General features: G+C 32.7%; 1 protein-coding gene across 2 annotated transcripts; it reads left to right on the top strand.

The window, feature by feature from the left end:
* Window positions 1-17,235: 17,235 nt before the first annotated feature.
* On the top strand, window positions 17,236-53,193 carry LOC127739319 (uncharacterized). Of its 2 annotated transcripts, XM_052250990.1 has the most exons (4): window positions 17,236-17,331; window positions 29,080-29,419; window positions 39,211-39,418; window positions 49,350-53,193. In XM_052250990.1, the coding sequence occupies exons 2-4, from the start codon at window positions 29,168-29,170 to the stop codon at window positions 50,486-50,488; spliced, it is 1,599 nt and encodes a 532-aa protein (XP_052106950.1). In that variant the 5' UTR covers window positions 17,236-17,331; window positions 29,080-29,167; the 3' UTR covers window positions 50,489-53,193. The 2 variants fall into 2 exon arrangements, with proteins under 2 accessions (XP_052106950.1, XP_052106949.1); XM_052250989.1 differs by lacking the exons at window positions 17,236-17,331; window positions 29,080-29,419 and adding an exon at window positions 36,872-37,662.
* Window positions 53,194-60,948: the final 7,755 nt, after the last annotated feature.

A 60,948-nucleotide genomic window follows, 5' to 3' on the forward strand; every position in this document is an offset into this window, starting at 1 on the left:
TTACAAACTAAAACTGAGGGAAACGCATCAAATATAAGAGGAGAACAACGACACAACAAAAACACAACATTAAAATGTAACACACACAGAAACGAACTATAATATAACAATGGCCATTTTCCTGACTTGGTATAGGACATTTTAAGAAAAAAATGGTGGGTTGAACCTGGTTTTGTGGCATGCCAAACCTCCCGCTTTTATGGCAACGTCAAACACAACACCAAAACGACAACATCACATGACAGGACCACAATACAAATAAATGGGAGAACATATAGGACAAAGAAACACACGAATAATAGCTAGCAGAAGGTACTAGGCTTAAAATTTAATACGCCAGACGTGCGTCTCGTCCACACAAGACCAACCAGTGACGCTCAGATAAAAAAAGTTTGAAAGCCAAAACAAGTACAAAGCTGAAGAGCACCGAGGACCAAAACTTCCAAAAAGTTGCGCCTAAACACATTAAAACACGGGAAATAAGTTAAAGGATACTGGCCCTACATCTTCTAAATGGAAATTGACGAAAACACATTTATACACGGGAAATAAGTTACAGGATACTAGCCTACATCGTCTAAATGGACGATAACGTAAACACATAGATACATTCTATTGTCATTTCCGACGATAATGTCCTGATACATGTAACTGAAGCTGTTGATATGAACAACGACTTTGCACAATTTTTTTCTTCGTGTTAATAGTGGAGATTATGGATTCAGCTGATCGTTAAGGTAATATACGTTTATGTTTATTAGAATTACCTTTACCTAAATATCTTTTTCTTAGGGAAGTCAATACATCAATTAGTTTAATGAGGCCAATAAAATATAAGCATATGTGTGTCATACCTCTATTTTACACAGACTATGTTTTGACTTTAACGATGCTTCACCGAAAAATGTTTTGACTTTAATGGTGCTGATTGGCATGAACATTAACAGGGAAGCAGGAGATTTTTTTCAAAGAGGGGGGGGGGATTTATATATTTACATATATATAGCGGCCACGTTCACTCTGTGTTTTTGTTAGGTGTATTTCTATTTGTATCCATCTGATGAGTTAAGCCTTTTTCAACTGATTTTTATAGTTCGTTCTTATGTTGTACTGTTACACCACTGTCTCAGGTTATGGGGAGGGTTGGGATCCCGCTAACATGTTTAACCCCGCTACATTCTGTATGTATGTGCCTGTCCCAAGTCAGGAGCCTGTAATTCAGTGGTTGTCGTTTGTTGATGTGTTACATATTTGTTTTTCGTTCATTTTTCTTTTGTACATACATTAGGCCGTTAGTTTTCTCGTTTGAATTGTTTTACATTTGTCATTTCGGGGCCCATTATAGCTGACTATGCATAATGGGCTTTGTTCATTGTTGAAGGCCGTACGGTGACCTATAGTTGTTAATTTCTGTCTCATTTGGTTTCTTGTGGAGAATTGTCTCATTGGCAATCATACCATATCTTCTTTTTTATATCGATAATGTGTTAATTTCTACAAATATATATCAGATGACATCCAACAATTTATTTTTTATTTCAGTTTTTGCATTTCGGTAAGGATGACCAAATTCTATCTATTTAGCCATTGCACTTAAAATTAACCAGTGTCGGGGAAATAAGGGAAAAAGGCTATTTCAAATCAAATAATAGCATTCTCAAAGATAAATCATACACGATAAAAATTACAGACTATTCAGAAAAAAAGTTATGTAGATGGAACAAGCCGTATCAATTTTTCAAACAGCCATATTCAGATTAAGAGCAAATGTAGTTTTGTATTTCTTGTGAGACTTAGCTGTCGCCTGTAAACTACTATTAATATATCAATAAAAAGTAAAGTACTAGTAGCAAAAATACCGCACTCCAAGAAAAATTCAAAACAAGAAAGTCCTTTATCAAATGTCAAAATCAAAAGCTCAAACACATCCAACGAATGGAAAACAACTGTCATATTCCTGACTTGGTACAGACATTTCCTCATGTAGAAAATGGTGAGTAAAACCTGGTTTTATAGCTATCTAAACCTCTCACTTGTATGACAGTCACAGATAATTCCATTATAATGACAAAAATGTGTGAGGAAAACAAAGACATGATAGGTTAAATTGTCAAAAATTAGGGTACAACAGTCAAAATTGTGTTATAATCTTAATCACTATAAAACAAATAACTCCTTTAGCATTATGTTTTTACTTTTGTTGCATTTTATCTATATGAAAATAAACTGATCCCACCCTTTAGCAAGATAATCCTGTAATGCTGATATCTAAACATTTCTCGTTAATCACTGAGCTCTAGTTTCCACTTGACACACAACTGTTTTCTGTTTATCCTCATTGAACGTTTTACAGTTCGGAAAGTTTACTAAATGGTACTAATGCAGAGAACATAGCAGAAATTTTATTCACACTCTCCTCTTTTCATGTCTTATTTATTTTTACATTGAACAAGCAAGCTCTGATTGATTAATGTCAGTCAAAATATTCTGTACATTATCCTTTTCCAACAATTTCAAGATTGCCTTAACTTGATGTATGTCCAGAATTAGATTATATTACTTGTCACTGGCCATAAGAAATTAATTGATACAAATGGCATGAAATTCAGGTAAACCGAGGGAAATTTTGAAGCTTTTTATGTTCTTGTAGAGAAAATGATTAATGGTGGTATACAAACAACTGTGAGTTCAAATAACTTCCTAACGAAATCCCCTATTCTTTAATATCTTATGTTATCTATATTTTTTTTATTTTATTAGCCTCAAATAATTAAAATTCTACAGACTTTGCTATCAAATCACTGTATTGTAAACCGTTCATTGTTATGTATGAAGTCAGCAAACCTACTCCTATTGAGGCAACTATATAGATGTAACTGTGACAGGATGTTGTGCTTCTATATGGTTGTTTTCCCAAATGTAAACTAGGGAAGTGTTTTAATTATTTCTTCTTTTTTTATGAATGTGTGGTATGCGTAAATAAAGGCAACCGTAGTATACCGCTGTTCAAAAGTCATAAATCGATTGAGAGAAAACAAATACGGGTTACAAACTAAAACCGAGGGAAACACATCAACTATAAGAGGAAAACAACGAAATATAAGAAAATAGAAGTGCAACAAAAATCAAACAACAATGCAACATACATAGAAACGAACTATTAGATAACAACTGCCATATTCCTGACTTGGTACAGGACATGGTCATCCCCTCAATTCAGATGTGTAAATTAATGCAATATTTACACCCAGGTAGGTTAAATAAAAAAATTTAACAATCGCGTTTTAAACTATAATGGCAATATTTGTATTCTGCATTTTATTTATCTTTTGAAATTAATCTCGCATTTTAATCCATTGTTCACTAAAGCACAATACATAAAGGATGCAAAAGTTTCCTTGTTTGAGTAACATGTAGTAGAAAAGGGGCAACCACAATTATATTTTGATGACGTTTGATTTGTAAGTGAAAAGAAAAAAATAAAATTAAGACAAAGAAATGGACTGGTTTGATGTGATTTACTTGTTTTTCTGTACTGACTTTTCGATCGAATTAAGCCATTTCAATTGATATTTTATTTTAATATACTTCACGTTAATATGCCAGATTTTGATTGGCTAATACTAGGGAGACAATTTACTCTTTTCCATGGCTGAGCGGGAGACAATTTTAATGAATGTCATCCTCTCGTGCAAATTAATCAAAAATCGATAATTTAAAGGACAATAAATTGAATTTACATCACATAATCAAAGACAATGTTCAAGTTCTACGTCTTTTTCTTAGACTGTGAACATTTTAAAAAATAAAACCTCTTGCTTCACTTCTTTTTTTTTTAATATCTGTAACGTTGTATTGTACGTGACGTCATAGTAAAATACTTTAAATCTAAATTCAACAGTAACAGCAATAATGATAGGACATTCAGTATAATAAATTAAATAACACATAGCTGAGAGGGTGATAGAGCAGATTGTTATCCCTGGAAAAAACATTGTCAACCTTGGCTTCGCCTCAGTTGACAATGTTTTCTCGGTGTAACAATCTGCTCTATCACCCTCTCAGCTATGTGTTATTTAATTTCAGTTATGTGTTATTAAGATATCGTGTCTTTTTATGTTTTAATGTTATACCACTGTTTCAGGTTAGGGTGAAGGTTGACACCTGCTAAATCTTTTAAACCCGCTGCATTTTTATGCACCTGTCCTAAGTCAGGAGCCTGTTGTTCAGTAATTTTAGTTTGTTGGTGTGGTTCATAAGTGTTTCTCGTTTTTTATATAGATTAGAAGGTTGGTTTTCCTGTTTGAATTGTTTTACACTAGTCTTTTGGTGCCCTTTATAGGTTGTTGTTCGATGTGAGCCAAGGGTCCGTGTTAATTGCCGTACTTTGATCTATAATTGTTTACTTTTTACACATTGTGACTTGGATGGATAGTTGTCTCATTGGCACTAAGAGACTTTCCGATTTTATTTTTCCTTCGGGTTCGATATTTTTGTTATTTTACCTTTAAGCTATTTATCGGTATTAATTTGTTGTATAAATAATAATAATAATTTATTATTTAACCCCAGTTTGTTTTTTCTATATAATAGAATTACATATTTGTTCTAGTTTCAAAAACTTATAACCTTGTGCATTGCTTTGCAACAATATTTCCCAAACTTTTTCATACTTCTTTTTCCTTGGATAAAACTGATGTCCTTGACTATTTGCGTTGCTTGGATTTTTTTTTGTGTGGTAAGGTTAAACACTAAAATAATTTATAACGTAATCATTTTCTTGATATCTTTGCAAATTAATAAATTATTTAGCAGGAGTTATGTTAATGAAATTGACATTTTTATAGATCAACAAGAATATGCTTCATAGAGTATCATAGCCTATATCTCTTTGGTGGGGTTTGTGTTGCTTAGTCTTTAGTTTTCTATGTTGTGTCATCTGTACTATTATTTGTATGTTTGTCTTTTTATTTTTGGCCATAGGGTTGTCAGTTTGTTTTCGATCTATGAGTTTGACTGTCCCTCTGTAATCTTTCGTCCCTCTTCTATAATATGTCTGGGAAAATATGGTTAATTTCTTAGTTGAAATTGGTATTTAAAATAGCTTTCATTCTTAGATTGGTACTACATTGTGTATTTTGTCATTTTGTTATTCGTCTTGTGCTTAGAAATATTCTGATGAGTTAAGCCCTTTTCCACTTATTTGTACAGTTTGTTCGTATGTTGTATTGTTACACCATTATACAGAGATCGGAGGGGGTTGTGAGTTTAGATTTTTATTAGAATATTTAAATATCAGGCTTATGTTAAAATAGATTGTTTATGCTTGTTTGTTAGCAAGAAATGTTGAAATGTTTTTTACTAATTCATTTGAAGTGTGAAATAGATATTATTGAGTTGTAAGTAGAAAAAAAAGTTCGCCCTTTCTACGTGTTCTTGAATTTAGCTCCAAATATTGTAATTGGTCGGTTTGAATTATATTGCAATGGCCGTTTGGTGACCCATGATTGTTTACATTCCAGTTATTTTTTCTATAGTGGAAAGCTGTTTTATTGGAAATCATATTACTGTTTGTGTTTGTCTGTGTGTTCATCGTTGGATCGCTGTCACGTTGATTTTTTTCCCTTCATCTTTTTCACCGTAACATTCTGCATTTCGATGTTCATATATTCGCTTGTTGGTATATAAAAAGTGATGAAATCTTCAGTAATTTATCTTGATTATTCATTCCCATATGATATTGTAAAATACACTATCGTATTGCTCTGAAGTGTATTTAGTTATTCATTTTCTTTTGCGTACCAAGTAATCAAGTTATGAAATTGTAAGAACAGAGAACCCTGTACAATATCGAATAATTAACATGTCAGTGTCCTTTGTCGATGTGTCCTCGGAGAGTTGAAGGAGTGATGGTACTTAACGGTAGATAAAATTAGGACAATTAAAAACCATAATCTCGATCTCATAAAGTCACAATTTTATCTCGCCTTTTTTTAAGCAGAAAGCAGTCTTAACGCTCATCCATAAACCCACCAACACAGGCTCGTTAATTACGGCCGGTAAGAATTTCTATTTAAGACCAATAATATATTAATATAAAATTTTGCAAAACATTAGCGTTTGACCTGGTGATACAGTGAAGACTGAGAGTGTCATGGGTTTCTAGAAAGTAGAAATTTGATTTGTTAAAACATGAGAAAATTTTATATTGGATAGTAATATTTTAATTTGTGAAGCGAATTTCTCCCGTAATTACTTATGTTAACTTTATGTTATATATTCTAAATATTGGGACGAGTTTATAATATATAGTTAAAGTAGGAGCCTGTAAAACGGGTTATATTCCCAAATCAACTAATACAGCTTAATTTGTAGCATTTGAATTGACTTCTAGGTTTTGCGTTGCAATTTTAATTTGAACTTTTACCAATTCTATTACTAGACATTGTGATTCAAGTTTTTTGTTGTTCTAAACAATGCTTAGTGAACATGCATATTTGACTAAAGAAGTGGACAAATCGGTCATACCGTATAACATTAGTAATTTAAGTAACTAATTATTGCAGTAATTTCTAAAAACAAGACAGGATCCATCATAATCGTGATACATTGATAAATGGTTAAAATCATTACGCAGCCAGATGTGTTATGGTTTCAGTTAGTTACTGGTAAAACTGAAAAAATATGTCGACAGTTTGTTCTTCAGTGTGTTATTGTGAATCATATCACATCTTAATATCTTTATAAAGATAATATCACCAACTTTAAATAGGAGACAACGCTGGTCATATTTTTACATGTAACAAAGAATAGCGTTTTCGCTGTGTTTTGAAATAGCTGTCTGTTTTTGTTAAAAGTAACACACAAAAATACTAAACTCCGAGGAAAATTCAAAACGGAAAGTCCCTAATCAAATGTCAAAATCAAAAGCTCAAATACATCAAACGAATGGACAACAACAGTCACATTTCTGACTTGGTAAAAGGCAATAATGATAGGACATTCAGTATAATAAATTAAATAACACATAGCTGAGAGGGTGATAGAGCAGATTGTTATCCCTGGAAAAAACATTGTCAACCTTGGCTTCGCCTCAGTTGACAATGTTTTCTCGGTGTAACAATCTGCTCTATCACCCTCTCAGCTATGTGTTATTTAATTTCAGTTATGTGTTATTAAGATATTGTGTCTTTTTATGTTTTAATGTTATACCACTGTTTCAGGTTAGGGTGAAGGTTGACACCTGCTAAATCTTTTAAACCCGCTGCATTTTTATGCACCTGTCCTAAGTCAGGAGCCTGTTGTTCAGTAATTTTAGTTTGTTGGTGTGGTTCATAAGTGTTTCTCGTTTTTTATATAGATTAGAAGGTTGGTTTTCCTGTTTGAATTGTTTTACACTAGTTTTTTGGTGCCCTTTATAGGTTGTTGTTCGATGTGAGCCAAGGGTCCGTGTTAATTGCCGTACTTTGACCTATAATTGTTTACTTTTTACACATTGTGACTTGGATGGATAGTTGTCTCATTGGCACTAAGAGACTTTCCGATTTTATTTTTCCTTCGGGTTCGATATTTTTGTTATTTTACCTTTAAGCTATTTATCGGTATTAATTTGTTGTATAAATAATAATAATAATTTATTATTTAACCCCAGTTTGTTTTTTCTATATAAAAGAATTAAATATTTGTTCTAGTTTCAAAAACTTATAACCTTGTGCTTTGCTTTGCAACAATATTTCCCAAACTTTTTCATACTTCTTTTTCCTTGGATAAAACTGATGTCCTTGACTATTTGCGTTGCTTGGACTTTTTTTTGTGTGGTAAGGTTAAACACTAAAATAATTTATAACGTAATCATTTTCTTGATATCTTTGCAAATTAATAAATTATTTAGCAGGAGTTATGTTAATGAAATTGACATTTTTATAGATCAACAAGAATATGCTTCATAGAGTATCATAGCCTATATCTCTTTGGTGGGGTTTGTGTTGCTTAGTCTTTAGTTTTCTATGTTGTGTCATCTGTACTATTATTTGTATGTTTGTCTTTTTATTTTTGGCCATAGGGTTGTCAGTTTGTTTTCGATCTATGAGTTTGACTGTCCCTCTGTAATCTTTCGTCCCTCTTCTATAATATGTCTGGGAAAATATGGTTAATTTCTTAGTTGAAATTGGTATTTAAAATAGCTTTCATTCTTAGATTGGTACTACATTGTGTATTTTGTCATTTTGTTATTCGTCTTGTGCTTAGAAATATTCTGATGAGTTAAGCCCTTTTCCACTTATTTGTACAGTTTGTTCGTATGTTGTATTGTTACACCATTATACAGAGATCGGAGGGGGTTGTGAGTTTAGATTTTTATTAGAATATTTAAATATCAGGCTTATGTTAAAATAGATTGTTTATGCTTGTTTGTTAGCAAGAAATGTTGAAATGTTTTTTACTAATTCATTTGAAGTGTGAAATAGATATTATTGAGTTGTAAGTAGAAAAAAAAGTTCGCCCTTTCTACGTGTTCTTGAATTTAGCTCCAAATATTGTAAGTGGTCGGTTTGAATTATATTGCAATGGCCGTTTGGTGACCCATGATTGTTTACATTCCAGTTATTTTTTTCTATAGTGGAAAGCTGTTTTATTGGAAATCATATTACTGTTTGTGTTTGTCTGTGTGTTCATCGTTGGATCGCTGTCACGTTGATTTTTTTTCCCTTCATCTTTTTCACCGTAACATTCTGCATTTCGATGTTCATATATTCGCTTGTTGGTATATAAAAAGTGATGAAATCTTCAGTAATTTATCTTGATTATTCATTCCCATATGATATTGTAAAATACACTATCGTATTGCTCTGAAGTGTATTTAGTTATTCATTTTCTTTTGCGTACCAAGTAATCAAGTTATGAAATTGTAAGAACAGAGAACCCTGTACACTATCGAATAATTAACATGTCAGTGTCCTTTGTCGATGTGTCCTCGGAGAGTTGAAGGTACTTAACGGTAGATAAAATTAGTTCAATTAAAAACCATAATCTCGATCTCATAAAGTCACAATTTTATCTCGCCTTTTTTTAAGCAGAAAGCAGTCTTAACGCTCATCCATAAACCCACCAACACAGGCTCGTTAATTACGGCCGGTAAGAATTTCTATTTAAGACCAATAATATATTGATATAAAATTTTGCAAAACATTAGCGTTTGACCTGGTGATACAGTGAAGACTGAGAGTGTAATGGGTTTCTAGAAAGTAGAAATTTGATTTGTTAAAACATGAGAAAATTTTATATTGGATAGAAATATTTTAATTTGTGAAGCGAATTTCTCCCGTAATTACTTATGTTAACTTTATGTTATATATTCTAAATATTGGGACGAGTTTATAATATATAGTTAAAGTAGGAGCCTGTAAAACGGGTTATATTCCCAAATCAACTAATACAGCTTAATTTGTAGCATTTGAATTGACTTCTAGGTTTTGCGTTGCAATTTTAATTTGAACTTTTACCAATTCTATTACTAGACATTGTGATTCAAGTTTTTTGTTGTTATCAACAATGCTTAGTGAACATGCATATTTGACTAAAGAAGTGGACAAATCGGTCATACCGTATAACATTAGTAATTTAAGTAACTAATTATTGCAGTAATTTCTAAAAACAAGACAGGATCCATCATAATCGTGATATATGATAAATGGTTAAAATCATTACGCAGCCAGATGTGTTATTGTTTCAGTTAGTTACTGGTAAAACTGAAAAAATATGTCGACAATTTGTTCTTCAGTGTGTTATTGTGAATCATATCACATCTTAATATCTTTATAAAGATAATATCACCAACTTTAAATAGGAGACAACTCTGGTCATATTTTTACATGTAACAAAGAATAGCGTTTTCGATGTGTTTTGAAATAGCTGTCTGTTTTTGTTAAAAGTAACACACAAAAATACTAAACTCCGAGGAAAATTCAAAACGGAAAGTCCCTAATCAAATGTCAAAATCAAAAGCTCAAATACATCAAACGAATGGACAACAACAGTCACATTTCTGACTTGGTACAGGCATTTTTTATGTAGAAAATAGCGGATTAAGCGTGGTTTTATAGCTAGCTAAACCTCTCACTCTTTCTATTCCTGTCATACATAGATAATTTGAAAAACTTTATATCAAGAATTAGAAAAAATGTTAAACTGGATTATTTCAAAATTGTTTGTTACCAGTAAGCGTCTTATGATTATTTATTTTTTTTTAGCAAATTCAGAGTATGTTCAGTTACTATAGTTAATACTAAAATATAGTTCAACCTTGCTACATGTTCATGCACCTGTCTTTAACCCGGAATCTGAAAAGTGGTATTCTAAAATTGTATTGCAATGGCCGTACGGTGACCCGTATTTTTTTCTAGTTCTTTATGCAATGGTGGTCAGTCGTCTAACTAGCAATCAAACCAAACGTCTGTTTATTCTATTGTCATTTATATGCAATATTTGATATTATCTCTTGAAGTTCATGCTTATAGAGCTTCACGTTTTCCTATTTACCTAAACATATACGGCATGCAAAACATATACTTCGTGTGATTTTTTGTCTCATTACATGTTCCTTATAGTTCATTTTGATGTACTAATACTAACAGTTTTAATATTGCTGACAGCTTTATAGTTCATGTATTAATTGTGTGTATGTAGTTATTATTTGTCCTGTCCTGTTTGAATGTTTGATTTAAGAAATGTCTACATGAATATGTTGCTTATGTGTACAGTATGCATATTATATTTCATCGAATTTGTAAAGCTCTCTTGTGTTTGAATTTATAACTATTCGTTTAAAAAAAATTAAATAAAAAAAAAGGTTGAACTTGAATTTAAATTTTCTTATCTGCTTGATCTGATATTGTATATTTTTGTGTGTCTTTGTATTTGTCGTTGGATTGCTGTCTTGTGGAAGTATTTGCTTTATATTATTTTCTTCGTCAGATTCTGCATTTCGACTTCATATGTTTGCCTTTTTACTTGATATACAATAACTGATAACAATCTGCAGTAGTTTTGTCTCTTGTGCTGATGCGGCGTAAAGCAATCACCAATCATTCAATCAATCTTGATTAATCTTCCCTATGTAATATTATAAAATAAAATTAGGTCTGTGTTCTTAACATACACACGTTTAAGATATTCAAAGACAATATCTTATTTATTTAATAATTGTCTTTATCATCTTTGTCCTGGAGCATCACCGAAGAAACATTAATTGACGAAATGACTTTGGAAACATTTTGCTTTGTCTATATGCCTGTTGGTGTGGCTCTGTACTTATACATCCCGTTATTGTGCTATTGTAAAACATGTATGTATGCTTGTCATCCCTTGTCATGTCATTTCTACATCCCTTTTTATGTTTTTTTGATACATACATGAAGTGCCTCTGTATTTATACATGCCGTCATTGTGTTATTGTCCTATGGTAAATTTGTGTATTTTTGTCTTTAATCTTTGCTAATATGCTTGGTCTATATGCCATTTTTAGCTTCTTTCTTACATATTTGTTTGTTTTTTTTAGTGATTAAGGTTATAACTATATGTCTTTTTTGTTTTGTTCACGCATCGTTGTCAATATAATGGAATTTGATTTATTTTTGTCATACAAGTGAGAGGTTTAGCTAGCTATAAAACCAGGTTCAATTCGCCATTATCTACATAAGAAAATGCCTGTACCAAGTCAGGAATATGCCAGTTGTTATCCATTCGTTTGATGTGTTTTATCTTTTGATTTTGCCATTTGATTAGGGACTTTCCGTTTTGAATTTTCATCGGAGTTCCGTATTTTTGTGATTTTACTTTTTATTTTGTAGTTTCTTTTCACTTGAATCTCTCTCCGCCCACTTGTTTCTAATCATCCACCATTTTCAATAACTGAGACGTATAGGCTGTATTTATAATGCACGATAGAACATGGAACAAGTTGTATAACCTTCAATTTATCATTGAGAACAATTATATCAATTAAAAACGGGATACCATTACCAAAATCAGACAATAACGTAATGAAATTTTGATATTATGGTGTCTGAATGATATACTAAAACAATTTTACAACCATTGTTTCGAACCATAAGATTAAACTGTAAATGTTTTTGTAAAAGTTTGCACCGCATGACACCTGGCCTTTAACCTAAATAAATTAAATTGTGTATGAAAGACAACACACAGCTTCATTTCAAATCCAGCTGATATTGGTTTAAGAATATTTGTAGTGTTAATTTTTGTTTAACTTGTGCTATTTTATCGCGAAAGTGAGGGATAGAGAATTCTGTCGTCAACGTCGGCAGCGTCAACATTTAGGTTCAATCTATGGTCGAAGTGTTTTTATGCAAACATCTTGGACTTTTATGGAACTTTGACAGAGGCTTTTTTAAGATAGATAAAGGCAACAGTAGTATTCTTCTGTTCAAAAGTCATAATTCGATTTAGCTATAAAAAGTAAAATCACAAAAATACTGAACTCCGAGGAAAATTCAAAAACGGGAAGTCCTTTATCAATGGCAAAATCAAAAGCTCAAACACATCAAACGAAAGGATAACAACTGAATTTGTTAGTATGGCAGTCGCATCAAATTCTATTATACTGACAACGATGTGTGAACAAAACAAACAGACATAATAGGTAAAAATGTCAAAAATAGCGGTACAGCAGTCAAGATTTTGTTATAATCTTAATCACTATAAAACAAACAAATATGTAACAAAGAAGCACAAAAAGGCATATAGACAAAGCACATTAGCAAAAACGAAAGACAAGAATACAAAAATATTACAACAGCACAATAACACAATGACGGGATGTATAAGTACAAAACCACGCCATTTGTATCAAAGAAACACTAAAAGGCATATAGACAAAGCACATAGGTAAAAATGAAAGACAAGAATTAATACAAAAGACAGAATCGAGAGTAAAATTTTGAAATTTTAATTTTTTTAAATGTTTCTTTATTTCACTGTTCATTCTGATAGGTGTAATACCACTATTATTTCCCCCTTACATGTATTAGTCTTTGTTAAATTAACACTTTTCATAATTTTTTGCAGAATTTATCTTTGTCTCAAATAAAGAAATATTTGGTTTGAGTTAAGTTTTATCCTGTCCAGTTCTACAGACAAAATTTCACATTACATTTCATTGCATATAAGATAATACCTATCCCTGGAAGTTAGCCAATCAAATTTCACCCTTGTTTTCCTGTGTATAAGCTTTAGTAACCATATAGCCTCAAGTTTCCAAAATATTCGTCATGATAGAATATAATGTGGACCAAAAAATGATCAAACTTTTATCTCATCTGCAAATAAACAGTTGAATATACTACAAAAGATGACTTTAGGATGATAAATACTACTAATGGACATCTTTGTCTTCATTATAAAATCCCTTTGGGTCCATTTTCACCTCTCATTTCCTACAAATTTCAACTCTTTAGGCCAATAAATCAAAAGTTTGGGTAACTTCACACATTCATTAAAAACAAACGTGATAAAAATGAGTATTTCAAGTATTCAAGCTCAATGAATTATCCATATAAAAGTTTACTGACTCCTTTGAGGTTTCAATAAGCATTTACAAAGCGCTCCAGAGAGGGACATAAAAAGCTTCCCTTTTTGTGAATAATTTGTTTTTACTGCTTCAAAAATAATTTCATTTACTTATAACTGTATATTTATTAAAGTACTACTTAAAAAAAAGTATTCTATTGTAGCAAAATATAAGAAATAAGGAGAAAAAATCAGAAAAATCTCCACAAAACACTGAGTATGGCCTGCGCTGTCTTCTTATAGTCATGGTCCCATTTCAAGGCAATTTTCTCATCAACTATGTTTTTGAGACTCTATCCACTTAGAATATTTCATTTAAATAGCATGAAATTTTTACAAATGAGAGTACATACAAGGTCAAAGGTGCATGTGCAGCTTCTCACAATAGGTGTTATACCACCATTGCTTTTCGCTATTAGTATTTGTTAAATTTGCACAATTCAAAAACATGTGCAGAATTTATCTTTGTCTCAAATAAACAAATACTTGGTTTGAGTAAAGTTTTATCCTGTCCAGTTCTACAGACAAAATTTCACATAATATTTCATTGCATATAAGATAATGACTATCACTTGAAGTTAACAAATCAAATTTTACCCCTTTATTCGTGTGTACAAGCTTTCGTAACCATGTAACTTCAAGTTTCCAAAATATTCGACAGAAACACCAAATAAAAAAAGAACATTGCTTTGAAACACCCAAGATATATGTTTATGATTTATGATATATATGTTTTACTGCAATGAAATGTAGGTTTGATTTCCTACGATTGTCAAATTCAAGGAAATATTTTTTTCGATCATTTTTCGTATGCAACCTGATGTGACGTAATATGATTTGATGGTATTACACCAAATGATATGACTTTTTTGCAGATGACATTCCGTTACAGTCTCGGGTTCAATTTAAGTATTTAGACATCAAACATCTTTTTCAAACCTTAATAGAAGTTTATAAAATCTTTAGCCCGTGTTTTTTTGTATGATTAAGAGATAATGTCTGAATCAAAATTGTATTATAGATTTCTATTTTTTGTGTATTTAACTGATAATTTGACTTATGGTCTGTTTTGCAGTTAACAAGTACATACACTTTGCATTACATAGTTTAAATATCACTTACTTGTTAAACCTCCTTAAACATAAAAGTAAGCTTTTCAAGACCGAGAAATAGCATCAAAAGATAACAGTTTGTTTTTTAAATTTGTTTTCCGTTTTTTACCGACGGTATGTCTGCAGAACTCTTCACCAATTGTTTTGATAAATAATAGAAATTTACCGAAATCTTTCAATATTGCACGACATTGTGTTGTTGATATAAACTCAAAGTACACATATAATAAATGAAACAGTAAAATATTTGCTATGATTGGAGACATTTTGAAAAAAAACTCTTAGTTCATGTTAAATGATTTATGAGTAATTTGTCAATAACCATGATACTTCTTCCGAATGGATGATGACATAAAAATACACTACCTTAATATTTCAGATTAAGATAGGGCTCTTTTGATCTGAATAAATATCTTAACAAAATAGGAAAAAGTCCAAGTGAAAATTGTAAAAACGGTAAAGTCACAGACGATATTGTACACATTCTTCTAGTCTGCTAGAAATATGATGCGCAAAGAAAAAACAGATGTTTAAAACTCTTTTAAATCAAAGAGTCATAGATCTCTCATTGAACGCTTTCTTTCCGGGTACATACATACTTTTATTCCCTTATTGCATTACTATTTACGGGAAACTAATATACTTATACTAGTAAGAAAATAAGGAAGACTCTTAAATAAGTATCATCAATACATGCATATGAATATATCATTTAGGTAAAATAAATATTCATCTATAACCTATGTACATAATGTTTTTCTAAGATAGTGTCTCAAGGTCAATTAGTTCACCATTACAAAACATGCACAATAAAAGAAAAAAACATCACCCGGATCTGAATGTTTTATTTAATATCAATAGAATAATGATAAGCCACAAGTGCATTGCACATTTCACCTTTGTGTCGATCCACTGAGCGTAATCAAATAGACTTTTTCTACCTGTGTTGTAAATCAATCATCTTTTAAACACCCGTACGTAACTGACCACGCAATGCACGGAATTGATTTTTACAAGTCTCAAAATTCAAGTTAAACATACTGGTCTACTGCAGATTTGTAGTAACCTCCGATACTAAATCATTTAACATTATAAGTTAGAAAAAAAAAGGAAAAAGAGAAAAAATACAATATCACTCTAAGTGTCCCACAAACCGACTATTACGGTCATTTTATTAGAAATTGACATAAACAAACAAGCAAAACAACACAATAAGCTGATATATTTAAAAATAGAAGCACCTGATACAGTCTTTTCTATGACATGTTACTAAATTTTGTCTTAATAATTTAACAGTACATGTTAAAAACAAAAGAAAATTTAAGAACAAAAGAAAATACAATATCACTATCAGATTTTAGCAAACTGACATATTATTAAAAAATTATAAAAACAAACAAACAAAGACAATAAGCTGATATATTTCAGAATAGAAGCATGTGCTCAATCCTTTTCTATGACAATAAATCGCTGTCACTGAAATTTGTAATAGAGGATGTCAGTTAGACAAACACCACACACAGAGTATTGTAAATATATGCACAACAATGTACTATTGTTTCGCCGACAATCTCAGTACTTAGAACAAAATCAAACAATTGCATTGTTTTAATAACATACTGGTATTAATATTTTTTCATATTTTTCTATGTTTTCCTCTTATATATATATTACATTACTAAATACCAGTATTTCTTTGGTATGCTATTCGGAATAATATATACGCGACCGTTCTGGAAAAGGAACGGCTACAAAATCTCAATCCTTAACGAAGAATTCTTTATCTGCTACATCAATCGTGGGAGACGTCCTCGCATTGTTAGCATTTAACTAGCACATGCCTAATTCTATGTTTTTAGCTAGAATAGCCTACCGAGAGGATAATTTAGGGACTATAAACAAGTTCTTATTAGCTAATTATCTTCAATACTTTATCCTTACGCCCATAATTTTTCTAAAATCCTGGAAACACAATGGGAATTTTTATTGTTCCTTCCAGCTGCACTACTTGGAAACTACTGCAAAATATTTACCAGGATATTGTATAGATATTTAAAATTAAAACGTAGGATTTTTGCGAAAAATCATTTAATCAATATATGCTTTATTTTTTACAAGTATATCACAGACGACAAAACGGTGAGCAACTTGATTAAACTTCTAAACAGTATTATGATACCTATCAGTTAATAAATTACATTCATTAGGAACTATCATATATTGATTTGCTTTCTTTCATTTCTCCTTTGAATTTGTTTTTTTGTGTGTTTTGTTTTTTTACTTAAATTTTTTTTATATGTATACTTTATTGTAACACAGTCAACCCTTTTCGTCACAGTGTCCTGTAAATACTCACCAAAATGTAATACTAAAATTGTATAACGAATGAGTGAATATACATAATATTTATGTTATATGAATTTAAGGCGCAATTACTATATAAGTAAGCCGCCTAACAAAACCAATAAGCACAACAATAAACATACACCACATTTTAAAACACTGATCAGTGTCACTTCCGATGATTATTTCCTTCTTCATGTAAACTGCTGTTGTTGACATACCCACACATAGCAGTCTGTGTACAAAATGTGCTTCTGGTCAATCGTGGAGATCATGGATTCACCTGCTGAAGGTAATATATACACGTAAATGTTTATTAGATAAACCTTTAGTAAATATCTTCCATTCAGGAAGTCAAGTACAATGTACATAATTTTTTCATTGAGGTTCAACATATGTATTTTAGATAAAATATAATTTGGTGTGGCGGCATGGTAATAATCATCCTTTACGATAGACAAAATAGCTGATCAGAAAGGTACACCATCTACTTACCACTATACATCATGTAATATGTTACAACCCTAGATAAAGACGACGAGGAAAGGCATTACATTATTTACTTAGTGATAAATATTCCGTATCAACTTCACTTCACAAATAATACACGATGGTCTTGAGGTAAATATTCCGGGTACTGACGTTGTTTATCGTCTTAATAACGTGTTAAATTATTCTTTTATTTGTTTTATAAATATCACTTTTACGGTTTAGTATGTTTTTGGTGATACACATTAGACGGACCCAGTCTGTACTTATTTATCCCGTTATATGTTATTGTTCTATGATAATTTTTGTATTCTTGTCTTTCTTTTTCGCTAATGTGCTGTGTCTTTATGCCTTTTTGAGTTTCTTTGATACATATGACGTGGGTCTGTACTTATACATTCCGTCATTGTGTTATTGTTCTATGATAATTTTTGTATTCTTGTCTTTCATTTTGGCTAAATGCTTTGTCTATATGCCTTTTTGTGCTTCTTTGTTACATATTTGTTTGTTTTTATAGTGATTAAGATTATAACACAATGTTGACTGCTGTATCACTATTTTTGACATTTTTACCTATTATGTCTGTTTGTTTTGTTCACACATCGTTGTCAATTTAATGGAATTTGATGCGACTGTACTTAGTCAGGAATATGACAGTTGTTATCCATTCGGAGTTCAGTATTTTTGTGATTTTACTTTTTGATGTGTTTGAGCTTTTGATTTTGCCATTTGATTAGGGATTTTCCGTTTTGAATTTTCTTCGGAGTTCAGTACTTTTGTGATTTTACTTTTTACATCGACAACCGAAAGATATATTTTCATGTAGCATAGGTATTGGGTGGTCTATGGTGCTGGACGCGGTGTTGCCACGATGTCACAGAAGCAAATTTTCGAATCCAGCTGAGGGAAGAACAAAAATTTGCGGAAAAGGGATAGATAGGAATTAATAAAATCGTTTTATTCAGGAAAAAATATAGTACTTTTACTATATCCATATAGGAAAATATTATGAAGTTAAAGGTGCCTAACCACAAAGGGGAAATAAAATCGTTGCCGTATTTTAAATAAACAGACTAATGTCATTTTTTAAACATTCTAATTATTATCTTTACAGACAAAGGGATATACAGAAAAGTAAAATAACAAAAATACTGAACTCCAAGGAATAATCAAGTCGGAAAGTTCCTTATCAAATGGCAAAATAAAAAACTCAGACACATCAAACGAATAGAAAACAACTGTCATATTCCAGACTTGGTACAGGAATTTCCTTACGTAGAAAATGGTGGATGAAACCTGGTTTTACAAGTGTGATCACCTACTATATTAGTACCGTCGTTTATATTTTTCCCTTATTTTCCGTCCCCATAAACTGGGGATATTCTTAGGTTTTCTGGAAGGGTAAGCGAATCCTGCTCCACATGCGGTAACATCATGTTGCTGATGTCAGTATCGTTTTTTGTCTTCTTTCCATATTTCTTTGTGGTCATAGCGCTGTCTATATTTTTTACTCTTATGATTTTTAATACCCCCTTTTGTATTTTCTCTTTTTTTGACCATGCCTTGATGATATTTGAACTCTAAACAAACAAGTGTATGCTAATTATACATGAGAAATTCGTCAAAGAGATTTTACTTGAAATAAAATTCAAATTGGACTCCACTACTTTTCTTTTTCTTCAATTGAATATTGCAATTTCAAACATAAAACACTACACTGATGTTAACGACAAACAGGTCGATTTTTTCCTACTTTCAATTTCAATTTTTACTTAACGGTAAACGTCTTTTTGGACTTTATTCCAGTGTATGTATTTATATAATAACTAATTAGCTATGCCCGTATCAGGTGCACATGAGTTTAGATTTTTGATGAACGAAAACAGGATTTACTTGCTTGACTATAAAACAACATCATATGTTTTCCAAGAATCAAAGCATGCAGCATACTAACAAGGGTCATGTCTTTTATGTTTAATGCTTTTTGTCATTGATGTTTGTTTAATTTCTATTAAGCTGGGGTCACGCATTCACGATTTTTACTGCCGTCATTGACAGGACCATTCCAGAGTTAAATTTGTCAAAAGTCTGATCAAGATCCTGTGAATCGTGACAGGTAATTCAAACTTTAAAACGGCGTTCACACAGTGCCGATTATGGCTCACGTTTGAGATCAGACAGCGCTAAGACATAAAAAGTTATAAAGTCGGATTACTATCCTCACAAATCTGAAATGTCGTAACATTGTCTTAACGAAGCCGTATACGTTTGTAACATATTCCTAGGGATCGGGAATGGTCCGGAGAGGTCGGCCAAGCAACCCGACAGTTAGGTGCGTCCCGTAACATTCGGAGAAGCTCAGCCGATGTTGTCTAGTCGGATTAAAATCGTGACTTTGTCGTGACAGATTCTGATATATCGGATCAAAATCGTAACAATGTTCTGTGTTTTCTGGACGTTGTCCGCTGGAACGTGCACGATCTGGAGAAATTTTTCATTGCTGTGTTTTTGCCGATTGAGTCAAGATTGCATCCAGATCTAGTCGAAGGCGAACCGTTCCGGAAAAGTCCCGTTATTAGAACGAAATTCGGCAATGATACACACGTCAGAGTCCCGACAATTACAGAACACAATACGACAAGTCCAGACAAAGCCATTTGCAATGCAGTACAGCAGACTGTGATAGGATTGCGTTCAAACAGTACCTGACCATACCGAATATGGCGACAGTTTTGTAACGGATATCTTCCGTCAGCGTCGCTTCACTGTCTGGTCACTGTCTGATCTATGTCGGATCATATTCGGTAGAATAGGGACGCTTTCGGGACAAATTCGGTCGTTTTGTACCATGCGAAAGATACAAATCGGATTAGAATCGGATTGAGAACGGGATAATCGGAACAAATTCGGTTGGAAACGGCTGAAACTGGACGCTTCCTGAACAATGGTTGATTGGTGACGTGATTCTATAAATGTTTTTACAAATTTTTATTAAAGTTTGAATTTCCAGGCACAATTCACAGGATCTCGATCAGATTATTGACAAATTTCAATCGGGAATGGTCCTGTCAAAAACGGCATTAAAAAACGTGAATGTGAAATCCCAGCTTGATTAAAGTTTGTTAAAACATTTATTGAATCACGACAACAATCAGATATTGTTCAGGAAGCGTCCATATTCCGTAGGAATCTGTTACGAACGTATACGACTTCGCCAAGACAATAATAGGACATTCCAGATCAATGAGGATAGTATTCCAATTTTTTTACTTTTCGTGTCTTAGTGCTGTCTGATCTCAAACGAGAGCCATAATCGTCTCTGTGTGAGCGCCGCATTACCCCCGTCACATAAGGTCACAATCGCACTGTGATCTCTGAAAAAAATGCTAATTTTGACGATCGTAGTGCGATTGTGTAGATCGCAGTAAGGTCATGGAACGGTCGTGGTGAAGTCTTCATGATCGTGATGAGCGTGGAACAACTTTGAACATGTTCAAAACAATCGTGGTGCGGTCGTGGCGAAATCAGGTCGTAGTAGAAGCGTAGTGAGATCGCTGTACCATCGAAGCGAGAGCGTAGCGAAAGCGCGATTCTAGTCGGAGAGACTGCACTAAGATCTCACACTGACGTTACCACGACCTCACTACGGCCATCACGTTCTCGCCGAGACCCAACCACGCTTCTACTACAACTATACCACATTTATACCACGCTGTTCAAGACAATAGTACGATTCTAGCACGTTCATGCCGTCCTCATCACACTCTTCTTACGACCCGACTACGTTCATACTACGACTATTTCGAGTTCTAGTCATGCTCATTGTCATTGACACATAAAATATATATAAAAGCTCTCCAGTGTATGTTTGCTACATCAATTTCAATTGAACCAAGGAAAGACAAGACCATTTACATGTAGAAATGCTTCTACAATCATTAACACAGATACAAAATCTAAAAGACCAGGCCATGATATTGTTATTGAGAGAGCGTCACTTGATCTTGATGGACCAGCAATAGGTTGTGATTCAGGTTAGATTGGTCTGTCAAAATTCTCTACTTGTATCAGGATTCGTATCAGAAGCCCATCTGCCTCTACTTCTACTCCTACTACCACGCCCACTAGTTCTTGTAGATTTTGGTGGCATGACTGTGTTGTTTCCGAAAAATTTACATTTTAATGAGAAATAGAAGGAATGGAACAGTATTTATATGGAACACGATATTGATGTTATTGCTGAGAGCGTAGTAAGATCGCGGAATGAACGTGGTATGATCGCAGTATGACCGTGGTAAGAGCGTGCTATAATGGCAGTAGAAGCGTGGTAAGATCGTGTTGCAATCGGATAAATCGTGGTATGGTCGTAGTGAGAACGTGATGAACGTAGTAAGATCGTGATAATCGTAGTGAGGTCGTAGAATAAGCGTGATGAGAACGTGGTTTAATCGTAGCAGGATTGTTGTAACAAGCGTAACGAGGACGTAGTAGCATCGTGAAAACAACAAACGTTTACATTATCATGACGCTCATACTGGGACATCACCACGATCTGAATTTATTTCAGATCGCGGTGAGCGTGGTGCGATCGTTGTCTAGTGTGACGGGGGCTTCACATTACACGACATTATAAAGAAATAACAATCTAATACTGTTAATCCAGTCAATTTATGCAGAAAATCATTAAACATCATTTGAATTGCATCAGAAACTTCGTATTTTGTGTCCAGAATGTCTGAAATACTGAAAGTATACTAAAGATAATGATGGTAGAAATTAATGAAAAAGGGAGAATTTTTTTCTTTTTTATGTCATTAACGGAGTAATATTTTTCATTACAATATGAAAATAAGTAGATTCTTTATTATAAGAATCACAAACATATTGTATGAGGAAGCTTAATAATTTAAAACCAAAAAATTGTATTTTTAGGACAAAACTAAGATTTTTACCGTAACATGTCCGCTAACAGGAAACCGGAAAATTCGTGAGATGTAACAATACTTCAGTATTTGAAACCTCACCACTTGTTTAAGGAAACTGACATTTGATGACAAAGAAATATGCGTTTTAAGGCAATAACTAAAATTGTTATAAAAAATCGCCGAAAAGAGGAATCTGGAAATTTTGCCAATTTTATCCATAATAAATGCTGAAATAGTTGAAAATTAAAAGGAATAAATCTCTTATGACAAAAAATTTGATCGATATCTTAGTCAAGGTATTCCTTAAAAGACATCATCAAAACAGAAAAAGTAAATATAATGTATCTCACTGCAAATTTAAAGCGGCTATGGCACCGGTTTTCACGAAATTATTTGCTTTGCTTGATGTTTATCATGCAAGATCTCCTTTCAACAAAATGAAATATGAATTAATTATATCGGGATAAGAAAATCTAACAAATCTTGTCACAAATTGCCTTCACTCTCACTGTAAAAAAACAGCAGCAATACAAATAATCAACCCGAGGGGCCCATCAAGTTTTAAGTTACGAATATGCAAATTATTCGCGGGGACTGCATAACATTTTCAATAAACTTGCTGAAAACGAGAAAAAAAAAGGAAGCACACACGACTACTAGACTTTCTAGGGGGACGGAATGGAGATTTTTTGCTGGTGGAATTAACGTTTGCAATTGTATAGATCCCTGCGTTTTACATCGAGGGACATTATATTTATTGTCATCCTGTCTTAGACAATTTCACTTATTTTCAGTTCTTACCAGGCCAGGATATTCACTTCTAAAATCTTTCTTTCATAAAAAATGCAATTGAATAATATACACATACCTTAAGAATGTTTCATTGGAACATGTCTGTCTAAGAAAAAGGAAAATATTACAGGGAACAAAATTGAATCCCTAATCCTTAATCCAAATGTTGCAAAACTAGATCACACAGTGAAGCTACAAACAAGATGACCATTAACTTAAACAATTATAAGGACATAAAAAAGCAAATGATTGCAAATCAGGGTCTTAAAGGGTTCGCCACTACAAAAAGCTAGCTTAAGTAGCTGCTGCTATTTGTTGGATACTACCGCTGAAGAAATCAAAAGTAGAAGCCGAATTCCATATACAATGTATAGTCCCTTTACTATATTATGCAAAATTGAATATAACCAAAGGACAATTAAAATCATAAGTTGATGAAAAATAGACAATATCATTTTGTTATTTATCTCTGGAAGCACATGGTATTATTATTTAGGGAATGGTCTTAAGGATGATCGCGCCTCTTGTTTTTTAATTTCTGCCAGATATTCGGAATCCTCTGGTTTTATCCATGTAGTACCACTAAAAACATTTCCCCACTAACCCCTACTTTTCTTTTCATTATTGATTGCATATAGTTTAAAATGTTTTCTTTGAAGACCTTATTAAATGCTCGTTATTTTTTCATCGTTTTTGAAAGAAAAAGGGTGTCAATGTTAAATATATGATAAGTCTAGAGAGAATTATTTCCACCCAAAATTTTAAATGATTTATATCTCGAAAACAAGCACACGGACACTTCATTTTTTTTCTGCTTATTTAGTTCCTTTATTTATATGCTATCAATTTATAACAATACAGTCTTTTAAAAAGGTTTCTATTTAACAGAGTAGCGAACATCCTGAAATTGGTGTTATACTTTATCTGAAAGAATATACTTATCCGTAATAATATCATTATTAAACTAAAGCAATAAATAGAACCTACTAAAAGTGTTGATGACTTAATCAATTATGATAGTATATGGGTTAATTCTGCCATTTTGGATCGTACAATAGCATCGGTATAGTCTTTCAATAAAATAAGGACGTTTTGAGACAGGAGTGCATGTTGTTTGGAAGACTTCATTTATAGCGAAGTGTGTAAAGATGTAAATAACAGTTACAATACACCCACTTCATGAAATTGCAGTAATTCCGAATACATTTATGGCCCCAGTTCACATGTTACAACAGGAGACCTTAACATCGTCCATGACCGAGAGTAAATGACCTAAGTATTGTTCCAAGCAGAACCAGATACAATGAAAGTTCCAACTATGTACTGGCTTCCGAAGCTGTACAAAACACCTTACAAATATAGATTTATTTCGTCTTTTAGCCATGGTCCACTACTAAACTGTCTATTATACCTACTAGTACAATCAAAAACCTGGTAATAAATTATTCAAATAAGGCCTTTGGAAATAGTGGAATTAATTACTTTTGGAGTGTCAAAAATTCGTTTGAAGTACTTGATAAATTGCATGCTTATATTGGTGATTTCAAATCTGTTCAAAGTTTTAATTTTTCTACCCTTTATACCACTTTGCCTCATAATCTTATTAGGAAAAAATTCACACATTTAACAAGTGAGAATGCGAATATATATGTTCAAACTCTTTTAGGTCATTTTTCAGTAACAAAAAACAAAAGATCTATGTCATTTGGACCTGTTTTGATACTATAACTGCCCTCAAATATTTGCTAGATAACATTGATGAAGACATAATCTTTCAATCAGTTAATTGCGGTCTGAAGCTGGTATGTCAGTAACTGCTAGTTGTCCTTTGTTAATTTATGTATCATTGTAATTTTGCTTAGTTTCTTTTGTTACCTTTTCTGACATCGGACTCGGACTTCTTTTAAACTGCGTTTCACTGTGCATATTGCTGTGTGTTAGTTTAATCTACATCGGATAGAGGTATAGGGGAGGGTTGAGATCTCACGAAACATGTTTAACCCCGCCGCATTTTTGCGCCTGTTTCAAGTTAGGAGTCTGTGGCCTTTGTTAGTCTGTATGTTTATTTTAATTTAAGTTCATTTATATGTTTTGGAGTTAAGTATGACGTCCATTTTCAATGAACTAGTACACATTTATGTTTAGGGTCAACTGAAGTCTGACTTCGGGTGCGGGATTTTCTTGCTGTGTTGAAGACCCATTGTTGGCCTCCGTCTGTGGTTTTTTACTCTTTGGTCGGGTTGTTGTCTCTTATAGGGGTAAATTCAGTAAAAAATCTCCCATTGACTTTAATGCTAATCTATGTCTTGAATTAAATTTATACCTGATTTACCTTTAGAAATTGGAAGCTTTCATATATCATTCATGAAAGTGCAAATGTAGCCCTATCTTTTGCAACAATAAAAACATAGGGTCATGCGGCATTTTTGGGCATTCACATGGCCTTGTTTACAAACACTGTAGATTCGCACTTAATTCCTTTACTGACCCCTATTACTTTTCAACCCTGTAGTAAAAAAATTAAGTACATTCAGCATTCATTTTTTTTTTTTTTTTAACTCTAGTTTTGATCCATCTATCAAAAAATATTTATTACAAACATTATCTACCAATCAGAAGAGCACAGGACTTCAGTTTTGTACTGAAAGCTCTCCCCCAAATAGGCGGTCCCTGATGACGTATATTTATTTACTGAATTTACCCCTATAAGGGACTTTTTAACTTCTTTTTCTACTTTTTTGTATTAATCATGTAAGTTATCCAATTTTCAAGTTCCAGTTTCAATACAACATTCATAAAGGCTGAACTTGTAAAAATAGCGGAAAATTTATACTACAGCCCATACTGCGGCCAATGTATATTTGGTATATACAGTTGCACATTGACTGTTTTTAAAAGAATGGTGTAAAATACTATGCTTAAAAAATATGAATTGTTTTCTGTGTTTGCTTTGACCAGTATTGCAAGTACATCTAGGAACTAAAGTCTTGATGTACTCTTAGTTAAATTTTGCCTTATATGGAAGTTTTTAATTAAATACCCTGAAAAAGACCACAAAAAGAATTTTCAAAGGCTTTTTAAGCAGTTTCATACCATAAAAAAACAACAATTATGTTTCATTTTACTAAATCTGTGTTTTAATTACTTGTAAAATTCACAAAATGTCATTGACAACCACTCTGCAGAAATTCCTGTTACCCCAACATCAGGATGGTTTCTTCGCCAAAACTAGACGGCCAAAACTGAAGTAGAAAAAAGTGCCAAATATGAAAAAAATAAGACTGGGTATGACCAAACTTTGCATTTGGAACATTAAAGTAACAATTTAGAATATTTAAAAGCAATTATTTAACATAGCAAGCCAATTACAAACATTTCAACACTAGTTTTATAGATGAAGGGTATGTAATCATGAAAAGTTGTCTAGAATTTTTTTTACTTAAAGAAACGCAATGAATTATGTAAAAATAAATGAATATCTTTATACGGTCAGATTATTCGAGTGTTAAAATACTTGAAAAGTGCTTATTTACAACTTGATCTACAACTTAACATGCGGAACACAGCTAAAAAAAATACACCATGTCAAAGGGAGGTAATTCTGATTTTCCATATGATTTTACACATTATTAGGAGAAATAAGTGCAAAATATGGTGTAAAATGGGGAGAATATTTATGCCTTTCATTAATATCATAACTCTCAAGTGTAATTTCTATTGTTTTTTTTTTCAATCTGGACACACAACTGATTTTTACAATATGTCCCATGCTTCCTACGACAGTACACTCAGTGCATTCTGGATTGCCTCAGTTAAGTATAGAAATTTGTATAATAAACACTTTTAACTGATTCCAAAAGGCTTCCATTGCATTAATATTTACAGGAAATGAGTTTTGTGATTATTGTGTGGCCTTGAACAAGTACAGTGACAGAGTGCATATTTTCCTATAGGGGTAAATTCAGTAAAAAATCTCCCATTGACTTTAATGCTAATCTATGTCTTGAATTAAATTTATACCTGATTTACCTTTAGAAATTGGAAGCTTTCATATATCATTCATGAAAGTGCAAATGTAACCCTATCTTTTGCAACAATAAAAACATAGGGTCATGCGGCTTTTTTGGGCATTCACATGGCCTTGTTTACAAACACTGTAGATTCGCACTTAATTCCTTTACTGACCCCCATTACTTTTCAACCCTGTAGTAAAAAAATTTAGTACATTCAGCATTCATTTTTTTATTTTTTTTAACTCTAGTTTTGATCCATCTATCAAAAAATAATTATTACAAACATTATCTACCAATCAGAAGAGCACAGGACTTCAGTTTTGTACAGAAAGCTCTCCCCCAAATGGGCGGTCCCTGATGACGTATATTTATTTACTGAATTTACCCCTATACACATTCCCCATTTCCATTCTCTATTTTTATTTTCATTCAAATGAAGAAAATTTTGTGATTTGATTTTTTCATTTCGACTGTTTTACCGATACAGAATATTTTTGGATTGATTTTAAAATAATAAACTTAGCCTTATAAGGAGAGCTAATTCGATCAAATAGCTTCATACTGCTAAAAAACGAGGTCCAATTTCTTAGCCGGCATGACGTAAAAACTACGAATAAAAAACTTAACTTTATATATAAATAATACAGGACAATGGTGTAGTTTAGAAATTATACCATTCCAGACCCTTTTGTATTCCACGTAATTAATATTACCAATAATTTACAAGTTCCAGGTCAAATCCGATACCAATACAAATAGTATATATCATGTAGTTTCAACTTGTAGTTAAATTAATCCTCTAGAAAGAGAACCAGGAGTTCTCCCAGTAGTTTGTTACACTATGGTACACTATTTAACAAGTCTGTATTTTCCACTTCATTACCCCTTTTAATTTTGGTTAATTAGTAATAATTTAATTCAATTTATAGTAAGTTTATTGTAGTAGCAAAACCAGGACGGGTTCAAACAGTTTCAAGCAGAAAGATTTTGACAGCATAGAAACTGTGCACATTACAATCAGCATGACTCAGATAACAATACGAGTACTAAAATTCCAGGTTAAAATAAGGCATAAGTTCTTCAAATCAGTCTCGGATTGTTTTAAATTTCTTTATGTATTTTATGAAAGATATGTTTTCAGATTTTATACACAGCAATGTTTTTTTTTAGTTTTCTTTGTATTCATATGGTTTGGAGTTTGACACATTCCCCGTTTCCATTCTCAATTTTCCATAATAATCCTATTCTACTCGCTCAAAACAAAACTATATGAACAAGAACTGTATTGTCCTTTCTAGTTAAAAATACTCGATAGCAAGTAAGCTTACTAAATGAAGTAGAAAAAATGGTAATTTTAACTAAGGCTACTATATTTTAAAAACATGTACTACTAAGGATTCTCTGTAATTTGGTAAGCTATAACATATACTAGTTTTTTTGTCAGTCAGCTGTATAATGCCTACAATATGTGTCATTTTTCACTTTTTTTTTATTGAAAGCAAGCTCATTGACCTCCAATTTTCATTATATTTTTTAATATAGCAGTATATAAATTACATGTGTATACATGCGTTTAAATACCACATGCTACTTTAAGCATATCATATCCTGAGTCAAATTAAATGCTGTGATTTTTGTATTTTGAAACAGTTGCTTAAACTGTCTATCTGGGATAACTTATTGTTTCTTCTGAATGTATTTTTATTTATTTTTCTCGTTGAATTGTTGAATCGTCAAACTAACGTACACACCACATCGTCTTTTGTCCAAACTTATAAAATGTCAAAACAACTTTAAAAAAAAAGTTTATTTTTCTAATAGGTGATTGATGCTGACAAAAGATGAAAAACAGCGTTCATGACTGAATACTGTGGATCAGAGTTGTTCCTAAGAAGCTAGAAAATTAGTCATGGCTTCGATTTCACAACTCACAGAAGAAGAGAGAAACTTCACAAGATTTTTCTTCCTCAATTTTAAAGTATCACCTGACATTGCAAGGCGATTCTTTGACGGAGTATTTCCACCAATAGACTTAGCTCAAACTATAAACAGTAGTATGCCTGATATAATTAAGTTGAACAAATCAAAAAGAATCAACGCATCTCAGTTAAATATTCTTAGGGGAGTCACAGGAACGATATGGACACAATATCTTCAAAAGGTACATAAATATTTATTAGTATGTTAGAACTGATATTGTTTGTTTCGCCTGCGACGAGATATAGATATTACTAGCCTGAGTTGACTATTTATATAAAGCTTAACATCTCAGGAGGATGCTTCATACTTTTTATGCAGATACCTTATGTCACGAAATTTCCTTCTGTAATAGGATAACTATATTTGGTTAATGGGTTCCTAGCAACGTCCACATATCCGTCAGACAGTGTTCACCAGACCTCGACCGCATTTCATTGATCAGGGATCAAGGTTACGTGATTGGGTCCGTTTCTAAAATACTGTAAGCAGTAGGTCAATTATATATGGTTTATAGAATGATCGTAAGGGGTACAAGATCATTTAATCTGACTTTGTCCACATTTGTATGATTCATTGGTAAGTGGTATGTTTTTATGTTTTTTCAAATACTTATAGCAAGACGTCAGCTGTATTAAGTGTATGGAAGAATTGTCAGATGTACAAGTCTGTAAGGTAGGTATCATCTGACCTTGACCTTTTTTTTCATGTTTAATTGGTAAATGTTAAGTTTTTGTGTTTTGTCTGGTTTTTTTTTATGAACAATAGATCAGCAATATTTGGTGTATGGAATAATTGTAAGATGCACATGTCTGTCTGTCGGGATTTATCTGACCTTGACCTCATTGTCATAGATAAAAATGTCAAGTTTATGTGATACTTACAGTAAAACCTTGAGTAACATGAATATACATGTTGAGGTCATAGGAATTTGAATAGCAACCCTTCTTTGTAGAAGATAGACACGCTTCTAGTCGTGTTAATTCACAAGGTAAAAGTCCACAGGAAACCTGTTATCCAACCCAGATTCATTATGCTGACTCCGAGCTCACCATTATTTGCTCTAACAGTTTTGTGTTTGATTATATGTCAGTAAACGAAAACCAATTCCTTTTACGTTAGCTTAAAATTGTAAAATCCACTATCACTTCCGTAAAAATGTCAAAAATCTTTCCAAAATATAAAAACATCTTTTACATGTACCGGGCTCTACAAACATATGAAAGTATACCACTACACTCTTTCCTATGAGCTGCGGATGAAGTTTAAATTATTTTGTTTAAGGCTGAGCTCCGGAAATGTTTTATGACCTCCATAATTCGAATTCTGGTTATCTATAAGCCATTGAAAACCTCATTAAATATTTCAAAACATTCATATTTTCGACTTCAGGGTAACCTGAAATGATTCTTGACGTCCATATTTCGATATTAGGATATCCTCAAATGTTTATAGAGGTCCAAAATAATTTCAAAACCTCCACGATTTTAATTCCAGGATATCTTGAAATGGAATTGTGGAGGTCATGAATATTTATGGACCTTCATAATCATTTAAGGATAATCTAACAACTAGATAAAGTTTGGAGTTGAACAGGTAAAAAGTCTGGATTAATAATACATTTAGCTCCATAAAGGGGGGCAACCATACCCCCTAAACCCGCCTCTTCTGGTACATGACGGCTATATAAGGCAGTGTTACCATATTTTCAGCATGTCTTCAGTTCTGTTAATTCCTTTCAGAGTACCTTTGTAGAATTGTTAGTAAACATTTTCGACTGCCTCACCTTGCGCTTTTTGGAAAACCAGAAATCAGCCTCTACCAATGTTCAACATCAGGTATAAATAAGAATATAATAAGTAATTTTCAAATGTTACATCCAAGAAGGGGCGGAGCAAACTGAGGCATCAAATTTTACTTCATATAATACAGGCTGTCTTAGAAATGTCTACCCATGTTAATTGTCTTTTCCATAAGTCAGTTTTAGCGCGTAGATGATGCGTAACATTAACAAGGGCAAACTTCTTAAAGTAACAAGCAAAATAAAAAAAAAATAAAAAAACAACCAATAAAATAAAATATCTTACAGTCTGGAATTAAATCAGTGTCATCTTTCATTTTAACTTCTTATTTTCAATAATTTAGAAAAAAGGGGGAATTATTGACACCCTTGTCCTCCCGGCTAATAACTACGCCTTTGTGTGTAGACAAAGGTTTGTTGAAATTAAAAATTGGAATAATAAATCCTTTTTTAAGTACCATAAGTATGATAAAGAAAGTTGAGTAAAAATCCTCTCTAGTAGATAATCGTTCAATTTATATTGCATTGATATATGGTCTAGCGCGTCGGACACAGTGCAAGGCGATTTGGTGCCATCTCAGTAGCATGAGTTCGAATCCCGGCCAGGGAAGAACAAAAAATTTGCTTCCGCAAATTTACAGATCTAACATTGTTGGGCTGTTATTTAGACGAATTATATATATAGAATGTGTTTTCAGCCTTGTATCGCCATCACTTGTGATCCGATGGATGAAATTTGTCATAGAGTTGTCACTGGTTCAGACGTACTTATAATATAATTATTTCTGTGACTGCATCCTACATTAATTTGTAAGATCCTTTACAATAGATAATTCAGCTGATCTGTAAACATTCAATCTTCATGCCTTATATATGATGTACTGTGTTACGATGCTAGATTAAAACTGATGAGGAAAGGTAACACCCGGCCACTGAAAGCTTTATTTTGTAGATCCTAGGTGGTCAAGTGGTCTAGTGCGTCGGGCACAGTGCAAGGCGATTTGGTGCCACGCTATCTCAGTAGCACGAGTTCGAATCCCGGCCAGGGAAGAACAAAAAAAAATTGCATCCTCAAATTCATAGATCTAACATTTTTGGGCTGATATTTAGACGAATTATATATACAGAATGTGTTTTCAGGCTTGTATCACCATCACTTGTGATCCGATGGATAAAATCTGTCATAGAGTTGTCACTGGTTCAGACGTTCTTATAATATAATTATTTCTGTGACTGCATCCTACATTAATTTTAAAGATCCTTAACAATAAATAATTCAGCTGATCTGTAAAAATTCCATCTTCATGCCTTATATATCATGTACTGTGTTACGACGATAGATTAAACCTGAGGAGGAAAGGTAACACCCGGCCACCGAAAGATTTAGTTTTGTAGAGCCTAGGTGGTCGAGTGGTGTAGCACGTCGGGCACAGTGCAAGGCGATTTGGTGCTATGATATCTCAGTAGTTTGAGTTCGAATCCTGGCCACGGAAGAGCAAAAAATTTGCTTCCGCAAATTTATAGATTTAACATTGTTGGGCTGATATTTAGACGAATTATATATATACATATAGATAAATATGTATGTTTTTGTCAAAAACATGTAACATTTGTTTATATGACAATAAAGATTATTAACTTTAGTATCTCATATCATACAAAGTAAAATCACAAAAAAATACTGAACTCCGAGGAAAATTCAAAAAGGAAAGTCCCTAATCAAATGGCAAAATCAAAAGCTCAAACACATCAAACGAATGGATAACAACTGTTATATTCCTGACTTGGTACAGGCATTTTCTTATGTAGAAAATTTTCTATAATTAAAAAAACAAACAAAACTAAAACAAAAACAAAAGGTCTCTTATTGTCATATAATCTACAAGAGAATTTCCAAGGAGTACACTTTTCAATAACAGAAACTCTCTGGGATCTGTCACTTTCATTTAGAATGTCAGGAATAACCTATTTTCCCCAATGCCATACACATGTTCCACAATTGATGCCTAGATTTAATTAAGATAGACATGGCCAACCTTTTTCACAATGTTATCACGCATGATTTATATTTCTTATCCTAAGATCAGTCTTTTCGTGCTGAGTTTGTAAAGATAATGTTGACTCTCGGTAATAATTCAAATAACCATAAATAAACAATATTACAAACATATGATTGTTACATTTTTTGGTTCTGCATGAATACTCGTTGTAAAGATGACTTAATTTCCAAAATATAAAATTCGATTTATTCAATTTCAAAGATACAAAATAAAATGACGAAAAAGGACAAATATATAAGATTATGATAATTATTCAAAATTCTTATATGACGTCTTTATAACGCTTTGAAAACAAAGCCGTGTTTTAATTAGCACAAAATTTGTTTGACACATGCGCACAAATTTACTGTTTATATTTTCGTTATTTTCATTGTTATTCTTATAAAATATATACATTTTAGCTGCTTACATAAACTTTTATCATATATTGTTGATCAAACAACATATATTACCCCGTTTTTAGTTTTTAAAAACATTGAATAAGAAAATGTAATGTACAGACTCCACGGGGAGGAAACGAGAACAGCCAAACATTTTTAAGTTATTTTCGTACGCTTCGATCCATAAAAATACTATATTTGTCCTATTAGAATCGAAATAATTCCTTAATGTCATGATCTATGCTCATTTTAACATGGGTAGGCATTATATTTGTCCCTATTTTACACTTTTTTCGCTTACGCCCAGCATTAAAATGAGCATAGAGCATGACCATGATGACATGAAGAAATTATTTCTTTAATATATATCATTAAAAAGTAAAATCACAAAAATACTGAACTCCGAGGAAAATTCAAAAAGGAAAGTCCCTAAATCCATTGTCTGGTTATATCTTATAGAAGCATATTGTGTATCATAAGTTTAAAAATAATAATCTATCTATAGCAAAAGCAAGAAGGTTTTGAGATTATATAATATCATATATAACCTTTTTTATTTCAGTATCATGAATTTTTTGTTGAAAAAGGTGCAATGATAGACAATCAAAATATGGATCGATGTATTCATGTAATAACAAACTAATAAATACATCATCAAAAATAATACACAACAGTCACCAATAGAAATGTTCGTTTTACCATGATTTAATAGTATTGTTTACATTATGTTATATTTAGAACAATCAGCCAGCGAACAATAAGGTGATATATCTAAAAACTATCGTTCGACGTAAAGACAAAATAGGGCCAACATAGAATTTGAAAACACATACACAAACACTTTGCACCATTTCGATTTAGTCTCTGGTTTTTATCTTCTTTAACTCCAAGAATTGTATATTGATTTTTAATTTAACTAAATTTTCAGCCGCAGTTTCTTTCAGACATTTTTCTATAAAAGGGCCGTCAACCCTTGATGCCCTGCAACGGTGCATTTTGTTTATAAATAGTAAAACACACGACACAGATTAAGATTTTGTATTAGATGAGCTTTTCAATGCGAAAAAATGAAGACTTATGATTAATTATGAAGATTTTGGTATACGAAAGCTTTCCATACGTATTGACTCCTTGTCGGGACAATAACACTTACAATAATTATACAGTTGTAATAACATGAGCAACACGACGAGTGCCACATGTGGAGCAGGATCTGCTTACCCTTCCGAAGCACCTGATATCACCCCCAGTTTTTGATTGGGTTCGTACGTGTTGCTGTTGTACCCCTATTTGTGACATTTTTACCTATTGTGTCTGTTTGTTTTGTTCACACATCGTTGTCAGTATAATGGAATTTGATGCGACTGTCATACAAGTGAGAGGTTTAGCTAGCTTTAAAACCAGGTTTAATCCACCATTTTCTACATAAGAAAATGCCTGTACCAAGTCAGGAATATGACAGTTGTTATCCATTCGTTTGATGTGTTTTTTTGATTTTGCAATTTGATTGGGGACTCTCCTTTTTGAATTTTCCTCGGAGTTCAGTATTTTTGTGATTTTACTTTTTACAGTTCAATATTACTTGAAAATTCTTAGATAGAAGTCAATCAAAGCACAGACTAATGAATTTGAATAATGTTATCCTCAAATAATCAGCATATTTTCCCAAAATTACATTGCATATCGACTAAAAACACAAAAATGACCAACAGATTCAATGTAAACAATAATGTACCGAGTAATATGCGCTCCCCGGAAAACAATATTACTAATATCATGAAAGTTCTGTATTGACAATATAATACTTCTATGGCTATACTAAAGGAAAGTTTTAACAACGCTATTATGTTCAAATTTGTGGACATCACGCAGATATATTTAGGAAAACATGCTAGTCGAAATAACAGGGGTCGCAGGCTTCTGTTTTCAAGTACTATTCTCATTTTTACAATGCCAATTATCTTATTCGATTAATTTAAAATTCTGCAAATACATGTACAAACATAAGTAATGCACTTTACATTAACAAAAAAAATACTTAAGATAAGAGTCAATATGAAGACAAATTTAATATAAATGTTTTAATATAAAATCAATTATTTTTCACGACAGAAACTTTCGAAAATCGCAGACAAATTCATGCTTTCTATTTTTCTAAAAGTTAAGTGAATAAAAGGAGAATGTGAATCGAACAAGCAACAAACTATGTTTTAAAAGATTATCCTTAATTATTTACCTGGTATGACTAAGATTATATCTGTACATCTTCAGAAAATTATCACAACTCGATTTAAGGAACAGATGCACACCATTTTGTAAAAGAGGGGCGAAAGATACCAGAGGGACATCCAAATTCATAGATCGAAAATAAACTGACAATACCATTGCTAAAAAAGAAAAAAAACAAACAGACAAATAATAGTACACAAGACACATTATAGAAAACTAAAGACTATTGTAAAATATGTTTATATGGTTGGATAGATTTAAAACTCGGGAATAAATATAAATGCAAATGAAGTTGTTTCTGTTAAAGATTTAGTGTGTATTGATGTATGAAAACCCATCTGCACACATTTTTGGTTTTGTATTGTATGACGTAATAGGTCTTGTACCTGGGGTTTTTTAATTGAAAATGGAACAAATAAAGATAACAGTAGTATACCGCTGTTCCGGATAGTCATAAATCGATTGAGAGAACACATATCTGGGTTACAAACTTAATCCGAAGGAAACACATTATCTATTAGAGAAAAACAAAAGAACAACAGAAACACTGAAGTGCAACACAAACAAACACCAACATGCATAGAAACGAACTATTTGATGACAACTGCCATATTCCTGACTTTGTACAGAACATTTTAAGAAAAAATCGAACTTCGGTGCAATCCTTATCAAAAAACAAATTAGATAGATAGAAAGCCTTAAAATTAAACTTTCAAAATCGATTCGAATGAAAAAGAAGTGTAATGTTATTTACTGACAGATGATCAATATGAAGATTGCCTTTGATAATCTATACGGTAAATTTATCGATATCGGTTGTGGCCCAATTTAACGCATGTGCACTAGGGTTGCTGATAAAAGTTGTGTATGCAAGATTTGTATTTATCCAGTCTCAGTTTTTGTTAATTATTCATTTTCAAAGTGGGCATTTATTAACTTTAGAACCAATTGTTTGGAGTTACTAAGCGAACAATTAAAGAAGTTTGGGACATAACTATATTGTTGCATAATATTAGATATTCAAATTGTGCACATTTTTAAAAAAGTTTGAACGTTTAAACTTTAACCAATAATGTTTATGTGCTCAAAGCATTATTTCTAAACGCCTAAAATATGTGCACAAGTTTCCATGTTGTGCGCAGAGGTTACAAAAAAAAAATCGCACCCGATTTTAAGTTGAATCAACAAGTTAAAATGTGCGAATAAATATAAAGGTTGCGCACTTAATAACTAAAGTGAAGAAAATATACAAATATTCTAAAAAAAACTGTTTTATTTAGTTGCCAATTCCACCTAAAATTGTTATATCACGAGTCAAAATTCAAAAGATTTTCCAACAATTTGCCATATATATCCATCAAATAATACATCAATTGCTATTTCACATTGCTGTTTAAAAATAAGTTTGATAAAATTTTACAGGGTTAGTAAAAGTTTTCTACGGAAGACAGTCATCTTGAACCTAAATGAATGGATATGAATCGGTAGAACAATAGTTAGTTACGGAATCATATTTGTTTGGTAAAGAATTTCCTCTTTCTTTCTTGTTTTATTAAATACTCGGAATTTGCCGAAATCTTTTAAAATTGCAGTCTTTAATTATACGAATTCAAACTATGTGTTTTTATGGTGTGATTCTTCAATTATTCAAAAGGTTGAAGGACGTGTTAAAATGGGACAAATAAGAAATACTTTCTCGATCTTTTCGTTTTTCTTCGTTTTCTTTCTAGTTACCTCTTCTAAGGACATTGATCTGACTATGATGATATGTCTGCTGCGTAATTTTGGAGGTTTATTAAAACCCTCCAATGGATGGGATCAACTTCCGCCGCCGAATGAAGTCTTGCCGGGAGCGGAATTGGCAACACTGAAGTGGTACAGAAATCAGGTGGCCCATATGACAGTAACTTCTATGGATAACAATGAGTTCACCGACAAATGGACTCGTGTTGAAAAGGTACACAGTAGCAACCAAAGCACATTTATTCATTTTGTTCAAATAATAGTTATGAAATAAAAAAAAATCGAGTTTTAGATTACATGGGTGGATTCAGCTGATGTTCAAATGGTTTAAGATTAAGTTATGGGAATAAGAGATATATAATAACATTCTCATAGCTTAGGTTCGGGACTATCAAACACTGCGTGAAGTACAAATTGGGAAGGGGGGGGGGGGGATTCTCAAAACAAGCTGACGACATTTATGTTAATTGTGCAACTTGTATTATATATTGAATACCCTTTAACCAATGTCATAAGAAAAAAACAATTATTTAATGCAATTTATTTCAAATTGTAAACACAAACACAGGAGCAAATCAATATAAAAACTAGAGATGTCAACGAGTACTCAAGTATTCAAGTACCCTCGATAGTACCGAGTATCGAATACCAAAATGATACTCGACTAATCGGTTTCTGTTAGAATAGTGAACATTGCCTTCGTAAAGAAAAAAAATTGTTTACTTAGCGCGACTAATGGGAACTTGAATATTAATCATAATTAATCTTAATTAAAATAGACTTCGAATGTTTGCATTTAATTGTCGTTCAAGATTCCCTCGAACCGATGTAGGCTACGAACAAGAACACCATTTCCTCCACGGTTTACACTTTTAGCTAATCGTGTCGAAGTCATTCCACCACCTCTGTACCGTCAGAGCAAATATTTTCATCAGCAGGACTGTAAGTTATGTAACGAAGTCGGGAAATCGACTCGTCCCAGAAAAAGTTGAAAACATAATATTTCTAGATAAGAACAAATTCGGTTTTCCCTATGTCGAATCTCAGATAATGCTTAAGGGCACCAGTAAGTTCTAATCATCACCCCATTGTTGATCATTACACGATTTTGTTTACGATTCACAAATACCGTTGTTTGAGTAAACATTTTTCTATAGATGTTTATTAATTAATTGATTAGACTATTGCCAGTATACATAATTAGTGCATGTAGTGAATGAGCTATTAATTATGGTATAAAATTATTATTATTCTGGGACTATCATCCAGTCCTAAGTAATAATGTTTAATAATGTCAATAACACAACTGCCCACAATACGTAAAATGGGTATAATTTTGTATTTCCATTTTGTAGATGTTTTTCCGAGCGAGTATTAGAGTATAGCTCGGTAAATCTAACGAGAACTCGATAAGTAACTAATCACCGAGTTGACATCCCAAATAAAACTGATAATTATTTGAATAATTTTAAGTCAGTTTTAGTAATTTTGTATGAAAGATGGTTAGGTTTATTATACGTCCTTTTATGAGAGATAATTCTATTTTATGCGGTATAAAACTCGACGTCATATAGCGTAAAACAAGTAAACTATCTAAACTTAGAATTGTTTCATTATATACATGACAATCTGAACAACAGTAGAATAGCTGAATTATACCTTATGTTTTTTTTTTAAATCAAAAACACAAAATCTTTGTAAAAAACATGTTTAAATAGTAATGTCTGTTTAGAAATGAGCTTGTATATTTCTCTCATTTTAGGCATTGACATCGTTGAATAAAGGTCAGAGACCACATGAGGTCACCGAAATCTTTAATTACGATCTTGATGGAGAACAAGCAAAAGCATTAGCAAACACAGAACTGAAGCAACTACAGAAACACTACATGGATTGTGAAAAGGAAAAAGAACAGATAGAAAGTGATTTAGCTTACTACATGGAAGGACATCTTCCTAAAAATATGGCAGGTGTGTTTCAATTTTATCAATACAACCAGTGCAAATCGTCACATATTTCTTAATACCTGTTTTTAATTAAGCTACTCCCTTTTTTTTTTATCTCTATTCAGACTGACTTCCAGTTGAAATTAAACAAAAACGAAATAGAACTCTTTATTAGAAAAAGCAAAACAGGCCAAGTTTGTATATTTTAATTGTTTATATCTGTTTCTATGGGCTTTATAACTTGAATGTAGGTGCAAAATTTAGGATTTTATGCTTCTGATATGTGTGTTTTTTACTTAAATTATAGTATGGAGCTTTGAGATATTTTCAAACATTTGAATCAAAAGAATAAACTGAAACAAAACAGTCGATTTTAGAAGTTGCAAATACATGTGGATCTTATTTGTGCATGAATTCCGCCGAAAAAATTTCACAAAAAGATAAAAGTTTTATCATTTTAGAGCACCACTTAGCAATATCTACCCCAGGCGAAAGTTTTTGTGAAATCATCTTAAAAATGGCAATAATTTCATCGAAAAGAGAAAGTCAAATTTTCAAACGTGATTGAGTTGACTATTTTGTCTTGGAAACGTATAAATCAAAAATATTTGATACATCATCTTGCTTCAGAATCTTTTAATTTTATACATTTAGGCTAATGGTTGAAATTATAACATTGAAAATTTACAGTACTAAAAATAGAATATTGGGTCAAGTGAAATGCCTTTCTAATGAGTCACAGCTACAGAGAAGGTGTGTTTGAATAACAATATTTTACAAAAAGAGATTGACGACTGACTTCAGGAAGAAGAATCCTGACTGTATTGTACTTATATGTATATAGTTGATTGTATTTGGATAAGGTGTGGTTTAGTTTATGACTTTATGAATCCTCTGATGTGTTGACTTTTAAATATAATGGCTAAATTAATTTTGTGGACTGGTAGGCAAAGGCATAAAAATATTCGTCAGAATATCTCTAAAAAAGATCCAGATTCATTTTTGTGGACTCTTTACAAGAAGATATTCCGGAGATGTACAAAAGAGATCAATAAAACACGTCCAAAGTACCATGCAAAGGAGACGTACGGAATGTATAAATACACTGCAAAGTCTAGTCTAAATGGGAACCAACGATGATTTCAATGCAACGTGTTAAAAGAATGGCAAGCTGTCTGAACGTAAAAGAACTTCTTCCTCTACTTTGATCGTCTCTGTAGGGCGTGCTTAATTGATTTATTATCTAATGTTATTTTGTCACTGTGATAAAGCAAACAAACACTACACTATCGTGATTAAAGAGGACTTTGAAACATTTCAAGGCAAAACAATAAAAGAGTTTTGTGAACTATTGATTGTCTTTCGTCCTTATAGTCCCATAACGGCGAAGCCAAATGGGGTTGATATGTTTGATGTCCACTCGTACATTAGTCAGTCCGTTACACTTAAGTTTTCGGTACTTTTTTCTATTACGAGTATATCAATAATAGCTTCTTGCTGAACTTCGAGTTGAAAATATTGTTACTCCTCTGATATAGCACTACTAAGCTTAATATTTTGTGTGTGTATATATTTAATTATTTTAACATGAAATACAGGATCAACCTTGATAGCAGGCCTATCAATAACTTTCACTTGTAATTGTGAAACTGCAATCATGGTAACTTGGTAGCTTAACTGAGCAGTCTAATAATGTGTTTCTTATTCTTAATAAGATAAAAAAATATAAAAAAGAAAACAGTTATAAGTTTAACAATAACTACTTAATCAGCTATCAAGATCAATATATATCATAAATCATAACAGTACAGAGACTCCCCCAACCCTTGGGTGTTAATCGTCGTATGTAAACATGGGGAAAGTTTTTGTATTCATAGTAAATGATCTAGGTCTAAATATATTTAGAATCGAGGTTATTATTAAACTGGTAATTGTTTTGAGTTGGAAGGTTCACAGGTGGTTCGCTCTGGTTATGGTTTTATGGAACTAAAAATGTTATCCCTTAGTGAAAAGGTAAATCGAGCAAACAGGTGAGCAAACGGGACACATAAAGGCAACATTAGTATACCGTTATTCGAAATTCATAAATCGATTGAGAAAAAAACAAATCCGGGTTACAAACTAAAACTGAGGGAAACACATCAAATATAAGAGGAGAACAACGACACAACAGAAACTTAACACTAAAATGCAACACACACAGAAACGAACTATAATATAACAATGGCCATTTTCCTGACTTGGTACAGGACATTTTAGGAAAAATGGTGGGTTGAACCTGGTTTTGTGGCTAGCCAAACCTAGACAAGCGATATACAGGTCAAACTAAAGCTGGCAATATATCAAGGTAACCCTTTGGTCAAAAAGTGAGAACGAACCCTGTCCTAACTATATTTCCCCATGAACATTATTTTATACATACAGTACAATATAATATAATACGGTCGCGCTATCTGAAATAAAAGTGGCCATATCTACAGTTCTTTCGTTCATAATATACTGGAAGATGCCCGCGAAATTTTGTACAATTTGGCAATTGTTGAAACAAAGAGTGTGGACACAGTGATTAGTAAATCCAATGAGAATTAAAATCTAAAACATTTCATCAGGAATCAACCCCTCTTGTATCTCAGAAACCGTTGACGATACTCCAAATCTGTTGACATACTCAAGTTGCAGGATCTTATCAGCAATACAAAAAAAAAATCCATTAAAATACTTTGAAAATAAAAAATCTGTATTTGCAAATATGCAAATATGCAAGCAACCGCCAAACTGGTCATTTTGTATTTCGCGGGCAGTACGTCTACTGAGCATGCGCAAAAGTGTTTAAGACACGGATCGATAACAGTCTCCTAATTTAGTTATTTTATCAAAAATTGGCGTTTTCTGTGGAAAAAAAATTGTTTCAAAGACAAATTTAGTACAAAACACTACTAGTACATTAATACGTCATATCCCAAATATTTTTGACTGCAGTAGTATAGAAACGCAACAGTGCAGCTCTGAGTCGCGAAACACGAAAATAAAAAAAGTAGAAATGAACTCTCTGAGCAACACAAGAAATAAATGAAACATGATACATATAAAAATACCATACTTAATTCCTACCCTTAGGCATAACAATATTATATGCATTTTCAAACCGAGATCAAATTAACAATAAAATGCAAAAGTTAGGTTCAGCTAAGCTGGTAAAAGGGCGGGAAATTTGGAGATCTATCTAAAATAAAGGTATGTTTGTTAATGGCAGTCATGTGGTCAATTGGTTTTATTGATTGATTGATTGTTGGTAAATTACGAAACTTTAAACCCTCTTGGCTTAACTATTGCGGTCAGTTTGTATTGGTGGATGACGCTTTAAAAGTGGCAATAATGGTCAATTAAGTGTTGAATGGCTAGTGATCGGCAGATTGACTACTTCATTGGTTAAATTCTACCATGTTGGTATATCATAAAAAGTTTCAGATAAAAATCGAAATTCGTGCTGATCATGTGATATTGCAGGATATCGTGTAATGCGGAAATTTGATTAAAAATATCTGTTTCAAACTTTTATGATTATCTGTAATGCCTTTATCAATGGATTTGAAATTTGGTATATAACTTACGGTTGAGCGACTTTTGTGAACGTAGTGGTACAAGTTTGATGAAAATTGCTTGCTTGGGAATATCTTATATCCACGCCCTTCTCTGTTACGCCTCAATCGATTATATTTTTATTCTTATCGTCCTTTCCTATGCCTATATCAACTTGTCGCTCTGTAATTTTCGTATCACGGCTTTGAGACGAGAGCAGGCATTATCAGCGACGTCACAATGTCTGAGGAGAAGTTATCAGCGACGTCACAATGTGTGAGGAGACGTTATCAAGCTTGCTTTCGTCAAGCGTAAAACTGTATTAGGGAGGGAGAAAAGACCAGTAATAGAACGATAAACAGAGTCCAAATGACATTGAAGTTTATATTTGCTGGTATGACAATATAAAAATGTTAAACATTAAACATTTAACCAAATTCGATTGGTCGTTGCAAATAGACTTTAAACGATATATTTGACATTGACGTTGACACAAGTCGGGTTTAAGATTGACACATTTCACGTTTGTTGTTTGCCATTTATGGCCTTTTATAAAGTTGAAAGTACCCAAACAACCAAATGTTTGGTCGTGTTCAGTTGTTTGTTCAGTAACCAGACAAACTATTTTTTTAATTTTGAAATGTTGTAAGGCATAACTATGAAAACACTAGGCGAGTTTGAATTTTGTATCTCCTCAATGAAGTCGAAAAGGTAAGACATAACTAAAAGCAACAGTAGTATACCGATGTTCAATAATCATAATTCGATTATGCAAAAACAACTCCGGGTAACAAATTAAAACGTAGGGAAACACATCAATTGCAATTATAAGAGGAAAACAACGGAACAACAGAAACACTGAACTACAACAAAAGCTAACGCCAACATACATAGAAACGGAATGTAGATAACAACTGCCATATTCCTGACTTGGTACAGGGCATTTTTAAAAAATAGGGTGGGTTGAACTTGGTTTTATGGCTAGCCAAACCTCCCGTTTATATGGCAATGTTGAAAAGCATGCTGTTTCCATCTACGCGTACGGCGGCTACGTCACTAATGTATTAGATTGCAATTATCTCAGAGTAAGGGGAACGACCAGTGGCAAGTCAATGATACATATAGTGGTATCAACATTGGTATATGCTGTTTTCATGAAGATTATGTGAATCCCCCTTCAGTCATGGTCTATTGACTTTGAGACTTTTCCTTAGTTTAAATGTTAAAGTTTATACTGGTAATTAGCTGAGTTTTAAAGGAAACACTTGTGGAAGGTTACAGATTATTACTATGCAGGTGTATAAGCAATAGCACATCTCATTTCCATGGAGATTATTTGGACCCTCTCCCTCAGTAATGGTCTATTGATTTTGAAATTTTTCATAGTTTAGATGTTAATGTTTTTGATTAGTTCAGATTTAGATGAATAACTACTGGTAAGTCTTTGAAATTTGGTTTGCAGTTGTATCAACATTTGTACGTTCCATTTCCATGGAGAATATTTGGCCCTAACAGCTCATCTTAATTCATTGAATTTTGTATTGATCATATGGTTAAAGTTTGTGTTTAGGAAACTTCTTATGATAAGTTTTGTATGCAGTTGTTTTAGCATTGGCATTTCTCATTTCCATGAAGGTAATTTGTTCCTTGCACCTTTAGTCATGGTGGATTGACTTTAAATGTTTTACGTAGATTAAATGGTTTAAGTGGCATAAGCTGTCAAATTCATGATCACTGATTTGACTCAAATTCTCATATTTGATTGATGACATACTAAAACGTATATCATCATTACAAAAATGTAAAACAAACAATTAACAATGCATGGAATCGATAATATGTATCAACATTTCGTGTGTATTTTTGTCTAGATATCATCTAATTAACCATTCGAGATGACCTCCGAAGACTGCCGACGGTCATATAATTTGATATAAGCATGAATATGAATATAAACGAATAGCGACCACGTGCAATTGGTTTTTCTAGGTCTGTTTTATTTTATGTTGTAGGTTAAAAAGTATTTTTATCATCGATTTTACATTTGTTAGAATATTTTTTTGTGGATCAAATCAGTCAACCAAATTGTTCATCCTTGTTCACTTTCAATTTTAACATTCTTTTCCTTTAATAGCTGAATACATGAGTAATTCATCTCCAGTGGAGGGGTTGAACTAAAAATCACATGAATACGGATTCAATGAGGTCAAATTATTCACTTGCAAGTGAATAATTCATCAGCGATGTTTTTTGGCTTATTCTGACACAATTGAACCAAATTGGCTGCTAAAAGTGAATTATTATTTCACTACATCACTTTCATAAATGATTGGACAAAAAAACTTTCATTCATTAATGATTGGACAAAAAAAAATCATCTTTTAATTTTTTTTATATATCTCGTAGCTAATGCTAATTTAATTTCAACATTTGCATCATACCATCAACATTACATAACTAAGTGTCAACAGTTTAATTTCACATCTAGAAGTATATCCATTGAGGGCTACTATTCATAACGTGAGTATTCGTCTACATGACACCATACAAATTTTTATAATAACTCATTTTTTTCGACTTCAAATTGATTAAGGTGGTACCAAACACCTTGACTAAAATTAATATGGCTCGTGTAATTTTCATAACATTTTGACAAAATATTTACTTTGACCCTTTGACAAAAATATAAAAATTTCAAAAAACTTGAACCACACACTATCTCGGAAAAATTATATTGGATATATAGCAGTTTGGAAAACACTAATTTTGATCATTGAGAAGCATAATATTTCCTTAACAATACAACGTGATTAAAACATAAAGCTGATTCTAGTTACATTTCTAGGACACTGTAACTCTTTCCACCATTCAATAAAATTTACATATGAATCATCTATGGAGAAAATAAACTTCCTCGACACTACGAGTTACATCAAGAACGGAACCATTATAACGGACCTTCATACCAAACAAACGGACAAACATCAATTCCTTTCTCCTAAAAGTTGCCATCCTAAACACTGCTCCCGTGGCATCCCATTCAGCCAGGCATTGCGAATCAAGAGAATATGCTCTACTGAAAATACGCAAAATGCTAGACTTGGACAACTACGTAAACATCTAGTTGTTCGAGGATACAATAACAACATCATTGATAGCGCTTTCGATAGAGCAAACAAAACTAGTCGCCAAGAACTTCTAGAGTACAAAGATAAGAATAAAGCAGCTAACAGAACACCCCTTGTAATCACTTACCATCCTGATTTTAAAAATGTGTCTTCCATTGTTCAGAGGCATTGGAAAATTATAGAAAATGATTCAAATCTTAAAAAAGTATTTTCCTCACCACCAGTCATGGCCTTCAGAAGACCTAAAACATCCGTGACAAATTAGTGACATCTGTATTAGCAAAGCAGCCTAATCCATCTCCCGGTTGCTACAAACAATGTGGTCGAAGGAACTGCTTGTGTTGTAAAGCTGCCAATACAAGCAGTTCTTTGATCAGCTCCGTTACTAAACAAAATTATACCATCTACTCAAATTCCAACTGTAAAACGGAGAACTCAATTTATATATTAACATGTGACACTTGTGGCAATCAGTATGTGGGAGAAACAATGGACAAATTTAATATTCGGCTCAATAACCATCGTTCATGGTACATAACCAACAAAAACTGTCCTCTCACAAGACATCTTCGTTCAACGAAAAATTCTTTTGATAATGTTACTTTCCAAATCATAGAAGTCAACACCGAGTGGGACACCACGGCGAGAAGGAGAAGAGAAAATTTTTGGATCCACCAACTCCACACTTTAGAACCTGATGGTCTTAACGAAAAAGATGAGAAAAGATACAGGAAAGATAAAGAATAATTTAGTACACAGCATCGTCCTTTTTATCCTGTAATATTGGCCAATGGACGTTGCTAACTTCAACTACCAATTTTGTAAACATCTTGAACTTCATCCAAATTATGTATTATTTTTAAGGCAGCTAAATTCAAGTGCAACATATACATTGAGCTGCAAAAGTTTCTTATCAACTACATCCGATTTCACCTGGATAGATGCACGCTTGATACAGCTAGTTAGTCTAGCGAAATATTGCGTTTATTTTCATCATTTTGTAAATATTTTAAAAATTCTTATATTTACATACTAAATAGTGTGTTAAAATTACATTGTAAGGCAATCTATATATATATATGTCGTGTACATGTTGCGATTTTGTACATGTTATAACATGTACATGATACAACTTGTACAATTCAAAAATACATGTTATAACATGTACAAAAGTACCTCGTTCATGTTGTAACATGTACAAAATATTGCTTAAAAATTGTTTTAACTTGTACAAAATTAGAAAATAAATCTAAATAAAACACAATATACATTTTAAATCTATTGAATAATAAAGAACAATAATCAAAAGCTCAGAACGGTTTTTCCTTTAGAGCACAGAGATCAAAGATCACAAATATTCAGAAATGTGTTTAATGCTTCACAGCTTATGTTGGATTTCATGTCGTTGTATATTGTATGCAGTCCACCATGGCCTACAGCAGTGTGGCGCTACTTAATATTTGCAAACATTTCCCCAATGACAACAAAGTAGATAACTGGTTCATCAGAAATGTTTTAAGAACAATGCCTTAAAATTTTGGATTATACCCATCCCCCTCTTTTTTTTAACATGCAAGGTCTCCTATGCATACTCTATGAAAGCCAGAAAGAGAAAATGGTTTTCAGTTGACCATGCTTAATTATAAATAATTTGGGAATTATTGAATCTGGTCTTCAACATTTTTGGCATTGACCATAACTAGTGTAAATCCTTTTCATCATATTATTATTTTTTGATAAATGATAAGATCATTGCATGAATCGAATGTCATTTTGATATTTTAAATTTCTATCCTCCTCTACTCTCAAAACAGGGTTTTGTTTGTAGAGAAACTTTCCTCGACATATCAAGGATTTCATTGTAAAATCAATCCTGGCTATCCTCTTGCATCTTTATTCTAAACTAGTATGAAAGTATTGTACAATTGCCTTCAAAGTAGAAACTCACAATTATAATTCATCAGGTGAGAATACTGAATAATGTTTGTTGATTGCAATGTGTGTTTCAAACGGTATTAAGTAATCATAAAAACTATTCATATGGTCAATAACTCTATCAAAAAGGACAAAACACACTTACATGAATGATCAATAGAAAAAATGAAAACATTATTGAGGTTAATGACATGTGTTGTAATAACAAAAGTATATCTTTATTTTCAAATTTTGTACAAGTTGAAACTATTTTTAAGTAATATTTTGTTATGACATGTATGAGTACTTTTGTACATGTTATTATGTTCTCTCTTTAAAAAATTCAAAATTTGGTGACTATGTTGAACGCATCTATCCCATCGAACTAGAGATAAAGGATACAACAGATACAGTTAAGTCTGCCTCATATCTTGACTTGCATCTAGAAATTGACAATGAGGGTCGGTTGAAAACAAAACTTTACGACAAAAATGATGATTTCAGCTTCCCAATTGTGAACTTTCCATTTCTATGTAGCAACATTCCAGCAGCGCCTGCATACGGAGTATATATCTCCCAATTGATACGATATTTCCGGGCTTGTATTTCCTATCATGATCTCCTTGATAGAGGGTTGCTGCTCACAAGTAAGCTATTAAACCAAGAGTTCCAAATGGTGAAGTTGAAATCATTCCTTCGTAAATTTTACGGACGCCATCACGAGTTGGTTGACCGTTATGGAATAACCGTTTCGCAGATGATATCAGATATGTTCCTTATGTCGTAACTACAATCCCCTTCCCTTTTCACGAATGTGACCTACCGAATTAGACTATTTACCGTGTTTGTAATTACATGAGCAACACGACGGGTGCCACATGTGGAGCAGGATCTACTTACCCTCCCGGGCACCTGAGATCACCTCAAGTTATTGGTGGGGTTCGTGTTGCTCAGTCTTTAGTTTTCTATGTTGTGTCATCTGTACTATTATTTGTCTGTTTGTCCTTTTCTTTTTTTTGCCATGGCGTTGTCAGTTTATTTTCGATCTATGAGTCTGACTGTCCCTCTGGTATCTTTCGCCCCTCTTTCATAACTTGTATTTTTGCATTGTACATTTTATAACACGTACAATTGTTTTATAGGATGCAGCATGCTGAGTATTTGATTTTGCCATTTGATTAGGCACGTTCTTTCCGATTAGAATTTTCATCGTAGTTCGTTTTGTTTTGTTATTTCACGTTTTATAACCTAAATAATGTTGACAATATCCTTAATTGGAGTATCTGTTCAACATTTCATTGACAATTATAATGATTATATATGAATGTTTACAGATGCGAATGCAAGTTTGGTTGAAACATGGAAGAAAGATGACGAAAGTTTTTATGACACAACAGGATCAGATTTGGTTTATGAAACAGTAAAGCAATTTGGCTGTATTTTGGTGACATCAAATTCAACATTAGGAAAGACAGCAACCATCCGACATATTGCATTAAAACTACAATATGAAGGATTTGAAATTGTTTCCATAGAGTACCCAGAGGATGTGATCAAATACAAAACAATTAAAAAACAAGTATTTCTTATTGATGATGTCCTTGGAAAACACGGTTTAAATCCGAACTTGTTGGAAAAGTGGGAAAGAACAAATGAAAAACTGATTAGCTGCCTGAAGAAAGAATCAGGTTCACACAAAGTATTGTGTACACTGAGATCACTTATAGCACTCAATAAAAGATTTGAAAATGCATCGACCATTCTAAACAAAAAAGTCATTAATTTAGAGCAAGAGTCTTATACTCTTTCAAAAGAGGAAAAACAGCAAATATTAATTAAACACCTTAAGACAAATAACTTAGAAAAGGAAATAAATTCAAAGGAGCTTGAGATAATGTGCGAAACCAGTTATGCATTTCCTCTTCTTTGCAAATTAGTTTCAAATGATGCTGAAAGATTCAGAAAAAGAATCGAATTCTTTAGGCAGCCATTGTCACTGTTCAGGGATGAACTTGATAAAATTAGTAATGAAAATAAGAAGCTTTATTGCATTTTGGTAATATGTATGTTGTATAAGGGTTCATATAATAGACGCGTATTTGATATTGACTGTGATGAGAAAATAAAAAGAATAATTCAGGCTTGCGGGCTTCAAACAGACATGTCTACGAAAGAACTGGAGGATACCGCTGTTTCTGCTGTAGGATCTTATTTCACTGAAGACAGTACTGATTTTCGGTTTATTCACGATGCTCTTGAAGAGACTGTCGGCTTACATTTCTGTAAATTTGCTCCAAGAGTAATGTTTTTATACTGTGATATTCTGTTTATAAGAGATCGAGTCAGAATTCATTCCAATGAAGACATGCATAAAAATGTCGCTGAAAATATTGTGATTATTCGGGAAGATGAATTGAATGAAGATCATCTTCAACCGTTATATAATAGATTGGGGGATGAGTTAACATGTTGAAAATTTTCCAGTGTTGATGAGCCACATCTTTAAAAATAAAACTTTTGTTTGGATATTTGGAACCAAATTTGAAAACAAGATGAGCTTACAAAAGACTTTTTTTGAAACCGTTAGTTCCGAGCGGGTAAGGAGCTGCGATTCGTCCGTATTTAAAAATATTTTAAAGATTCTTTCAAATGTTGAATTACAAAATAGAAAAGATGCTATTAGTCGAGTTATAGATGCTTTACCTTTCAGAAGTACACTTCTGTACTGGGTTGTGGCCTTTGGCTGCTATGACCTCTTTCAATATGCATGGCATGAGATGACAACTAAAGATTGTAATTGGATTCTTGGTAAAGATTATACATTACTACCTGATGTTAAGTCCTTCTTTCCTCTAGCTATTCTGGGAGGTAACTTAAATATTGTAAAAGACCTGATTTGTTCTGGTGCAGATGTTAACTGCTTTCCGAGTTTTGGGAAACACCTTTATATTTAGCAATTAAATCGTGTAACTATGATATGGCACGCTTACTGGTGAGAAGTGGAGCACAGGTAAACCTACGAGGATTGGTACAATTGAATGTCCCAATTGTGGTTACTTCAAACAAACAGGAATTAACTAGTATAATTCTTGAATATGATTTAAACCAGACCGAGCTTCATGTAGCTGTCTGACATAACGACTTAAAAAAATTGAGAACAAATATTCGATCAGAAAATATTAATTCTAGAACAGATAGCGGATGGACAGTCTTACATTACGCTGTATTATTAAATAACTTACATGCTGTGAAGGTGTTATTCCATGAAGAATTGCCCTAAATCGATGATCCCTATGTTGAAATTACGCAAGCTGACAGCAGAGAAGTGTACATAGAGCCGACATTGAAAGTAAGCATAGTTGACAAGAACGGACTTACTGCTGTCCATCTAGCAGTTGTAAACAATAATATCGAGATACTGTCTTTTCTGCTTCATAAGAAAACTGAGGTAAAGGTTCATGATTGTTTCTATAGAACCCCTTTACATTACACAATTAGTGAAAGCGCAACAAAATTAATGCTTACTCATACCTCCCAGGACCAGTGTTTAAAGACTAATCGACACACCGAGGAGGAGAAAGAGTATGAAAAAACGCCGATGTCAGCTTTAAGGACCATGTGTTTTAATATAATTCTAAACACTTCTTACAGAAGAATTTGGAGTGATTTTGTAAATGAGCCAGACTACGAAGGTAATACACCCTTGCATTCTGTTATAAACAGATGCATTTCAAAAGAGGAAAGCAGTAATGGTATAAAAACATTGCTAGAGAATGGGGCCAATCCTTATCTTTTTAATGATAGTGGCACTTCAGCATTAGAGTTAATCAAAAGCACTTGTGGCACAGTCAAATACATAAACAATAGTGCAAGATATGAAAAATCAATTAAGATAACTTTTAATGTATTTGCTTTATCAATGATCTTATTAATGGCAGTGACTTTTGGCCTATCAATATATTTTGCCTTCGTTATTGTAAAGGAAAGTCAAACTGCAGTATTTTGCGTTAGACAATGTGCCGAGTATGGTAATATTACCTTGGTGCAGGTGACGAGAAGCATAAACGTTATAATACTCACTATTTTACTATTGTGGTTATTATCGAAACCTTTTTACATTAGAGATTCATATTTCCTCCGACAAAGTATTTGGTTTTTTTCCGTATCAATAATTTGTGGTTCTAGCATATTAGTGGGTGCATTTGTATGCATTCAAATCATATACAGTTTGATGTATGCAATGCTTTTAGCTATTTTAGTGAGTTTGATAATAAATCAAATGTTCTCACTTTTCAAAATATCTATTATAAGTTTGGACAGAAGCAGTATAGTTTTTGTACTGGCAATCTCCTTTCTAAGCTTTGGTAGTTTAGCATTTTTCTATGTCACGTCTATCATATACACTAGTGACCTACACTCCAACAATTTTGATTCCATTAGTAATTTAAATATCCTGAACATAACAGCTTCAAATTGTACAGAATTTCGTTCTGTAAATATTTCTTGTACACATTTATCCAATAATATTACTTATAAGCATGGTGTTGATTTCGAAGTACAATGTCTTACTGACCCAAATATTACAAGCAATAATGGTACATATGGTACACTGACGATGGAATCAGGATTTTTATACTCAGAAATAGGCATCATGTCTTTATTTTATTTAAATTTTTCGTTACATACAACATGTACCTATTTTTTTATTCATTGTATATGTTTTTCTGTTATATATATTCCTAGAAGAAAAAGAGAGTTCCATATCCTAATGCAAGCAGGTTGTCTAATTATACATATTATCTCAGTATTATACTTACAATGACCAAATAAATCTTTCAATTATAATGTGCGATACGCAGGAGTAAAATCTGAAGTGTCAAACAAGTGCTCCTGATTGGTTACAGTAATAATTACATAGAAACACTTACGGGAATAGCTGTATGATAGTGCCACTTACAATCCCTCCCACAAAAAAAGCTAACAATATATTAACTTGACTAGTAAAACATTTCTTGAGAATAATAGTTTCAATAAAGCTATACATAGGTATGTATAACTGGCTGGTTAAGCATTACAGAAGCATCCTTGTCTATCTAATGCATACCATGCCATGTTTAACTGACATGTAAAAGAAAATAGAACTAAGTTTCAATCCTGGTATCTATGATGAGTTTGTTTTCATTAAAGGTGTACAACGATATGTTTATCTTGCAACAAAACATCTCAGGGAAGCAATAGTTTCCTGTAATGACAAATGTAGAATTCAAACGGCCTGATTTATGTACATTCATACCTGGACATGTTATTCTGACTGGTAACATATGACATGAAAATCCTAATATCACTTTAAGTATAAAAATAAAAAGATGTGGTGTGATTACCAATGAGACAGCTCTCCTACAGAGGCCAAATAAAATAAAAGTAAACATTTATGGATCACGGCCTTCAAAAAATGAGTAAAACCCACACTGCATAGTCAGCTATAAAAGGTCCCGTAATGACAAATGTAGAATTCAAACGGCCTGATTTATGTACAAAACAATGACCGTAAAACAAATATGCTATATAGCAACAAAAAACAAACCTTGAATTACAGGCTCCCCACTTGGGATAGACACATACAGAATTGGGTTGGTTAAACTAGTTTGAAGGTGCTTAACTCCTCCTAATAACATAAACGGTACCAATTTTTCTGCAACAGATGCGCATTTCGACATCAATGTTTCTTCAGTGATGCTCGAGGCCAAAACATTTGAAAATCCAAAGCTTACTAAAAGGATGAAATGCTATAAACCAAAAAGGACGAAAAAAATAGCCAAAGCCAGGCAAGGAATCAAACATGAGGGATATGCATTCCTAACATGGGATAGTGGTGTAGCAGTTCAACACAAAAGCAAACTATAAAATCATTTGAAAAGAGATCGATATTAAGCAAAAAGATACCTAAAAAACATAGACCGGACCTGGCAGGGTATTTATACATCCAAACAACCAAAAAGAAACTAAGTACAGATCTGAGAGTACCCACAGTTACTGAAAGCTAGTTCAAAGGTATACTCTTACATGTTTAACTAACTGTTAATTATTACGGATAATTCTAACTTTGTCTGGGGGGAATATTGAGGACAAATCTAATAGACTGTTAAAACATCACAGAGGAATCCTAGTTTGAATTAGGAAATACCTTGACATGTTTAACAGTATAATAAAACATCACCTAAGAATAATAGTTTCACTAAGGGTATACCATGACACGTTTACCTGAATAGTAAAACGCGCGTCTGGCGTATCAAATTATATACCTGGTACCTTTGATAGCTATAAAAAAACACCACAAAAGATTCATAATTTCACTAAGGATATACCATGACATATTTGACTGACTGATAAAGCATCATAGGAGAATCATAGTTTCACCAAAGATATACTATGTTTTGTTTAACCGACAAGTAAAACATCACATGAAAATCTTAGTAAATAGCAAGCGAAAGCTTGACACGTTCAAATGATAGATAAAATCTGATAAGAAAAAGTATGTTTCAGGTATACAAAACATGTTTAACTGACTAGTCAAACATCACATGACTACTGTATTTCCACTTAAAACGCTAAAAAATGGGAATTAAAAAAATTATAATATCAGATATATTGTCCTGTCCACAAGTACCTTTGACCTTGACATTTGTATTTGACTAGTAAACATCACAGAAAATCCTTGATTCACTGAAGGTATATCATGAAATGTTAACGTTATAGATAATGCATATTTTAAGGTTCTTCTTGTAGTATAACACACCGAGGGTGTCAAGATTGATCAAATGAAAGGCCAACCGTAGGAAGGTCTTTCATTGGGCAATCCTGACACAATGAGATTATTATACGACAAGAAAACCCTTAAAATATGCATTTTCTGACGTTTATATCGTCAAAAAATATAATTTTCTGCAAAGGTTTTCAGGAAAGTATCCTATTTTACCGATCACATTGAAACGGGGTATTCATTTCTGAAGCGTTTAGGTATAAACACGCCCTACGGCTCATTTTTAATGTGAAACGAAACTCACTACTTAATCTAGACATAAACGTTAGAAATCACTATACAATCACAATATAAATATAACAGTAATCGCAAAAAGCCCCTTTGTAAGTAATATATCATATATGCTATATCTATTTTATTTTTTTGTTTCACGACAGTTTTGTCGATCACGGAAAAGCAGACAATTTTTTCAACCATTTTTCATTATGTTCAAAGCCTGGCAATTTTAATCTTAAAACATAAGTATAATTTATTACCCCCAATCTTTTCAAGAACGTGGCTGTTACCCTATAGAAAATGGGGGATATTTTGTCATTTAATAGAGTAAATGGTAATCATTCCCACCTAATAAAGGATTGTTTCTGCCTAAAATTTTGAAAAATGTATAGTAAAGACCAAAATGACAACAACACAAGGACTTAATGTTTAAGTACTTTGTAGTTTGCATTTTTATCCGGGTAAATAATGACCAAACGAAGGTAATTATTCTATGCCTTGAGCAAATGTTGAGGCTCATTTCATTGCAACATGGTATCGACAAGGTTGTTTTTTCAAAACAATGACCTGTCGCTCTAAAAAAAATTAACTCCATATAGGTAAATAATTGACTAGTAAAATAGAATTTTACAGAATACAATGACATATCGTTAATTTAAAAAAAATTTCAAATTGGAAAATTGTTTAAGATGTGGTACTGCAAATGAAAAAAGATTGTTAACTTAATTTAGAGTAAACTTACATAACCTCAACGTTCAGAAATGAAAATATTGTAACTTGAATATTAGTGAAAGATTTTTTTTTATTCAATGCCTATGCTTAACAACAGTATGCAAACCATACTTTGACCAACTAAATAATATTTAGTTAACCTTTTGATAAAAAAAATAATTTGACCTTGAGAAAAACAAGACACAGATTATATATATAAAATTCATAAACTTTTAAAACGATTGTCCGAAGAAAGAGATACACTTATAAATAATTGACTTAAGCGCTTTCCCCTTTCATAAATATATGATTTTTTTGTGTTCCAAGTGGAATCCATATTACTGGGTTTTGTAATGATTTTTTCCTCAGTATATTATATGCTATTTTTTTTTCTTGAATTAATGTATATAAGTTGAATGTTTAAACTACTAATCATTTAGTTCATGTTAAGTGTTGTATGTTTTGTCTTGTAGCAATAATTTAACTGTAACTATTCTGCCCCATGAGAAAAATTTTTATTAGTCAATAAAATTAGTGTATTGTATTGTATTCTGTTGTTTTGTAATGTGTCACATTGTTCAACTGACTTGTAAATCATTTCCGGAGAATTCTTGTTTCACTAAAGGTACAGTAGTGTATACCATTAATGTTTAACTGATTGGAAAAACATGCACGAAAGATAAACCATGACATGTTTAACTGATATGTAAAACATCACATGAGAATATTAGCTTCAATAAAATGAATACATAACATGTTTAACTGATATGTAAAATACTACATTGGAATCAGTAAAGGTAAACAATGACATGTTTAAGTTACTGGTTATACTTCAAAGGAGAATCCTAATCTCACAAAGAGTATATCGTGACATGTTTACCTAACTAGCAAAACATCACAAGAGAATCGTAGTTTGTCCTTATATTTCCAATGACATGTTTGACTAACTAGCAAAACATCACAGGAGAATCGTAGTTTCACCTTACATTTCGAATGACATGTTTGACTGATTAGTACAACATCACAGAAGAATCGTAGTTTCCCCTTATATTTCCAATGACATGTTTGACTGATTATTAAAATCAATGGAAATGGGGAATGTGATCAAAGAGACAATAACCCGACCAAAGAACAGATCACAGCCCAAGGCCACCACAGCGAGAAAGTCCCGTTCCTGGAGGCAGTCATCAGCTGGCCCTACACAATAATGTATACTAGCGAAATGGACGCCACACTAGTCTGCGAAAGACATAACAATTAAAAAAAACACACAAAACTAGAACAGACTAGAGGCTCCTGACTTGGGACAGGCGCATAAATGCGATGGGGTTAAACATGTTTCTTATGTCTCAACCCTCCCCTATACATGAAGACAGTTGGGGAGGTTAAGTGTAAAACTTCACAGTTATGCCAATAAGCATTAAAGGGTAATTCAAACTAAACTACTTATATCTCAAATTAGTTCTTGACAGTACATTTCCTGGATATTTCAGTTAGATTTGAAATAACGCCATACATTATTGCAGCATTATTACCCATTATGAAAAGTTAGTCTTATAAAATTGAGAATGGAAATAGGGAATGTATCAAAGAGACAACAACCCGACCAAAGAGCAGATAACAGCCGAAGGCCACCAATGGGTCTTCAACGCAGCGAGAAAATTCCGCACCCGGAGATTGGCATCAGCTGGCCCCTAAATAAAAATGTGTACTAGTTTATTGAAAATGGACGTCATACGAAACTCCAAAACATATTTATCAATGAACTAAAATAAAAAAAAAACATACAAGACTAACAAAGGCCAGAGGCTCCTGACTTGTCATCGTTGTCAATATAATGGAATTTTATGCGACTGTCATACAAGTGAGAGGATTAGCTAGCTATAAAACCAGGTTTAATCCACCATTTTCTACATAAGAAAATGCCTGTACCAAGTTAGGAATATGACAGTTGTTGTCCATTTGTTTGGTGTGTTTGAGCTTTTGATTTTGCCATTTGATTGGGGACTTTCCGAATTGAGTTTTCCTCGGAGTTTAGTATTTTTGTGATTTTACTTTTTTGGGACAGGCGCAAAAATGTTCAATTCCTTTTTGTGAAAATACAAATCCGAGTTAAGCCATTTTAATGAGTCAGAAAAATGGACTCTAGAGGATATGAAATTATACAAGTTAGAGACTGTATACGTTGTTACATTACTATCTTATCTTTGCTTCCGAAACTCTGGCTATGCAAACTCTGTCTTTGCAAAAAAAAAAATGAGTCATTGAATATATTTATATATCATTGAGACAGCAGCATAAGGCACAAACAACCAAGTCATCAAGATGTCAAAAGAAAATATATTCAACGTGTCGTGCTCTAAATCTTCAAGTGAACAAGTTGTTTTTCATATCAATAGAAAATATCTCAGATTTATACATGATTGATAACGTACCGTTTTTAAATTCTCCGTTGATAATTGATTGTTGATAAATTAAGAAATTAAGAATTTGTTTGAACTTTATAATATCCACTTTGGTCATATATCTCCTCTGGTAGTGAGATATATATACAGTCTTAGAAGAGGGACGAAAGATACCAGAGGAACAGTCAAACTCATAGATCGAAAACAAACTGACAACGCCATGGCCAAAAAAAAAAAGACAAACAGACAAATAATAGTACAGATGACACAACATAGATAACTAAAGACTAAGCAACACGAACCCCACCAAAAACTGGGGGTAATCTCAGGTGCTCCGGAAGGGTAAGCAGATCCTGCTCCATATGTGGCACCCGTCGGGTTGCTTATGTTATTACAAGTCTGGTAAATAGTCTAATTCGGTAGGTCACATTCGTGAAAAGGGAAGGGTATTGTAGTTACGGCATAAGGAACATATCCGATATCATCTGTGAATAGCTTTCAATATATAGGGTAAAATCAGAAAATCTATTGAGAATTAATGTACCATTTTGGAATGCCTCACAAATGTTGTCAGCCAATCAAATAAAAAGCGACAGACATACAAGAAATGTAATACAAAGTGTTATTTTCATTTACCATCATTTGGTCGATACCGCTTCTGATGGAGTGTTACTCTCCGAGCTCAGTATCGATACCGCTTCTCTGATAGAGTGTTACTCTCCGAGCTCAGTAGTCATTGCTTCGGTATTGACATAATCTATAGGCAATTACCTTTAATAATAATTTTTATGCAGACGAACGTAACCATTAATTTTAATTGAAATTTCAATTTTCCTTAATCCTCTGAGGAACCCTTGCATTATGGTTTAGTTGCCCTCTTCCTAGGCCAAGCTACAATGTATTGTAGTTTCTCTATTATTGTATTATCGTTTCATGTTTTCATTCATCAATACCTTGGTGTACAAATGTACATCTACAATGTATTTATTGTTTATTTTATATGAGAACAATTTTTACTCTGAATAAGAAAAAATTTCGACATTCGCATTCTTGCTTGCTTCTCTTTTCATTTATGCATTGCCCAATAAAATGTAAAATATATGAGCTACTTTCTGACTCATACAAGTGAATGTTAAACTTCTTGTTTTTTGTTTGGGTTGAAGGAGGAAAGCATAAAACATATTAAAAAAAGATTCCCCCATGATAAATTCAGAAATTATCGAAAAACTATAGTTTCAACTCCCTTAAGGAAAGTTGACTTTATAGACTTTTAGAACTTAACGGACGCAACACTTTGGCAAGTGTTAAACCGCCGGTCGGAGGAAGACCAATGGTGACCATATTCCTGTTCCCCAGTCACCCTACGGGGCAATGAGAATAGGGAACAGGTAACATGAAACATGTCAGATGAACATGCCCACCTACAAATCATGTCATAAGCCACTAATAGTTTCTCTACTGCTTAGACATGTAGTATCTGAGAAACCAACCTAATCAAGAAAATTGTACTTGATATAATTATGATGGATCAATGAATTGAAGAGGTCGAGGTCATGTAAACCCTCACAAGAATAACGTTTATCCAAAACAGTTATGTTTTTACACACACATCTCGTACTTTGTGACTTAGATTCTTCAAAGGCGAGGCAAAAACAACAACACACAATCGTTCAAGATATGACACAAGACAACCACTAAAGAGGCTCCAAGCGCGTGAATAACTAGTTTTGTAAACAATTAATAGCGTCGGTCTTTCCCCTCCGAAACATAATTGATTGATTGATTGATTGATTGGTTGGTTGGTTGGCCAAAAAACACATTGGGCCTAGACTGTAGGAACATGCGAAAAACAAAAGGAGATCCCTCATCCTCTATTAAACACATGGACCAGACACTTGCATGATTGATTGATTGGTTGGTTGGTTTGTTTATTGGTTGGTTGGTTGGTTGATTGATTGATTGATTGATTGATTGATTTTGATGTGCACTTTCTCTGTGCGAGGCAGCGAACTTAACGTCTATATTCTGACCGAACGTGACTGCGTATTTATACATCCTGCACAGCAAAACGGACGCCTGAGATGTCCTCATAAAAATTGATCTTAGCATCCTTAGTTTATAGATTTTCTCTATTTTCTATGTTACCTTGGACTTCCATTTTTCATCTATTTGTTGTGTATGCGTTTTGTTTGAATTTGTAGGAAAACTGAGTAAATTTTATCTTGGAAGTTTCACTTTCTTTATTTTGATATGGAATGTTTTATTCTAAATTTAGGTCTACGCGCGCGATGATGTTGTGAAGTCACGTGACCCTCGAATATATATGTCTGTAAATATTAAATATCAATATCTTTTTAAGGGAGACCGTTGAACAGAGCACATGCGTATTGATCAGATTAACACGATAACTTTTGATTTTATTTTTTTACAGGTCATTGATGTCGGATCATGCATGCATTTTACGTACACATGTTTACGGGAGCACATATTTGTATTTTAATGCATGTTTAGAAATTTGATTGTAGGATTTCAGTTATATTTACGAACTTGGGAGCAATTTCTACGTCATGGATTTTAATTTCTTAATCAAGCACACCGCACGTGTATTTATAGCTAACGGGAATATATTTTCTTGATTTATTTACAAGTAAACTGATTTCTAATCGCTGATCACGAGTCTTCATTCATTTTTGTTATAGTATTTTAACAAAACGTTCATCGATTAATTTCAGAAAATACATAAATTAAAGCAGATTTTTGCAGGGATGGATTTCTATTTCA

Source organism: Mytilus californianus, unplaced genomic scaffold (assembly GCF_021869535.1).
Source record: "Mytilus californianus isolate M0D057914Y unplaced genomic scaffold, xbMytCali1.0.p SCAF_4, whole genome shotgun sequence".
Taxonomy (NCBI): domain Eukaryota; kingdom Metazoa; phylum Mollusca; class Bivalvia; order Mytilida; family Mytilidae; genus Mytilus; species Mytilus californianus.

What these genes read in the sequence shown, in the direction of transcription:
- LOC127739319 (XM_052250989.1), top strand. Translation starts at nt 37,378, where the DNA reads ATGGGACAAATAAGAAATACTTTCTCGATCTTTTCGTTTTTCTTCGTT. An exon ending in AATGGACTCGTGTTGAAAAG is followed by an intron (nt 37,663 to 39,210) that starts GTACACAGTAGC and finishes CTCTCATTTTAG; the next exon opens with GCATTGACATCGTTGAATAA. An exon ending in TCTTCCTAAAAATATGGCAG is followed by an intron (nt 39,419 to 49,349) that starts GTGTGTTTCAAT and finishes GAATGTTTACAG; the next exon opens with ATGCGAATGCAAGTTTGGTT.